This window comes from Oryctolagus cuniculus, chromosome 3 (genome assembly GCF_964237555.1).
Source record: "Oryctolagus cuniculus chromosome 3, mOryCun1.1, whole genome shotgun sequence".
In the NCBI taxonomy this organism is placed as follows: Eukaryota; Metazoa; Chordata; class Mammalia; order Lagomorpha; family Leporidae; genus Oryctolagus; species Oryctolagus cuniculus.
In genome coordinates this window covers 90794244-90866332 of record NC_091434.1, presented here as the reverse complement: position 1 = coordinate 90866332, position 72089 = coordinate 90794244, and positions in this window count along the sequence as shown.

Genomic DNA, 72089 nt, shown 5'->3' with positions numbered 1-72089 from the left:
GAATCCCTTAACATCATAATATAATATAGACCAGGTTTGATCATTGTTACAAAGTGATTACTCAAATACTTTCGAATGAGTGTATATTCAAACAAACCATAACTCTTAAAACTTGGTTGTTCCTAAAGAGTTGGAACTTAATGGGAAGTGGAGAACACAATAGATTACTTTAACAGAAGACAAAATCTGTCTCTTTGGTCATCCCAAGAATCGCAAATAAAAACTTAAATTAGTTAGCACATGGAATTATGCCATAACTTGGAACACTTTTAACAGAGTCAGAACTAGGGAAGAGAAAATAGCTTACTGAGCTGGCTAGAAAACTGAAAGAGAGTTATCAATTAAACAAAACTATTAAAAGGAGATGTTGCAGGTTTCAAACAGTTTTTTTTTTACTTTCATTTAGTAAATATAATTTTCCAAACTACAGTTTATGGATTACAATGGCTTCCCCCCCCCCATAACTTCCCCTCCCACCCACACCCCTCCCATCTCCCACTCCCTCTCCCATTCCATTCACATCAAGATTCATTTTCAATTTTCTTTATATACAGAATATCGATTTAGTATATATTAAGTAAAGATTTCATCAGTTTGCACCCACACTGAGACACAAAGTGTAAAGTACTGTTTCAGTACTAGTTATAGCATTAATTCACATTGGACAACATATTAAGGACAGAGATCCCACATAAGGAGTAAGTACACAGTGACTCCTGTTGTTGACTTAACAATTTGACACTCTCGTTTATGGCGTCAGAAATCTCCCTAGGCTCTAGTCATGAGTTTCCAAGGCTATGGAAGCCTCTTGAGTTCGCTGACTTCAATCTTATTTAGACAAGGTCATAGCCAAAGTGGAAGTTCTCTCCTCCCTTCAGAGAAAGGTACCTCCTTCTTTAATGGCCCCATTCTTTCTACTGGGATCTCACTCACAGAGACCTTTCATTTAGTTTTTGGTTTTTTTTTTTTTTTGGGGGGGGGGTTTGTTTTTTGCCAGAGTGTCTTGGCTTTCCACACCTAAAATACTCTCATGGGCTCTTCAGCCAGATTTGAGTGCCTTAAGGGCTGATTATGAGGCCAGAGTGCTGTTCAGGACATCTGCCATTCTATGAGTCTGCTGTGTATCCCACTTCCCATGTTGGATCGTTCTCTCCCTTTTTTTATTCTATCAGTTAGTATTAGCAGACACTAGTCTTATTTGTGTGAGCCCTTTGACTCTTAGACCTATCAGTGTGATCAATTGTGAATTGAAATTGATCACTTGGACTAGTGAGATGGCATTGGTAATGCAATCTTGATGGGATTGTTGGAATCCCCTGGCACATTTCTAACTCCACCATTTGGAGCAAGTCAGATTGAGCATGTCCCAAATTGTACATCTCCTCCCTCTCTTATTCCCACTCTTATATTTAACAGGGATCACTTTTCAGTTAAATTTCAACACCTAAGAATAAATGTGTTGATTACAGAGTTCAACCAATAGTATTAACTAGAACAAAAAAATACTAAAAAGGATAAAGTATTAAATTGTACATCAACAGTCAGGACAAGGGACAAGGGCTGATCAAGTCACTGTTTCTCATAGTGTCCCTTTCACTTCAACAGGTTTTTAATATGATTTCAAAATATTATAAAATCCTCATTGCTTTAACAGAGGATCAAATTCTAGTTCTACATCAAATAATAGCTTTTACTTTCCATCTGCTGATTTCCTTGATGTACCTTTTGAAATAAAACTTTAGAAATTTCCAAAATAAGACAACATTTTCTAGATAAGATAGCACATCAAATTTCAACCTTAGTTACTTTCAAGCAGTGTTGAACTATTTTTTCTAGACAATTTATGAAAACATGCTAGCAAACTCAAGTAGTTTTTCCATAGAATATAAGGTGCTAAGAGTACCAAAGTACACATTTAGACACATTTATCTTATTTACATTGCCCAATCTATATTTAGCAATTACACCTGGATGACTGAAGATGCTGATATTATACCACATCTCTATCTGAATTATGGACAAAATTACATTCACATGGAATTCTACTCCTTTTATAAAACTCTAGTAATAAATCACTGACATTAAACCACAGACTGCAAAATCCACATTAGGAGCTATAACAAGTACTGATTACATATTGCTGTTTCATTGAGTACTGATTACCCATTGCTATATCATCAGAAACCTGTTAAAACAAATTGCAAAATAAGTTCAGTAAGTTACAAGCAATACTTTTAAAGGTAGTGATCTTCCTAGATTCAAAAGAGAGAAATTCCTAATTTAAACCCAGTGTCCAATTACAGTTGAACCAAATTTTCATGCATTATTTACCAAAGACATCTTTTTAGATTTTAGTTGAATTTGAGTCTATGTTTCCACTGGAGATTCTTTACCATTATGCTAGGCTTAATGGGGGAGAGCATCCATCAGAGTAGATAGACACCCCTCTGGTCAGAGAGAGATTTTAAGGAGGAGAATCTGATAGGTGACAGAGTAAGGGGCAGTTAGGGAAAAGGAGATACATCTAGAAATAGTAATTAACCTGGGGAGCCAGCTGGTTTGAAGGGCCAGTCTAGGAAATGCTCACTAATGAGACCAGGAAATTGAGTTTGTAGGAAATGAAGAGACCTCATGAGGTATGGAAGTGTCATTCCAGGCTGTGCCCAGACAAATTGCCCTCTGAGGAAGGAAGAACAGAATGCAGTTAGTTTTCAGCCGACACACTAATGGGCCAAAAACCCACCAAAAGATCTTATTATCCTGTCTGGCTAGTTCATGATAAAACAATAGAGCCATCAGAAGGGTGGGATAAGTGACTTGAGAGCTCAGGAGGATGCTGTTCTTATGGTAAAATTGGAACAGGAAGGGGAGGGTCGAAGACCAGTTGGAGAAGAGGGCCATAGGTGATAGCATGGAAATGACCCATTCTCAAACTTGCCTTTACTTCTCTGGGAGTAAGGTATTAGAGAGGATCAAAGACAAGGCAGGGGGAGTAGATTTTGGACCAGGGCTGGTTCTGAGATAAGGTTTGAATTCCTGGGCAGGAGAGAGAGGTACAGCGAGCAAAACTGTAAGAGCTGGAGCAGCAAACATAGAAGAAAGGGGTTTGGGCTATCTTAGCAAGAGCTTTGGAAGTTAAGAGAACGTGAGCATTTATAATCAAAACAGACTGGTACTGGTACAAAAATGGATAGGCCAATGGAACAGAATAGAAACTCCAGAAATCATTCCAAATATCTACAACCAATATGTTTGACCAAGGATCTAAAACCAATCCCTGGAGCAAGGACAGTCTCTTCAACAAATATGCTGGGAAAACTGGATGTCCACATGCAGAAGTACGAAGAAAGATCCCTACCTTATACCTTACACAAAAATCCACTACATGGATTAAAGATCTAAATCGATGACCCGACACTATCAAAATAATCAAGAACATTGGGGAAAACTTGCAAGACATTGGCACAAAGAATTCCTGGAAAAGACCCCAGAGGCACAGGCAATCAAAGTCAAAATTAACAAATGGGATTACTTCAAATTGAGAAGTTTGTGTACTGCAAAAGAAACCGTCAGGAAAGTGAAGAGGCAACCAACACAATAGGAGAAAATATTTGCAAACTACATAACTGATAAAGGATTAATAACCAGAATCTAAAAAGAGATCAAGAAACTCCACATCAGAACAACAACCCAGTAAAGAGATGGACAAAGGACTTAGACATTTTCCAAAAGAGGAAACCCAAACAGCCACCAGACACTTGAAAAAATGTCCAGAATCACTAGCAGTCGGGGAAATGCAAATCAAAACCACAATGAATGGTTTGGATGTAGGGGAAATGGCATCCTAATCCACTGCTGGTGGGAATGTAAACTGGTAAAGCCACTATGGAAAAGAGTATGGAGATACCTCAGAAATCTGAATATAGACCTACCACACGACCCAGCCATCCCACTCCTGGGAATCTACCCAAGGGAAATGAAATCAGTAAACAAAAGAGTTATCTGCACCTCCAACTTTATTGCAGCTCAAATCACAATAGCTAAGGCATAGAATCAACCTCTATGCTCATCAACTGAAGACTGGATAAATAAATTATGGGATATGTACACTATGGAATAGTACACAGCAGTAAAAAAATGAAATACAGTCATTTGTAACAAAATGAATCAATCTGAAAAACTTCATACTTAGTGAAATAAGCCAGTCCCAAAGGGACAAATACTATATGTTCTCCCTGATCTGTGAGAATTAATAGCACACCTAAAACAAAAGCTGTAGAAGTGAAATTGACACTTTGAAGAACAATGACTTGAATGACCCTCATCTTGACTGTCAAAGAACAGTTTTTTATTTTTACTTTTTATTTTTTATTTTTCATTTTCTTTTTTTCATTTCTTTTCTTCATACTATATATTGAACTCTTAACATAGAGTTAATCATATGTATATAAAGTTCATTGAATATTTTCACAGAGAAAAATAAGAGGGGGAATAAGAGAGAAGAGGAAGTTTGTAACTGTAAAGCTGTATAATTCTGTATACAGTCCTATGGACTTAGGTCTAACAGTGCAGTTTAAAAACTTGTCATAGGATTCTAATCCTAGTAAAATTTGAGGTAAAAATGCCATCTTAATTGTTAAATTAATCATATTAAGTGTTAAAGGGAACATACAGGTAGGATTAAGTGTTAAAGAGATCACATAAATAACATCAAATGCCTGATAATAATAATAGACAGAAATAAAAAGGAAGAAATGTCCAACATGGGAAGCAGTACACACAGCAGACTCCTAGAATGACAACCACGGTAAGTAACACTCTGACCTCAGAATCAACCCTTAAGGCTTCCTGGTCTGGCTGAAAGGCCTGTGAGAGCATTTCAAGCACAGAAAACCAATACACTGTGGCAAAAAATATCTTACATGAAGGATCTCTGTGAGTGAGACCCCAGTGGAAAGAAGGGGCCATCAAAAAAGGATGTACTTTTCTCTGGAAGGAGGAGAGAACTTCCACTTTGCTTATGGCCTTGTCCAAATACTGATGGAGTCTGTGGTCACAAAAGGCTTCCATAGCCTTTAAATCTCATGACAAGAGCCTCAGGTGATCACTGATGTCATAAATAAGAGTGTTAATTGTTAAATGAACAGCAGAATTCACTGTATACTTACTCCCCATGTAGAACCTCTGTCCTTAAAGAGTTCTACTATGAGAATTAACTGAAACTTATTCTCAAACTGTACTTCATACATTGTGGGGAGGTGCAAACTGTTGAAATCTTTACTTGCATAGAGTTGGTCCTCTGTATATAAAGTTAAACTAAAAATGAACCTTAATGAAGAATGGGATGGGAGAGGGAGTACGAGGTGGGACAGGAGTTGGGGTGGGAGGATGGGTATGGGAGAAAGAACCATTATATTCCTACAGTTGTAATTATGAAAGTTGCATTCATTAAATAAAAGCTTTAAAAAAAATATTGATGACAAATTGAGAGGCTCAATGCAAGGAAATAAGATTTGTTCAATTGTAGTCAGATGCATCTGGTAATGTTTCACTTTATCCAGGTTCTTAAAAAGTTTTATTTCAGGCAATTTGTAGGAGGAAGACATTGAAGCCAAGTGAATCAGCAGACAGCCTTGCTGTTGACTCTTTGATTTGGAGCATAATATTTGTTTTCATCTTGAGAAGATTGGTTTGGGATCTTGTAAATGCTTTTTTGCCATTTACTTGGCAGCTGCTTCTCCACATTGGTTCTTCCGCCCACCAAGAAATCTCAGCTCCAACAAGGATGCCCACACACAACATTCCTGAGTTCTCATTTTCATCCTGCTTTGAAGGCTCTCATGAACCTGACTGGCTTCTTCCACTTCCCCACTCCTGTAGAGGGCCATACTTGGCAGTGAAAAGTTGGTCAGTGCTTCTCTGATCTGCTCCTACCACTATGACTCAGCATCAGGAGGAGACACCAACTTCTTAAAGAGAAATGAGAGGAAACTAAAGATATTGGCTGATGGAGAACCTTGCAGATCACACAGATTTTGAGTCTTGCCTAGAGTGACAATGGGGGACAGGATGCCCACCTAAATTCATGAAGCAAGAGCACATTGCCTCCTTTCCATCCCCTCTCCAACAAGGGATCCCAGTGAATAGCAGGAAAATGCCAGTATAGGCTGCCATGGTTAATACACATGTGACTAGAGGATTTTATCTGAGGGATAAATCCATGGTTCCCATTAACTTGGAGTCTGACCTGAGGATTGGCAGGGGGTAGGTACCCACTTAAGCCTGTGAGATGTTCCCTTCCCTCTCTACGTCACTGGCACCTATAGCCAAATTGTCAAAGTGGAACACTGACAGGAAGCTGGCTCAGGGAATACTTCGTCTCTCTCTGTAGGTGGAGCAAGCATGCAGAGATTAGATTGAATCTCCTTCTACCTGTGTCTTTGGGAACTTTGCATGCTATGACTGTGAGAATTCTGAGACTGGATGATAGGGCAGATAATGTAGCTGGGTCTCTGGGCAATCACTTTGTTTGGTTTCAGAGGCTCAGAATTCCCTGAGAGCCTGGTGTGGGTCATGGCAGAGTTCTGTGCTCAAACTGAGGACTACATAGATCCTTTGTGTTGTTCTTGCAATTGTGTGGCTGGGTTGTGTAGCCACAGCAGGCTCACCATGGGCACTGATCACCTCAGCAAAGATGAGGTGCGTCAGTGATCACACCAACTGATGTGATCATATACTCTGCACCGCTGACAGAAGAAATCTACCATGCCAAACGTGGCTGTCACCCTGGACATTTGCACCATACCCAACCACTGAATGGAGCCCCCAGGCCCTACCCAACTCATACCTCAGAATATCCACTGAAGGAGCAGACACTTCACTAAGCCAGAGAAGCATAATTAAAAGATAAAAGTCATTAGAAGAAAAAACAACAAATGGTTAAGGAAATGCCTAAAAATTAACATACAAACACCAGAAACATAAACAAGGAAGACAATATGACTCTCCCAAAGGAAAACAACAACTCTTCAACATTAAGATATGAAGATTAAGAGACTGATGAAATTCCTGAAAATGAATTCAAAAGAATGATCATAGGATTGCTCAAAATCAATAAGAAGCTAATTCATGGGTTAAAAAAATCCATACATGATATGGATGAAAAATTTTCCCATGAGATAGAGATATTAAAGAGAAATCAAACTGAAAAGTTAGAAATGAAGAGTTCCTTTTTTCACCTTTTTAAAATTTTTTTACTTTTTTATTTTTATTTAAGAAATGCAAATTTCATATATTTCATATATACAGATTCAGGAAAATAGTGATTATATCCTTATTACCTTCCCTCCCACTCACACTCCCACCATTCTTCCTCTTCCCTCTCCTATTCCCATTCTTATTTTTCACAAATATCTACTTTCAGTTACCTTTATATACATAAGATTAACCCTACACTAAGTAAAGAATTCAACTAATAGTATGAGGAGAGAAAAAAAGAAAAAACACTTTTCCTCAAGAGTTGAGATAAGGGTTTTAAAGATTATTGCATCTCAACATATCAATTTCAGTCTGTAGGTTACCTTTTAGATACTCTATTAGTTGCCACAGATCACAGAGAACATACGATATTTGTCTTTTTGGAACTGGCTTAATTATTTCACTAACTATAATGGTTTCCTGTTGCATCTATTTTTTCCAAATGACAGGATTTCTTTTTTTTGCCACTGTGTCGTATTTTGTAGTGTATATATATACTATGACTTCTTTATCCAGTATTCAATAGATGGACATCTGGGTTGGTTCCTGTTGCTCCCCCTCTTCGTGGAGGAATGACACAAGACCCTGCCTAGGTTTCCTATCCGAGTCATGGCACCATTATGTCGCTCCCCCTCTTCGCGGAGGAACGACACTAGACCCTGCCTAGGCTTCATATCCGAGTCATGGCACCATTATGTCGCTCCCCCTCTTCGCAGAGGAACGACACGGGACCCTGCGCTGTTCTTTTGTCTGCTCGGCCCTTCCCGGGTTTGCTGCTGGTTCTTCCCGGGTTGGCTACCGACCCTTCCACCTCCGTGGAAGGGCGGTTCCCCCTGCCACTTTCCCCACTTCCACCACCGGCTGGCTCTCTCGGGGGCTGCTCAGATGTTCCTCAGGTGTTCCTTCAGATAGATGTTCCTGGTGCATGTTGTCTCTCTCCTCCTTTATAGTCCTCTTCCACCAATCCCAACTCTGCTACCCACACGCCGAGTATGCTGCTCTCCTCCAATCAGGAGCAGGTCCTGCTGTTTATTGGTTGAACTGGAGGCAGCTGTGTAGAAGCTGTTTCCTCCTCTCCCAGCGCCATATTGTGGGAGAGCAGATGCATAGAATAAGTCTTAATTTGAGTAACAGTCTAGTCCGAGTTGCTCCCCACAGTTCCATATCTTAGCTATTGTGAATTGAGTTACAAGAGAATTCAATATCAAATAAAAAATACAGTGGAAAGACTTTACAACAGACTTGGTGAGGTAGAAGAAAGAATATCCAAGCAACAAGACAAATCCTTGGAAATATGTCAAACATGCCAAAAAAATAAACAAATTAAAAAACCTAAAACAGTACTTGAGCTTTATAGGATACTGTTAAATGACCCAACATTCTGGTTTCAGGAGTTCCTGAAGGTCTGGAAAGGGAGAATGGATTAGAAGGTCTATTCAGTGTAATAACAACATAAAACTTCCATAATTTTGATAAAGAAGGGGACATTCAAATACAGGAAGCACATAGAACTTCTGATACACATGATTAGACTAGATCTCCAACACAACAAATTATCATCAAATTTTCAGCAATAAAAAATAAAGAAAAAGTTCTAAAATGTGCATTAGAGAAATGATAGATTATCGTCAAAAAATCTCAAACTGGACTGACAGTGGATTTCTCATCAGAAACCCTATATCACATAACAAATATAAAAACCACCTGATTATTTCAAAGATGTAGAGAAAGCATTTAATAAAATACAGCATCCTTTCATGATTAAAAAAAACTAAAGCAAATTATATAAAGAGAACATTCCTCAATATAATCAAAGTAATATATGACAAACCACAGCCAGTATCATATTGAACTGGGAAAAGTTGGAAGCATTTCCACTAAGATCTAGAACAAGACAAGGATGTCCAATTCCAACACTGCTATTCAATATAGCTCTGGGGATTTAAGCCAGAGCCATTACCAAGAAAAAGAAATCAATGAGATACAAAATGGAAAGGAGAAATTCAAATTATTCCTATTTGCTAATGAAGTGATTCTACTTATAGGGGAAACAAAGTCTCCACTTAGAGACTATTGGAACTCACAAGAGTTTCAGAAAGTAGCAGAATATAAAAATCAACCTACAAAAATCAGCAGCCTTTTTATACACAGACAATGAGAAAGAACTTGTAAGATCAATCCCATTCACAATAGCTACAGAAAAAATTAAATGCCTTGGAATATATTTCACCAAGGAGATGAAAGATCTCTGCAATAAAAATTACAAAACATTAAATAAATAGGACAGATTCTAAGATGACAGAAGAGGGAATGAGGTACTGCGATAGGCTAGGGATAAATAGAAAAAAAAAGAGTAAAAAATGTAAAAAAAAAAAAAAGTTTTTAAAAAGTGGCTCAATTCTCCCTTGAGAAACCCACAGTGGAAATTCCATGGAAGGAAGGGGAACACCATGGACCTGTGTGGAATGCACGGACGTGCAGAATGAATACTGACACAACATACAACTCCAGCAAATGGAATGGGAGGCAGCTTGGAGACAGAAGTGAGACCAGACTACAGCAACCCATGGTAATACAGCAGGAGAGAGAGTGTGGTATGAGTTCTTCCTGGAACAGTAGAGACTAGCAGAAACCCATTGAGCCAATGGAATTAAAAAGGGCACATTTCTCTCACTCCATCCTCCCCACAATGGCACCCAGCGCCTGGCTGAGAGAGGGCGGGAGCCATTTTTGGCTTGGGCAGCAGTTGCAAAAGCCCTTGTTCATGTGCACAGCAACTGGCTGAGAGAGGATACCACCTTCTTGGCAGTACTGACAGCAGTGATTGGGAGAGCACAGCATCTGTCCAGTAGCTCTTGTGTGCAAATGTGATCCAGAGACTGTGGCAGAGGGAAAATCTGTGGTCCCCACTCACTTTGAGTCTGGCTGAGAGGATTGACTGGGGGCTGGGCACCCATGTACAAGTGTATGGCACCCAAAGCCTGCCAAATACCACAGGCTCTGGGGCTCAAGCAGCCTAGGCAGAGCAGCCATCGACATCTGGCTCAGGGAATATCTGACTCTCTGTGCACCAGTAAGGCTGGCAGGGCAGAGCAGACCCATTGCACCCAGCAACTGTGGAAGCCTAGTGTGCAGAGACTGGAGACTCTATGGCTGCACAAGAAACTGCAGGATGTAGCTGGGTCTCTGGGCTATCACTGTGTGTGGCTTGAACACTCAGAGCTTCCCAGTTGCCTGGGGTGGGTGATTGCAGCAGGATCCATGCTGGGAATGTGGACTGTGCAGATAATGTTTGTGGTTCATACAGCAGCGTGAATGTGTGTTGCAACTACTGGGGACTAACACCCAAGAAATTCTCCCTGGAAGGAGAGGGGGTAAGGTGTGATCACATCAAGAGGGGACCATTCGTCCACTTATGTTTATAAGAGATCTACCATGCCCAACTTGGGTGTCACTCTGGATATTCAACCCACCCTGGAGCACTGACTAGAGCTCCCTGGCCATATCCTACACATAAATCATGGTATTCACTGAAAGTGCAGACATTCCACTAAGCCACAGAGGTATAGTTCAAAGATAAAAGCCCTCACAGGGAAAAACCTATAAGTGTCTCCACAAGTGCCTAGAAATAAACATAGAAATTCAATAAATAAGATAAGGAAGACATCATGACCCCCACAAAAGAACACAACAATATTTCACTATTAGAATATTAAGATTGACGAAATGCCAGAAATGGAAATCAAAAGATTAATCACAGAATTACTCAAAAGCAATCAGAAGCAAAGTCATGAATTAAAGAAATCCATTGATGACATGAGTGAAACTTTTTCCCTTGAAATTGAGATTTTTAAAGAGAAATCAAAATGAATTATTGGAAATAAAGAATTCAATAAATCAAATAAAAATGCAATGGAAAGTCTTATTAACAGATGTGGTGAGGCAGAAGAAAAAAAATATTTGAGCTGCAATACAAATCTTTGGAAATTTTTGAGTCAGACCAAAAAAAGGACTAACAAACTTAAAAAAGAGTGTTAGAGATTTATGGGATACTATCAAATGAACCAAAATATGGGTCTTGGGAATTCCTGAGGGTGAGGAAAGAGAAAATGATCTAGAAGGCCAATTCAGTGAAATTATTACAGAAAACTTCCCCAATTTGGAGAAATAAATAAACATCCAAGTACAGGAAGCACATAGAACTCCTAATAGACATCACCAGAGAAGATCTTCACTCTGACACATTGTAGTCAAACTTTCAACAGTAAAACATACAGAAAAGGTTCTAACACGTGCATGAGAGAAGCACCATATTCCTCTCAGAGGATCTCAAATTAGACTCAAGCTGAGTTGTTATCAGCAACTTTACAAACTGGGAGAGAATCAAGAGATACAGTCTAAGTCTTAAGAGAAAATAACTGTCTACCTATAATACTATACCCTGCAAAGCTCTCATTTATGAATAAAGGTGAAATAAAGACCTCCCATAATAAACAAAAATCGAAAGGATTTTTCACCTCTCATCCAGCTTTACAAAAGATGCTTAAGGATGTGCTATTCCCAGAAACATGGTCATCACTATGGAAGAAGTTAAGACAGAAAACCTCTCAGTAAAAATACAAAGGAAATCCAAAGTTAACAATAGAATATATATGGAGAAGCAGGGCCAAGTTGTAATTTATCCATAGTAACCTTGAATATAAACAGCCTCAATTCTCCAGTTAAAAGATACAGACTGGCTAAATGGGTTAAAAAACAAGACCCAACTATTTGCTGCTGCAAGAAACACATATTCCACGCTAATGGAGGGCAAAAACAGCAGATGTAGCCATCCTAATATCAGGGGGGAAAAAAAGACTTCAACACAAAAACTGATAAAGAGACAAAGAAGGCCACTAAATAATGTAAAGTATTAACTGAACAGGAAGATTTTACCATAATAAATGTAAACGCACCCAATTACAGGGCACCTGGCCATTTAAAAAAAAAAAAAAAAAGTGAGTGAATCTAAATGGAGACATAAACTCCAATACAGTAGTAACAGGGGACTTCAACTCCCCACTTTCTTCAGTGGACAGATCAACAGGACAGAAAATCAACAAAGAAACAACAGAGCTAATCGACACTATGGACCAAATGGGCCCAACTTAAATCTACAGAACATTTTATCCCACAGTTACAGAAAACACATTCTTCTCATCAATGCATGGAACTTTCGCTAGGATAAACCATATTTTAGGCTACAAAGCAAGCAAACAAAAAAACAGAAATCTTCCCTGACAGTGGAATGAATCTGGTTTCACTGCTGAATTTTAATATACATTTAATGGAGAATTAATTCCAATTCTTCTTAAGCTATTCAAAACAATTGAAAGGGAGGGTAGCCTAACAGATTCCTTCTATGAGGCCTGTATCACCTTAACTCCTATGATCCAGCCATCCCACTCCTGAGAATTCACCCAAACCAAAAGAAATCAGTATATGAAAGAGTTATCTGTACCCCCATGTTCAAAATTCACAATAGCTAAGATATGGAATCAACTCAGCTGTCCATCAAAACATGACTGGAAACAATAGGAATCACTATGCACTAACTTCCCATGCAGGATGTCAGTCCTCAAGAGCTGCATTATGACAGTTAACAGTAAAATTTGTTCTCAAAGATTTATTTCATTTTAGTATATTCAGTGAAGGATATTCTTATGTTGCGTAAATTTTAGTTATGCCAAAGTGTCCAACTCCATTGCTTGCTTTCTTAGGTGCTTCCTTAATTAATGATTAAACTCATTCTCAAGTACTTACTTACTTTCTTTTAATGTAAAAAAATGACTAGATAAAGAAATTATGGTATATTTACACTATGTGGTATTACTCAGCTGCAGAAAAGAATGAAATCCTGTCTTTTGCAACAAAATGGATACAACTAGAAACCATTATACTTAGTGAAATAAGCCAGTCCCATAAAGACAAATATCATATGTTTTCCCTGATCTCTAGAAATTAATAGAGTACCAATAAAATGTAATAGATATGAGCAAAATTGACATATTGAGATTTGATTATTATTTAAAGCCCCTATCTCTACTGTTGAGAAACAGTGTATTTTTTCTTCTTACTATTTATTGAATACTTTATTTAATGGATGGTTAAGCTTTTGATTATAAAATAAACTGAAAATATGTCATTGTGAAAATTAAGAGTAAGAAAGGAAGGAGGAGGGAAGGTGAGAACATTGGTGAGCAGGAGGTTAGGATGGGAAGTATCACTATGCTCCTAAATCTGTATATATTAAATACATGAAATTTGTTCACCTTATGTAAATTTTAAATATATGTAAAAAATTTAAATGCAAAGGCAAAAGAAAGTTCTATGTAGCCTGTAATGGACACAGAATGGCTTCATGGATCAAGCTGGAATGTGCGTGGATGTCAAGAGGTAGAGACACCAGGGAAATATGGTTTGGATAATAGTTTTGATGGCCCACAAAGGTCCATGTATTGAAGGCTTGGTCCCCAAAGTCTTCTGTTAATGGCTCATGGATCTAGGATTAAGATTTATATAATTATGACATCTATGTGATCAACCCAGCGAGAGCTCTCTAAGTCATTGGGGCATGTCCTCCAAAGGTAGTTCTTGTGAGAGGGCTGTTTGCAGAATCTGAGCATGCTTCCTGTGTCTTTCTGCTTCCTGACTCACTATGTGATCTTTCAGCCACAAGTGTTCTACCATTTCTGTACTCTAGCCTCACCAGATGGCTGAACCAATGGGCCCTGCTTAATCTTGGATTGTCATCCTCCAAAACTATAAGATGAGATAAACCTTCTTCCTTTCTAAGTAGCTCCTATGATATATTTTAGTTATATTAATGAAGGGCTGACTAACACAGAAAATTTATTTCAGAGAAATGGAGTCATTATCATTAGTTATACCTGAAGGTGTGGAGGTGTCTTTGGAATTGTTTCCAGAAAAACCTGGAAGAGCTTACAGGAGCAGACAGGAGAAAGTCCAGGATGCAGTAAGCAGAGCATTTTGGGTAATTATGATAAGCTTTTAGCAAAAAAGAAAGCTAGCAAAAATATGGGCAGAAAAGGCCATCTGATGATGTTTCAAATGGGAATTGGACTAAAGGCTATCCTTGCCACATGGCAGCAAAGGATCTGGCTTTTTTGTGCACATGTCCCAAGTCTTTGTGGGAGGCTGAACTTAAAGGTGGTGAACTAGTTTATCTGATGGAAAATATGTCAGGGCATCAAAGCATTCAGCCTCTAACACAAGTTTTATTGGTTGTGTTGGCTGCTGTTAGTAAGTTTTACAATGAGAATCAGGAGTACATTATAAAGATTTGGAAAATTTGCACCTGGCTAGCAAAGGAAGAAATAAAAATTTGTTGGAGACATGAAAGGGAGGTGGAGAACCTGCTTTTTGAAGAAATTAACATAAGTAAAAAGGAACCATGTTTTAGTGGATATGACAATGAAAGACCTTGAACTCATTTCAGAGGTAGATCTTCCCATCACAGCTCCAGCAAAAGCCTAAAAATACAAACTTGCTTCAAATATCTTCTAGAGTTGAATCCATTCAGGAGAGAGCTGAGGGCAACCTGCTCATCCAGGGCCAGCTTCCGATTCTTACTTGCTGGTAAAGTGTCTATAACTGCTACAGTCAGAGTTGAAGTTGGCTTTTGCTGGCAGAAGACCTTGGTGTCATCCCTATGATGCTGGTTTTGCAGGCATGCAGGCTGCAAAAGTTATATAATCTTGAAAGTTTTCACTGAAATATTTAAAAAATGGCTGGGAAGCCAGGCAGAATTGTGCTGCAGGATTGGTGGCCTGCATGAGCTCTGACCAGAAAAGCTGTGGGAGTGGAGCTTATCCAAACCATCGTGAGCCCACCCCCAAGTCCTGCCCTGCAATGTTCCCAGGATGTTGTACATTAGTTTTAGGAGCTAATACTTGAACAGCTGGGATTTGGTCTTGATTTGGTCTGATTCTTCCTATTTCCACATCTCCTCCTTTTGGAATGGAACTGTACATCTTCTGCTTATCCCACCACTGTATTTTGAAGGGGTCTAACTTACTTTCAATTATACAAGCGTTCACAGATATGGGAGTTTGCCTGAGTTTCAGATGAAACTGAATTTTTGACTTTGGCTAAAACATTAAGACATTGGGACTTTGGGGGTTTGAATGAAGTTTTCTAGAATTATAAGATGACCATGAGCCTTTCTAGGGGCCAGGGGAAGAATGCTATGATTTAGATAATTGTTTGGATGTAACACAAAGGCCCAATATATTAGAGACTTGGTTCCTAATATTGTGGGCTCATGATTAATGGGATTAAGGGTAGAGACTGATCTAATTATGGCATCTAGGAGATTGGCTCAGAGGGAGTTCTTGTGAGAGAGTTGGTTGTACCAACCAAGTTCAGTCCGATTATTCTTTCGGTTTCCAGGCTCACTATGTAATCATCCCTTTGTCATCACACCAGATGCTTAAATCAATGGGACCACTCAATCTTGGACTGTGATCTTCCAAAACTGTAAACACTCTTCTTCCTTAAGTAGCTTTTTGGATATTTTTAATTAAGAAGGAAAAGCTGACAGGAGAGTTTACCAAGTAAAAGGTCAGAAAGGTGGCTTTTCTCAGACATGGGCAGTGAATAGATCATACTGACTTTAGTTGTGGGGTAGAGTAACCAGGGACCATACATGATATATGAACTTGACAACTCTAATGGCACAAATAATGGAATGAGATAGTGTGCTTGGCATGAACATTGCTAGCCTCTCAAGGTTCCAAATGGGGGCACTGGTTTGAAGTCATGTGCTGTATTTTAAATGTATTCAGCTCTTGATTGGTTGTAAAGAGCAATATTGAATGTGGAGGCAGAAAAAAGATTGGGGCAGCTCACTTTAACTATGAGTAGGAGAATGTACTGATATGTTTGAGTCTAACAATTTGGCAGCTTGTTTGAAGGAGGATAACACAAAGTCAATAAGGAAACCAAGAGGCCATGGTCAAGGTATAAAGTGAGAAGTGTGTAGCATGAAGACAGACAAGAAAAACTTTCAGTGATGACTTAGAAGATTTATAGGAAGGAGATGGGATTAAGTAAAGATCACCTAGGGCTACCCTGGAGGACTTCAGAAATAATGATGCCCCTGGTCGCAACTGGAAAGTGGTAAGGAGGACAGACTGTACTGCTGTTTCCAGTTTTGTGCAGGGGTTAGAAAACTGCCAGAATGATGACTTTGCAAATACCATACATAAATGTCTGCTTGATCCCTTTGTGTGGACTGCAAAGGAATGGTCATCACTCCATTATTAGTTATGGCATCCATAATTCATTATCTTAAAAATGTTTCCTTTAAAACTACAGTCTGTACGTGGAAAACTGACTCAGTGCCAAGCTGTCCCTTTGGCAGTAGTCTGGGGAGATCTACCTACTGCTTCAGAGCCAGCTCTTCTCACAGTGTGCATTTGTGTCTTAAAAAAAGTTTGTACCATGAACACAGTGCCCAGGTTCCACCCCTTTCCAAACTGTCTTATGTAGGCACCCACCACTCCACAGTTCTGAACACTAATTAAGTCTCTAGAACAGTAGGGGAGGGATGAGACATCCAATGATGTGATCATCATATGAAGGAAAAGGAGTGTGTGTCTGATATTTACTAATTTGCTGATTTCATTCTTTCTGTTTGAAGCAAATGCTCAGTATTCAGGGTTCTGTCTTCCTCTGCTACTCCCAAAATGGCAGCTGTCTATGTGAATATGTTGAAAGATTTAGATGCAGCAGGAATGGGGGACCCAGACCTATATGGCTATGCTCTTTGTTAGCTTTAGGAACTCCATGGTGATAGGGTGGTTCATGGGTCCAGCCCCTCCGATGGAGGATAAGAGAGAGGGAGAGGGAAGCTTTGGCCCTTTCTTCAAGCAAGAAGCTAATATTATACTACTTTCCTGCTCTATGGGCTCCAGTACACCAGAGTGAGTGATAATCCAGGCAACCTCATGGCTATGGCAGGGGCAGTGCCCAGTGGTTCAGCATTATCCCATGGAAGGCACAGCAGTTCCTAGCTGACCATCTAGAATGCAGGAAAGTGAATTCAAGCCAGAGAAATAGAGTATAAAATAAATTCCAATATTCATGAAATCAAATGACCCAAATTTCCTGAGTACTACTTTAAAAACTTGTATACTGAGTTGAGTTTTCAAGGGACTTGAAACTCCATAATGTCAGATGGGGATAAAAACCAGGATTCAAGTTATTCAAATATTCATACTACGCATTACCCTGACTTAACGGAGTTCATTTTGTTGCTGAGCTAGCATCTTTAAGCAAATTGCTCACTCCCAGCTTCTTCTTAACAAGAAGTCCCCACCAGCAGGGTATTCTGTCTTATTAGGGCTGCTCCTCAGTTGGGTTGTCTTCTGTGTCTGCTCATAAGGCCTAGCATGTGGGAATACTTTTGAGGAACAAAGGTCCAGCTACCTTGCACTTTCTATATATATATATATATATATATATATATATATAATATACAATTTTAACTCATTCTAAACTTCAAATGCTCACCCCAGATTATACAAGGGCTCTTTAAAAAGTTCATGGAAAGTGCATGTTCTAAAAAAGCTATGCATAGATTTCAAGAAAAAATTTGTACCAAAATAAACTTATCTTTTAATTGCATTTTTCTATGGACTTTTTGAAGTACCCTCATAATAACAATAATGCTAGCAGTTGTTGAGTTCTAACAGTGTACAAGTGTCTCTTAGTACCCAAGATCCTCCCCATGGATGATGCTCCATTAATCTTATATAAAATGTCATAGAATCTATGTATAACCTCCACACATCCTCTGTAGGTAGCTGAATCCCAGGATGCAGAGGGTTGACTGTACTCAACACATTTACGTATGTAATCCACACAGGAACATTTGGAGAAGGAAGGTATTCCCACACATCTTTTCATAAAGATAGAGGGACAGAGAGGTTAATTAGCTTGCCAGGAAAGTGGTAGGATTACAACACAAGGCATTCTGATTCCAGAACTGTGCTCTTAATGACAGATAGTCGATGACTGGTGATAGACAGACAGGCAGATAGATAGATATACAAATAGGTAGACACATGAGATCTGGAAAGTTAAATGGAAGCTATTGTAAGTAAGATCTTAGACTACAAGTGGAAGGCACCTCAGAGACCAACTGGTCCAGGGGTTTTCAAACTGGACTAAATCCTTGCTAAGAAGCAAACTCTGAGGCGTCATGGAAGTTGGAGGACCAAAGAGCGAGCTCGGAGCCCTTCCATCCCTGCTATCACTAACGTTTATTTCTTTATATCTTGAGGTTCTTTGTAAGAATTTTTAAATTTATTTTTATGTTTTTGAAAGCCAGAGAAACACAAAGAAGCACACATGCACAGAAACGCACACACACACACACATAGAAGGGGAAGGAAGGAAGGGAAGGGAGGGAGGGGAAGAGAGGGAAGAGGAGAGGGAGGAGAAAGGAATAGTAAAGGAGGAGAGGGGAGGGGAGAGAAGAAAGAAGAGGTCTTCCATCAGCTCATCTGCTGGTTCACTTCTAAATGCCCTCAATAGCCAGGGCCAATAACCAGGACTGGGCCAAGCCAAAGCCAGGAGCTCAGAACTCAGTCTGGTTCTCCCATGGGAGTGGTAGGGACTTAAGTACTTGAGCCACTACCTGATACCTCCCAGTTTGAACATTAGTGGGTAACTGGAAACAGAAGCAAAGTTGGGACTTGAACACAAGCACTCTGATAGGAGACGTGGATGTCCCAAGCAGTGCCTTAACCGATGAGCCAAATGCCCAACCTGTAAGAATTTTTAATAGAATTATGTTGCTAGAAGTAATCTAAGAATAACTATTATATAGCCCAATGCTCATCAAAAAATAAGAAATGAGGCCCAGTTTCATGTGGATCACAGAGCAGGGTTATGGCAAAATTGAACCAAGCACTCTGCTAGCTCATTTGGGTAAAACATGAAATATTTGAAGGTGACTTTCAGCAGCTCCTTCAGGTAGTTATTGTTGAGGAAACTGATATATTCAGGGGGTAAGGGGAAGGATGAGGATTACCAAGTTAAGACAAATGAACAATCCTTCATTTGACCTGGAAAAGAATTGCAAATGTTTCCTATCCTGTCATCTGCCACTTGTTTCCTGACTGGAAGTTGTTCGTGTGTTTTACTTTAGTCCTTTACTCAAATTAGAGAACAAACTCTGCTGTGGGCCAGACTGCTGAGCAGAGAACAAAAATTCCATTAGCAATCCTCCTCCAAGGTCAATTGTGTCCTCTTTTGTATCAAAGAAGGATTGTTTTGCCGGCAGAGTTCCTCCTAAGTCTGCTGCAGACACAGAATATAAATTTGGGGTTATAAGGAGCACATAAAGGCAAAGCTACCTGGTTTGCTGTTTGGATCACTCAGTCTAGAAGATGTACTTTGCAAAAGTGATTATGGCTCAGAAGCCTCAGGATCTTGTCCCAGTCTCATCAAGGACTCTGCTTCTCAGAAACAGACTTACATGACAGGTCACTAACACAGCCAGGTGCAGAGGCAGGGCACTGTCCATGTATTAACCCACAATGAGAAATTTATCAGTTCAAATCTGCAAGGTATTGCTTTCCTTCCCATTAAGAAAGTGATGCACATAACAGGTGATCAATATGTCTATTGAATTAATGATGGAAATTCAATTCTACACAGAATGTCAGGTCACTGATTTACAGAGAGAAATGTGACTAGCAGATCACACTGCTCAAATCATCACATTTGTTCCTTGCAAACAAATGGCTTATATGGGAAGCCAAGTTATTTGAAAGTTGCTAGAACTGTAGAATCAGAATTCAGGGAGATAGCATCTTAAGAAATGACTCTTAAAAAAAGGGACAGTGAAGGCCTATTCACCTGATACTAGTTTGGCTCTGCCAAGGAAAACACAATGAATGAGTGCAAAAGCCACTTCTCCCCTTGATGAAGTTGTATTGGCCCCGCCCACACATGCCTCTAATACTCCTTCTGTGGTTCCACAGCTCACAAGCCAGGAGATGGTTCTAATACTTTGGTGTCATATGCCCAGCTGTGCTGTAAACCATAAGGCACACATTTCAAACATGAGGCTTTCAAAAGTTCTCTTATACCCACCTACCCCTCTCTGGCTCTTTTTTTTCTGGTGGAGAAAGGAAAGAGATGAAAACATTAGCCTCATGGTAGCTACACCCAAATTACATAAAATAAATTATTTCTCATTTCATTAATTCTAGAAGTATAGACATCCATACACAGAGAATTTTTATGCCTGTCAAAGTAAGAGGAAGCATCTTTCATGAAAGAGTCACGAATAACTATCACATTTATACAACTATTGTTTAATGATGAATCGATTCCATTTTCTAGCTCTTCGGACTCTTTGAAAACATACTGTTAGATTCCTGTCAAGCTAATGGGATTGAAAATAATTATTTTATTGATATATTGAACCTGTGACAGATTCTGTACCAACAAACATAAGGACAAAATCACCAACACTCTGAGACAAAATAGATGATTTATAATAATCTTATATTGAGTATTCCTTCCAGTAAAAGTTAATCTCCCGGCTGGCACCACGGCTCAATAGGCTAATCCTCCACCTTGTGGCGCCAGCACACCAGGTTCTAGTCCTGGTAGGGGTGCCAGATTCTGTCCCGGTTGCTCCTCTTCCAGGCCAGCTCTCTGCTGTGGCCAGAGAGTGCAGTGGAGGATGGCCCAAGTGCTTGGGCCCTGCACCCCATGGGAGACCAGGATAAGCACCTGGCTCCTGCCTTCGGATCAGCGCCGTGCGCTGGCGGTGGCCATTGGAGGGTGAACCAACGGCAAGGGAAGACATTTCTCTCTGTCTCTCTCTCACTGTCCACTCTGCCTGTCAAATAAATAAATAAATAAAATAAACAAAAACAAAAAAGTTAATCTCCCACCTTTAATCTCAAACCTCGATGAATGTATTTTACACAACATACTCCATTTTAACAAGCTTCTACCAGCACACGTTTGATGTGCTCATTCTGAAGTTAAAGATCTTCTATCAAGAATATGTAACTTTCTCTCCTCCTGTAGCAGTCAGAAATATAATCAAAACGTCACAAAGGCAGCAGACAGTCCAGCAGATGGACAGTGAAACAGCCTCTCCCCAGTTCTCGAGATGCTCTAAGGTTGAAGCCAGTGAAACTCTATCTGAAATTGCCAGCTCTGGGGTTTCTCCAAAAACAAATGAAAACCCTACATAGAGCATGCATTCCTGGGATTATGAACTCATTTTGGCTGATACTCTTTAAAAAAGTCTACAGCTGCATTCAAAATATATCCAGCTCATCTGTAGGCCTGGGGACTGACACACAGCCAGGAGCCCCAGCTGGGACACACAGGCAGGAATCAATTTAAGCCTTTCTGGCAGGACATGGGGTGGTTTACAATAATGAATGTTAAGGAGGGAAACCAGACCATGGAGAATTAGGTGTTTATCTTTTCTGAGTATTAAACAGATGATAAATTGCTGGATAAAGAGTATGTAGGAGACTCTCAGAAAGCTATTGTTCATCCTGGGTAGGTGCTCTGTCTGCTTGACAATGAAGACTTAATAAAAATAAATCAGGGTTTGAAGTTTGGGGAAATCCCAACTATGCTGTTGAGAGGAGTAAAATCACCTGGGACTTCAAGCCCATACTTAAGAACAGAAAAGAGAAGGCACTCATTTGTAGACATCTCAACATTAGTGAAGCAAGAAAGCTTCCAAAGCACTCAGAATCCCCCATTTGTATTAGTAACCATTGCCAAGGGAGCTAGTCACTGTATTGGAGAACCATAGTTCAAAAGAAAAAAAGATAGAGAACAGGCACAGCTAAAGCCCTGAAATCAATATTATAAATACCAAGTGAAGTGATCTATAAATACAGTTATAATCCAAGATGTGCCTATTCAGGTTATGAAAGCTCAAATTTATGAGGCATTTCATATAGTGTCGCTTCCTTTAGCTTCTGAGGTATTTCTTTCCATTAATAGGAACCAATTTGGATTTCCTTTATCTCCTGTGCCACATATAGTCATCTTTTGGATGTAGTTACCTCATGTTGCATGAAATTCTCTTACCAGGAAACTCCTAGTATGCCAATTTATAGCAGCAGAAATAATCTCAGGTATAATACCTTTCATGATATCAACTTGTCTAGTGAATATGATGTCATTTGCACTGTTTTTGTTGCTTTCCTTTGTCTTTAAATTGGGTTTATTGTTATTATATGTTTACTTACTTTGCTGTAAAATTTGAGTTGCACAATTATTGCACAATAGTAATAATAATAATCAGTATATAATCTTTAAGCATTGACAATGTGTGATACATTGTGATGAACATTTTGCACATATTAACATCCCCACAAAATATTAAGAGGTATGTATTATTATTATTCCCATTGCTCTGACAAGGAATCTGTGGCAAAAATTAATTAAGTGAGCAGAGATTACAGAACTAATAAGTAGCAGCACTGTGGTACTTTGTATTTGAGTGTAGTCTTAAGTATACTGTGATGAGGGCTACAAAATTGCTTATGAAGTACAAGTAAACACATTCTTGTGTTAGTTATAACTATTTAACAACTATTAAAATAATTGTGCATGATTTAATGGGACATCGTATTATTTTAGGCTAAATAAATGCCATTCTGAAGGTTCAAAAACACATGACCTAACAAAGAATGTACAAGTTCTGAATGCTGAAAATTAGAAAATGCTCATTAAAAAATGAAAGAAAACATAAATATAGAGTTATCACTCATACATTGGAAAACTCACCGTAATAATGACGCCATTTCTCCCCACATTGACTTTTAGATTTAGCAGAATTTCACAAAAATCTCAACCAGTTTCCTTATAAACTGAGATAGCTTATTCTAAAATTTATATGGAAAGACAATAAAGAAAATCTAGAATGGATTTTTAAAGGGGTGAATAAAGTGGGGATAGTAACTCCACCCAGTGCTGCTATTATGTAAATAACTACAGTAATCAGACAGTTGACACTGGTGGAAGGAAAGACATATCACTCAATGGACTAGGATAAAGAACCAGAAATAACCTACACAAATATGACCAGCAGATCTTTGACAAAAGTGCAAAAGCAATTCAATGAAGAAAGGATATAGCCTTTTCAATAAATCATACTGTAAGCAGAGAGAGAAAACAAAAAAGAAAGAAAATTACTCCACCTAAACATGATGCGTTGTATAAAATTAACATAACATAAATCATGAACTTGGGGCCAGCTCCGTGGTGCAGGAGGTTAATCCTCCGCCTGCAGCGCCAGAATCCCATATGGGCGCCAGTTCTAGTCCCTGCTACTCCTTTTCCCATCTGGCTCTCTGCTATGGCCTGGGAGAGCAGTGGCAGATGGCCCAAGTCCTTGGGTCCCTGCACCCACATGGGAGACCTGGAAGAAGCTCCTGGCTCCCGGCTTCGAATCGGTGCAGCTCCGGCTGTTGTGGCCATTTGGGGAGTGAACCAGCAGACGGAAGACCTTTCTCTCTGTACCTTTCTCTCTGACCTCTCACTATCTGTACCTCTACCTCTCAAATAAATATATAAAATATTTTAAAAAAACATAAATCATGAACTTAACATGTAAATTATATAAATCTTAGAAAAAAAGGAAAAAAATCCTCACAACCTAGAGGTAAGCAGAGTTCTTAAACTTGGTACCAATAATACAATCTATAAAAGAAAAAAATTGATAAAGTTTATCAAAACTTAAAACTTGCTTTTTAAAAGATTCTGTAAAGCAGATTTTTTTTAAACCTACAAATGGAAAGAAAATATTTGCAAACCACATTTCAGGGGTCCGGTGCTGTGGTGTAGTTGGTTAAAGCCCCAGCCTGCAGCTCTGGCATCCCATATGGGTGCCTATTCGAGTCCCAGCTGTTCCACTTCTAATCCAGCTCCCTGATAATGTGCCTGGAAAAGCAGCAGAGGATGATCCAAGTCCTTAGGCTTCTGCACCCACGTGGGAGACCCGGAAGAAGCTCCCAACTCCTGGCTTAGAATCAGCTCAGCTCTGGTCATTGCAACCATTTGAGGAGTGAACCAGTGGATGGAAGACATCTCTCTGTCTCAACCTCTCTAACTCTTTCAAATAAATAAAATAAATCTTAAAAAATATATCAGACAAAGTACTAGTATCTAGAATATAAAAACAACTCTCAAAACTCAACCAAAATAATCCAGTAGGAAAATGGGCAATAGACATGAACAGCCATTTCATTAAAGTGGATATACAGATGGTAAAGAGCACATATGTTCACCATCATTAACAATCGGGAAAATGCACATAAAGACTAAAGTGAAAAACCCTACACATCTATCAGAATGATTAAAATACAAAAGAGTAACCACACCAAGTGCTAGCGAAGATACAGAGAAATTGGATCTCTTTCCCATTGCTGGTAGGAACATAAAAATATAGGCTTGGCGGTGTCCTTCAAAATTAAAATTCAGTTGTCATATGACCTACAAATTAATACTCCTAGATAGTTATTCTCTCAAAAAATGAAATGTCCACACAACAACCTGTACATGAGGTTCATAGCAGCTTTATTCATATCAGACAGAAATAGAAATAACCCAAATGTCCTTTAATGAATGAACAGTTAAATGTGCTATAGTCATACCGTGGACTAGTACACAGCTATTAACTAGCTATTAACTATAAATACATAAAAGAATTTGGATGAATATCAAGAGAATTTGCTAAGAAGGAAAAAGGTAAATTTCAAAAGGTAACATACTGTGTGATACCATTCATACACCATCCTTAAAAGAACAAAATTAGAGAAATGGAAAATAATAGCATGATTGCCAGAGATTGGTTTGGTAGAGTAAATGGTAGAAGTGGATATGAGAGAAACTACAGAACCTTGTGATAGAATAGCCCTGTATCTGGATCATGGTGGCTGTTATAGAAACCTACATGTGATAAAATTGCATACAACTGCAAAAACACACATACACACAAATATACACACATTCTGCTTGTGTGTAGATTGTACCAATGTTGATTTCATGGTTTCTACATTGTATTACAGCTATGCAAAATGTTACCAATGAGGGAAACTGAAGGGCACTGGAGACCTCCATCTATGTGTTTTGACTACTTCCCATGAATCTAAAACTATTTCTATTTTTTAAGTTTGTTTGCTTGTTTGCTTGTTTGTTTGTTTCTTTGTTTGAAAGGCAGAGTTACAGAGAGGGGAAGAAAGAGAGAAAGAGTACTTTCATCTGCTGGTTCACTCTCCAAATGGCTGCAACAGCCAAGACTGGCCAATTCAAATCTAACAGTCTGATACGGGATACGGGTCTCTTACATGGATGGCAGACGCATCTTCCACTGCTTTCCCAGGAACATTAGCAGGGAGCTAGATTGGAAATGGAGCAGCCAGAACTTGAAGCTGCACCCATATGGGATGCTGGCAATGTAGGCAATGACTTATTCAATTGAACCACAATGCCCACTCCATGAATCTATAATTTTTTAAAACAAATAACAAAAATAAAACATAAAATCTTCTCCATTTACATTATTGATAGTTATATGTTTAACTCATGATTATTTTTACCTTTATGGATTTGTTTAGGAATAAATTACCCCTGTAAGGCAGGAGAAGACTGTTCAGATTAAATATTATCCTTTTTGCTTGAGTAGAATGTTCCTTATAGGGATCTCAAATAAGATGTAAAGTACATTATCCAAGAAAATTTCATGGAAAATGGAATTAAAGATAACTTTATTTTACAAATATTTTTTAATTTCCATGAAATTTTTAAAGACCCTTTGGATGCTGGGTTTTCCTCCCTTGAGCAGTTGACCAGCTCTCAACATTTTGATATCAGGGAAATCAAGTTCTATTACTATCAAGGATAAGTTTGAGGAGAGAATAGGTCACCAAAGGACAACACTGAATTTATACATTCAAAAAACTGCTTTTAAACAAATCAAAAAATCATCATTCAAAAAAAACTCGCTTTGGAGCTACACAGCATTTTAGAGGTGTTTCTACAGCTATCTATATATACTAATATGTCCCTATCAAACATCCATCTATTCTTCTTTAGCCTAATCCAACATAGTTTTTCCATAAAGGTGATCTAGCTCCCATCACAAAAAGTGGTGAGGGCACATGATAAGAAAATTCATCAAGAGGTTATGAAGAAATGGTTGTAAATAACTCCTCTATAGTTTGTCTGTTTTTGAAAAATATTTTTGAAGTATTTAACAGTAAATGAGTAGAAATATACAGACCACACTACTGTTGAAGTTCATGAAAATACAAAAATTAAGAGAAACAGCATTTTCTAAATGTCTTGATGTGCACCCAAAAAAAAAAGTGTCTGGATTTTTCAACCACAATCTTTCTATGGTTCATATCTATAGTTTCCCAAAGTTTTAATGCTCACAATAATTTGAATCAGAAAGCACTGAGCTTGCCCATAAAATAAGAAAGATCTGCTAAAATACTGTGCAAAACCAGCTTGTTCTTAGAGCTAGCTAAGGAAGCAGATGACAGTTCTATTATTCCCATTTATGCACCTTTCACTCTGGCGCATGACTCAATGTAGTCTGCTGGTTTCTAATATGCAGCATTCATTTGGTTTCTTTATCATAAGATCCAAAGCTCTCCACCATATGGTCTCATTTTTGAAATGTTAATATGAGTAGAGCTGCTGATGCCAGTTAGGTTCCCAGCTGGTCTCTATATTGGTTATTTCACAGACATTAGCCCTGTTTTGAATTAAACTAAATTAGAGAATAAAATGAGATATTGTCATGCAAAGTCAGGCAATGTTATTTGACATCTGCACACCTCTGAGAGCTTTATTGAGTGGTTATTTCTTGATGCAGACTAAGAAAGAAAGAATATATAAACAAGTCAGGGCTAGATAACATAGTGGTATAGCATCTTAATAATTAATAATAATAGTTATAATATTACTTCAAGACCATCCTCTATTTTTTTTGACAGGCAGAGTTAGACAGTGAGAGAGAGAGACAGACAGACAGACAGACAGAGAAAGGTCTTCCTTCCATTGATTCACTCCCCAAATGGCCGCTGTGGCTGGACTCACTGCGCTGATCTGAAGGCAGGAGCCAGGTGCTTCCTCCTGGTCTCCCATGCAGGTGCAGGGCCCAAGCACTTGAGCCATCCTCCACTGCCTTCCCGGGCCATAGCAGAGAGCTGGACTGAAAGAGAAACAACCGGGACAGAATCTGGCACCCCAACCGGGACTAGATCCCAGGGTGCTGGCGCTGCAAATAGAGGATTAGCCAAGTGAGCCACGGCGCTGGCCAAGACCATCTTCTATTCACACCTATCTCTATTTGAGTCAGTGATTAGGGAGAAAGTATCTTTGTCTAAGACGTTTATAGGCCCAAACACTCATTTTTGCCTAAGGAAATAATCACTAACATGTTTGGGGTTAGAAGTGTACCTGTTTAAGGTTTTTGTCCCCTTTCTTGATACTTGCAAAAGGCATGTATTTGAAAGCAGAGAGATGAATAAAATGAATCAACTCTGCTTTCATAATAATTTTACATGCTGAGTCCACTAGAAAATAAAAGCCTTACTAACAACCACAGTTGTGGGGTGGGATAGGCAAACACTTCTCATTCTCCTACAGCTTTAGATGGTCCCTTCCCTAAGAGATAGTATTTCTTATACCTGTGTATGAGTTTGCATTCAAGGAGACCACATTACTTGATGGAAAATTAGAAACAAAAATTCATATCTCTCTAACTTGTACTGGTGACTAGACATTGAAAACAACTGGATTTGGGATACTAAACCTCCTCCCAGACATTCCTCATTTGCAGATTACTCATGAAAGTTGAGAAACGAAAAGTCATTAAATATTGTGCTGTCGCCACAGAGTCTAATTCTATCCCAAACTCCTTTGGGGCAGAGCTTCTCTGTAGAGAAGTGTGCACACAATCCCAGTAGTTTCCTACAAGTGAGTGTGAGTTTGCCCAAGGAGGTTCGATAGGATACTCTCATAGGACAAATAGACCTGAAGGCAGGGAACCATAAGAAATAAGCATCTGTTGTTTAGGCCACCTAACCAATTTTTTTTAAAGATTCATTTATTTGAAAGAGTTATAAAGAGAGGTAGAGACAGTGAGAGGTCTTCCATCTGCTGATTCACTCCCCAAACGGTCACAACAGCTGGAGCTGAGCCAATCTGAAGCCAGGAGCCAGGAGCTTCTTCCAGGTCTCCCATGTGGGTGCAGGTGCCCAAGCACTTGGGCCATCCTCTGCTGCTTTCCCAGGCACATTAGCAGGGAGCTGGATAGGAAGTGGAGCAGTCGAGACTCAAACAGGCACCCATATGGGATGCCAGCACTGCAGGCCGGGGCTTTAACCCACTATGCCACAGCACCAGCCTCAACCTAAGGTGTTTTGTTACAGCAGACATACTGCAACTTAGAGAAGCAGTGGTAAGCTAGAGCAATTGGGATGAGATTTAATATAACTTCATTTTCCAAATATACTACAGGGGTGGTAATTCTACGAGCTATATAAAACAGGTTCTGTGTCAGACTAGATGATATTTATTGTGTCTTTTTCAGGTGTTCATTGTCCTAGTGACTTTACTTGTGTTGTATTTGAATACAGGGGCCAGCGCTGTGGCCCAGCAGGTAAAGCTGCTGAGATTCAGATACATTCAGATTGAAGCTGCTGTACCACCCTCAGTCTCAGACTCAAAATGACTATCGTAGCCACGATAGATAGGGAGCTCAGTGAGCCACAACAAATTCTATCCCAGGTACTGAAATTCTGGGTTTCCTTGTTACTGTTGCCTGAAGTAATCTATCCTTCTGGTACAAGTGTATAATCTGCAGTGCTACCCATGCAAGCTCCATGGGTTGATTCATTCTTCAGGGGATATTTGTCACTGTTTAGAGACAATTTTAGTTGTCACAAGTGGGAGAATGTTACTGATACCTACTAGGTAGAGGCCAGGGATACTTCCAAATATCCTAAAATGAACAGTCCCTCACAACAAAGAATTCTCCTACCCAAAATAACATTCATCCCAAGGTTGAGAAATTTAACTGTAGAGTAGCCATCATTCAACTGGTAATTGATGTAACTGGTGTAATCAATTAGGATTGACTTATTTGCAAGTATCTAAGTCATCTCAATAGCTTTAAAAATCAATTTGCATTGTCTATTTTGAGGCTAACATCAAGTTCAGCAGTACACAACCCAAGAATGGTGTTGTGGCTGAAAGATATCATCAGGATCCAGCTCTTCCTATTATCTGGGCTGCAATGCTTAGCATGAGAGTTGATAAACTCACAACCACAATACTACTACTCCTCCAGCCACACATACATTTATTTCCCAAGCAAGGCAAAGAAGAGAGGCAAAGAACAGAGTAACCCAATTCAAATCCATTTTGTTAGAAAAACAAAGATTTTCCAAATGTCCCTCAGAAGATTTCTCCGTAGGTCTCACTGGCTAAAGATTCTCCTCTTGGTATCACAGTGTCCAAAGAAGAAATGTGCATATTTAGCTCTCTCGGTCTCTACACTAGAAAATGCAAGAGAAAATGGGGGTTTGGGCATTGATTTTTTTTGTCAGGCAGAGTTAGACAGTGAGAGAGAGAGAGACAGAGAGAAATGTCTTCCTTCCTTTGGTTCATCCCCAAATGGCCAATCCGAAGCCAGAAGCCAGGTGCTTCCTGGTCTCCCATGCGGGTGCAGGGCCCAAGCATTTGGGCCATCCTCCACTGCATTCCCGGGCCACAGCAGAGAGCTGGACTGGAAGAGGAGCAACCAGGAGAGAATCCGGCACTCCAACCGGGACTAGAAACCGGAGTGCCGGCACTGCAGGCGGAGGATTAGCCTAGTGAGCCGTGGCACCGGCCATGGGTATTAATGTTTAAAGAATGGTCATACAGTGTCTTTCTTTCTCTGGGATTAATCTGTAGATCAATTATCAGTGACTGACGTTATGAGTGAGCAAGGGCAAAGAAGACATGCAAGATGGTTTGGAGACCTATGGTTATGGTTCAACAAGCAGTTTTGTGAACTGGGGGTAAAAGGAACCTCCTTCGCTTTTCAGTCTCTTCTAGGCAGTCTTGTGACTCATTCTCCTATTTCAAGTTCTTGCCCAACCTCAAGCACCTGTCCTAAGGACTTCAAAGCCTTTTCTAAGATAACTATAGAACTCCACTAATATGGATTTCCTAACATTGCCTAGTATGGATTCTGAGACAGCAGGTCAACTGACAACCAGGAGTTGGGCTTCTGAAATGGTAGGCTAGGAGACTGGCAGAAAGACAGGAACATTGATCTTTATCAGGAAAGCCCTAAATTATTAGCAATGGCTTGATCTTTCATCACAACCATCACTGTACCCCCACATCAAGCTGCTAAGTCTTACTGAGGTTTGTGCAATCTATGACTCAGTTAATAGGGGTACTATGTGCCTGGAGCACTTCTAATGGAAAAATGCATCCATATGGAAATGCAATCCAAAAGCACCAAGGAGCACAGACGATGCATTATGATAACCTTAGTTCATTCGGCAAAAGTGTGTCACAGTAAATTAAAAATGACTAAACACTAGCCTTTTTGCCCATTTTAAGTAATATTCCTTAATGACCTTAAATGAAACAGAAAATTAAAAATCTGTGAAATGAAGAGAAGGGCAAATTGAAATACTTACTCAGATATGGCATAAAGGTAGCAAGTTAATATTTCTATGTTTAGTGCACTGATGGAAAAAATGAGTTATTATAATTTCTTTACAATGTTACAGTGTGAGTGCTATTTTAATGTACTTTTCATTCAAGGACAGAACATGGGAGATAAATAAGAAAGGTATTACACAGAACAGAAATGACTCGGTGTGGGGGCAGATCAGAACTTGGTATACATGTAAGACACTTAGCTGCTTCTTGCTTTGACTGTTAACAATGATACCTCCTTCAGAGTTGTGATCTCAGATGCTGGATGCTAAATGAATGGAGAACATTATGCTGCACACAGTTTGACAATTGGAATATTATTCAGGTGTCATAGTTTCTCAGAAACTATGATAGATTTCTAATAGTTACTGTCTGAAAAGTCATTTTGGACATATTCTTCCACAGGCAGCCACATTCCATGTTGTATGAAGGCTCAAGCAGCCGTGCGGAAAGTCGATGAGGTGAGTGGTTCCACAGCCAGTTCAGATGATGATACAGCATCATGTATCATGAACTCAAGTCCTCCAGTGTTACAATGTGGGCAGTAGGTATGCTAATCAAGTCCATGTTTGCTCTTAAAACCTATCAGAAAGAACTTACCTAATCAAAATCAAACCACTAATTTTTTTTTAATATAGCAAGTTTACCTTTTAATTATTCTGGATTTGGGGGACATACAGATATTAACTGAAGGAAAAAACCCTTCAAATTATTTGCTAAGTTTCTAGATTTTTAGAACACTGTCTATAAAACTTGACATCAATTCAGAGACACACATGTTCATTTGTGACAGAAAATGCTACAATAGTGATCTACAACTAAAACAAGCTTTGCATATATGCACTGTAGACTCTTTCATTGATCCTACCTAAGGAACTGGTAAGAATAATCAAGTTGTTGAAAAGCCAGTATTCTCACTGGTAATGTGCAATTGTTAACATAATACAAGTGTACTGAAAGAAACGGAAATGCTCTTTCCATATATAAGAAAGTATGCAACTAATTCTATATTGGGAGCCATAAAGGATTTCAAAAATTTACAACTGTTAACTAAAGTTAATTTTTAGTGACAATGTATTCATGTGATATTCAATGGCACCAATTTTCTACCATGAAAAAATGCCACTGTTATTGCCTTCTATCTTCTGATAAAAAGATAAATTGTTGTTATATGTGTACTTATTCCAAAATATTGTACAGGCAAGTGGTAGAGCAAAGCAATTCTGATACAGATTTCAAAACTCTATCTGCGATTCAATACCATCCTTTCTCTCTCAACACTAAATTAGAAGAAGCATAATGAGTCATTACTCTCAAAATTATTTACAAAGGTAAATAATTAAGAATAGCAGAAGAGCTATATTCCACATTGCAGCTGGTTAAGTTTTTCCTTCATGGCTTCTATTTACCCTACAGATAATCTGTCGGTTACAAAACACTAACCTGACCCAACTGAGTCACAATGACGCCTAAATTCTAACAGAAATTAATACATCTTTTCCTTTCTCCATGAAATGTTTTTAATTTGCAGATTTTTAATAATGCCATGTTATCATAAGAATCTATTTTAATGGACAATAAGTGTAACTTAAAATATCCAAATTTATGTTGATACCTTTTTAATATTCTCAAAAACTCAAATTTTAGTGGCATACAGCAAACTATATTTTTCATTATAATTCTCACAAAATAATTATGAACACAGTAAAATATGACAAAGTGAAAAGTTTATAATTTTCCTAATACATTAAATTCTATAGAAAATCAGAAACATCACCTTTATTAATATTTACATTTGGTTCTGTAAACAAAGGTAGCCAAAAACTCCTAAGAATTTTTATATATATTTCTAAAATAGATTTCAAGAATGTGATCTATAGGCCGGCGCCGCGGCTCACTAGGCTAATCCTCCGACTTGTGGCGCCGGCACACCGGGTTCTAGTCCCGGTCGGGGCACCAGATTCTGTCCCGGTTGCTCCTCTTCCAGGCCAGCTCTCTGCTGTGGCCCAGGAGTGCAGTGGAGGATGGCCCAAGTGCTTGGGCCCTGCACCCCATGGGAGACCAGGATAAGTACCTGGCTCCTGCCATCGGATCAGCGCGGTGCACCAGCCGCAGCGCGCCGGCCATGGCAGCCATTGGAGGGTGAACCAATGGCAAAGGAAAACCGTTCTCTCTGTCTCTCTCTCTCACTATCCACTCTGCCTGTCAAAAAAAAAAAAAAAAAGAATGTGATCTATGTGACTTTCGAAAAATACATATCCTTTAAAGTCTAAAAGCCAGTAAATGTAGAATTTGAGGGGGAAGAAAAAAACATCGACAACAGATTATTTGAATTTTTCTCTTCCCAAATATCTAAAACATCACATACACCACTGTTTCCAGTATAACTTGTGAAACCCATAAATTCTGACTTCTCCTCACTAGTCTGAAATAAGTTCAGTAGAGACTGTACTGGTGAACTACAGATTCTGTTTTCTTCTTGTAATAAGAAATTCAGTTCTCTTCTTATCCAATTCAGCATTTGGCTCCAGATTTTCTTTTTTATTTCATCCTAATAACATTTTCACTTTCTATGTATTTTACAAGAAGGTAAACTATCCACATTTTTGATGTCACATTCACTGGGTTCTTCACCAGGACGAGGGGACTGAGTCTTTGCCTGGACTGTTAGGTGCTCTTGTGAACTGTTCATTGTTCTCAGATCAGAATTATGACCAAGTAATGAATGAAGTTCCTTTTCCTTCAGATTCTTTGTTGGAAAAATCACAGTATCTGAGTTTTGTTTTGGTTGAGCAGCACTATTTGCATTGAAAACAGAAACCTAGGGGTAGATCACTGTCCTTGTAGGCTACAGACTTCTATACAAACCACTAAAATTAAATACTAAGAGATCTTCACACTGTTCTTGGGGCTGGGAGACCTCTGTAGTGTTGTAAATAAGGACACCATATCCAGGGTCAGAAAATGTGGTTTGAGACCTACTTCTACCATTTATGTACTACATATGCCATTTGGGGCAGAATTGTATCTCTCTGAGTCTCAGTTTCACCCAGAATCTATGTAAGTTGACTGTAACCGTTGGACAATTCACCCCAAATCTCAGCATCTTAAAACAGCAATAAACATTTGTTATCTCATATACTTGTGGACACATTTATCTCAAGTGCCGACCAGTCCTGCAGAGATCAATTCCAAGATGGTGTACTATCATGACTTGAAGGTAGAACTGGCTGTGGAACCACTCACCTCACTGACTTTCCGCACGGCCGCCTGAGCCTTCATACAACATGGAATCTGGCTGCCTGTGGAAGAATATGTCCAAAGTGACTTTTCAGACAGTAACTATTAGAAATGTATCATCAAATTCCATCATATAGTCAGAAATGTTTAGTTGGTAACCAGACTGGTCAACAAGCCTATGACTGTGTGTCCATTTACATATTATCTTAATTAACTTTCACTTTTATCTAAAATATACATTTAAAAAAAAAACCATATAGTATTAGTTTAAGGGAAAAAAAAGACCATATAGTTTAAAGAAAAAATGTTGGAGCCAGAGTCGTGGCTCACTTGGTTAATCCTCCGCCTGCAGCGCTGGCATCCCATGTGGGTGCTAGGTTCTAGTCCCGGTTGCTCCTCTTCCAGTCCAACTCTGCTGTGGCCCAGGAGGGCAGTGGAGGATGGCCCAAGCGCTTGGGCCCTGCACCCACATGGGAGACAAGGAAGAAGCACCTGGCTCCTGGCTTTGGATCCGTGCAGCGCCCGCCATAGCGGCCATTTGGGGGGTGAACCAACGGAAGGAAGAGCTTTATCTTTGTCTCTCTCTCTCTCACTGTTTATAACTCTACCTGTCAAATAAATTTAAAAAAAAAAAAAGAAAAGAAAAAATGTCAATGAAATGCTTTATTCTCATACTTCTCAGGAACAATTTCAATTGTTTAAACATTTTAACCTAAATTTTGCAAATAGCATAAATGAACTTCTGCTCTTTAATTTGATAACTTGAGTTGTAATTTATTGGCTCCCTAATATTAATAGTTTTAACTATCTTACACCACTTCCACAATTCCCAAAAGAGTGTAGTTTAAATTAAAACTAATATTAATTAGGTACATAATATTGTTGTAAATTTAGATCTTATTTAATCTATATATCAGATAATTTATTTTTAACTATATATACATTTTATTTGAGAATAAGATTAAAAGCTGTAAAGATCCCTTAATATTATATGGTATAAAGGAAGTACACAGTTTCTTCAATATTTACTTAGCAAGGAATTATGCTGATCCAAATGTTTATTCAATGCTTAGCAATGTAGTCTGATAACCTTTACTTGTGATAAAATAATATATTAAAATTACCATTTTGACTTTTTAAATTGTATTTACTTATTTGAGAATCAGGGAGGACTGACAGACAGAACACCAATCCACTGGTTCAATTCTCACATGCCCACAATGACCAGGGCTGAGCTAGGCTATAGTTGGCAGCCAAGAACTCAATGAAGGTGTCCCATGTGGGAGGAACACAATTAACTGAGACCTCACCCCTGCCTCCCAGAGTCTGCATTAGTGGGAAGCTGGAGTCAAGAGCTGGAGTTGGTTATTGAACCCAAGTCCTCCAGTGTTACAATGTGGGCAGTAGGTATGCTAATCAATGTCTTAACTGCTAGGCTAAAAGCCTATCTTAATTATTTTTAAATGGACAGCTCAGAGGCATCAAGTACACGCATACTGTTGTATGACCATCCATATCCAAAACATTTTTTGTCTTCTTGAACTGAAAATCTGTACTCATTAAACTATAACTCCCCATTACTAAACTTCCCAGTGCCTCACAATCACCATTCTACTTTCTGTTGCTATGCATTTGATTAATCTAGGTACCACAATAAGTCCAACCACATAATATCTGCCCTTTTGTGACTGGTGCAATTTCTTCAAATTTAATATATGTTGGAGCATGTGTTAGAATTTCTGCCTTGAGGAGCCAGCGCTGTGGCTCACTAGGCTAATCCTCCACCTGCAGTGCCGGCACCCTGGGTTCTAGTCCTGGTTGAGGTGCTGGATTCTGTCCTGGTTGCTCCTCTTCCAGTTCAGCTCTCTGCTGTGGCCAGGGAGTGCAGTGGAGGATGGCCCAGGTCCTTGGGCCCTGCACCTGCATGGGAGACCAGGAGAAGCACCTGGCTCCTGGCTTCAGATTAGCGCAGCACGCCTGCAGCAACCCACTGGCCATAGCGGCCACTTGTGGGGGTGAACCAATGGAAAAAGGAAGACCTTTCTCTCTTTCTCTCTGTCTCTTTCTCTCACTGTCTAACTCTACCTGTCAAAAAAAAAAAATTCTGCCTTGATAAGGCTAAGTTTTATACTATTGGGTATATATATACGTTACATTTTTTATCCTCTTATCCATCAATAGACACTGGGTTGCTACTACCTTTACAACAAGGGGCATTTCCCTATAGGTGTGTGAGTTTGAGTATCTTTTCATGTAGTTATTGGCTACTTACTGATCATCTTTGGAGAAATGTCTGTGCAAGTCCTTTGCTATATTTTAATCAGATTATTCTTTTCTTCTTGTTGAATTTTACATCCTCAAAGAGTTCACATACCAATGCAACCCCAGAACATAGCATTAGGGAGTCAGGTGGAATTAGCTTTAGATTTTTTTTTCTTTTGAGAGACAGAGCTCCCATCCATTTGTTCACTACCCAAATGCCCACAGCATACAGGGCTGGGCCAGGCCAAATCTGGGAGATGGAAACTCAATCCAGGTCTCCCACATGAGTGGCAGAAATCCAACTACTTGTTTTCCAGAGTATGTACTGTCAGGGAGCTTTAATAAGGAGCCAGAGCCAGAACTCAAACCCAGGTGCCAACCTCTGATTTTAGATTTTATAAGAACTTTAAATGCATCTAGTATGTTTTCAGACCAGAAAAAATATTTTTATCCCTTGATTTCTGTTGAGGAAGGGATATTGTACTAAAACAAAAAGATACTAGACTGGAATTGGGGATCAATATCTAGTCCTTATCTTACTCTGAGGAGTATGGTTATCTCCCCAAGCTTCTGATTTTTCATGTGTAAATAAAAAGATTTGAATCTTTTGATGCACCTAGTAGTGATAGGGGTTCCTTTTGTTCTGTCTCTAATGATTGGTTATGAGCATCTGACTCACTCCATAAAGAAGGAGGAGGAGGCTGGATCTGTTCCTAGTGCTGGACAGAGCCCTGTTCATAAATTGCATCTGCTGTGGAGAAAGAGAGAGTATGCTGAGTGCGCCAGCCCTGCCACGGATGATCACTAACCCCTTCAGCTTTCAGATTCTGGTGCAAACATGACTTCCTTCTCAGCACATTTGCAGTCTTACTGTCTCAAATAAAGTGCCTACAAACTTTCCACATCCCTTTTTAAATGCTGATGATATTAATAATAACTAATTTTCAGCTATTGGGAAATAGATAGAACAAGATTATTCAGCATAGCGTATTGTGCTAGTTTCCATGGGCTGCTGTAATAAATGGCCATAAATTGGGTGGCTAACAAAACAGAATATATTCCCTCCCAATTCTGGAAGCTGGACATCAGAACCAAGGTGTCCTTTCTGAAGGCTCAAGGGAAGGAGCCTTCTTTTCCTCTATTCCTAGCTTCTGGTGCTTGCTGCCAACCCTTGCAGGTGCTTCACTCCACTCTCTACTTCTGTAGTCATATGGCCTTTTGCTTTGAGTGCCTATGTCTCCTAACCTCTCTTTTTTAATTTTTTTTTTCTATTTTTAGTCTTTTTACTTGTATAAAGGGAAAATTTTCATATATATTTTAAGAATTCCCTCCTACTATTGCTCCCACCACCCCTCATTCTTCTTTTCTTATTTTTCTTTTAATTATTGCAATGATATACTTTCAATTTACTTTAAAATCACAAGCTTAGTCCTCCACCAAATACAGAATTCAACAAATAAAGAAAAGAAGAGGGCCGGCGCCATGGCTCTCTTGGCTAATCCTCTGCCTGTAACGCTGGCACCCCGGGTTCTTGTCCCGATTGGGGTGCCAGATTCTGTCCTGGTTGCTCCTCTTCCAGTCCAGCTCTCTGCTGTGGCCCGGGAAGGCAGTGGAAGATGGCCCAAGTGCTTGGGCTCTGCATCCGCATGGGAGACCAGGAGGAAGCACCTGGCTCCTGGCTTCGGATCAGCGTGGTGCACCGGCCGCAGCGCACCATTTTGTAATGATATATATATCATATCATTATAAAATTAATGAATTATTACATCATAACAAATATCCACTTTTTATCTTGCATATCTTGATAATAAAGGGAGTAATTGCTTACCTGGAATGATATCTGTAACCTATTGATGAATAATAACATCAGGCTGTAGGATGATAGAATCTAGTTTATAGGGTGCCATATAAAATGTCAGCATATAAATATATATATATACATTCATTAAAAACATCTGGATATAATATCATTTTTACAAGGAAAATGAAGTATTAGATTTCTAAGTTGACCACAACACAATAATAGTAGCATCATCAATATCAAGATATTTTATGTGGTTTGAATGTGTTATATTTTGCAAAATGGTACTCATAAAGCAAAAAAAAAAATAAAAACATAGTTTTTTAAGGTGAGCTTTTAAACACTGATTTTTTAAAAAGTATTTTCAGCTGCAATGTTTAATAATTTCAAATTATTTAATAATATTACAAATATTTAATAATTCTAAAATCTTTAGCTAGTGAATAATGGTACATGAGAAAACTTTTACCTTCTTTCTCATAAAAGAATAAATTCCTTCAGTAAAATCCAAGGTGAGTTCATTTAATGGGTCACTTTTTTCTCTAATATTATGTAAAGGGTTTCCCTTATTATGTTATCTCTAATCAAGTTGTGACAAAAACAGAAATGACATCAGGTTTTTGGCCTCAAGTGAAACTGCAATGCAAAAATCAGAAAACTAGGAGGGAGGGGGAAAAAAAGAGTCAAACCAAACATGAGCCTGGGGGCTGAACAGAAATCCAAGTACACACTGTTCAGCAAATTTGCAAGGACATCCTTGGCTGAGAACTGAAATCGATGGTCAGTGAGGCGCGCAGCTTCACTAATTCCACTTGTGTTTTAGCATGTCATTCCTGCAAATTAAATAATTCAAATGAAAGCTGAAGTGTTTGCTGTACTGGCAGCAGAATCTTTTAACTCCAACATGTGACATACTTAATAGAATTCTCTTCCACTAAAAATCAAAATATCATGGAATTCAAATCCAAGTCTCTCAGACCTTCTCTGCTCCATTTAAGAAGGATGAATGTATAGAACCTGACATAGTTGAATTTTTAACTGCAAAGGAAGGAAGTTTCTTTAAGCCTAAGAAAGCACAACCATCTGGTATTGCACAGCTGGGGAAATATTGTGTACCTAATTATTTATGAAGGTACCTGTGATTTGGCCTTGGTACATCCCAAAAGACTTTAGGAAAACAGAGTTTCATAGTGATTTTGGATCAATAGCTTCTAAATCGTTATTCTGGTTCAAGATTTTTCCTATCACAATGAAGAATGGGAAAATCCTGTTTTCATTAAAGAACCACAGAAAGTCATCTTGGCTCATGCAGAGGCATCAGAAAGCACAGGCCTATTTAGTACTGTAAGAAAGGTCGTTCTGGCAGCCTCTCAGTCCCATCAATCAGAACAAGTGACAGAAATATATTTAACAACAAATGTAGCATCTGAACAGCTGGCTATGCATCCCCTTTACTCTCTAGAGATTACTACTAAGAACAAAAATCTACCATTTTAAAATAGTTACAAAAATGTAGAATTTTAGAGTTTAACACTTAAGAGAAATTGCTTCCTGTAGGGATAGCTGATTATATTTTTGTTTTTGTTTTTTGCCAGACAAATCTCACCTCTGAGAACCAGCAGAAGACTAGAAATACATTTTTAAGGTGTAAAGCTTTAAAGGTGTCATAGAGTTTCAAAGACAATGAGATTTTTGAGAAGTTAAGAATTCATGGAGAAAAGGAATACAGAGGCTTGAACTTGACATTCACTGTGTTGCTTTTTACCCATAAACCTTTTGCCCATTTACTAGTGATGTCTCAGAGGCTGAAGAATTGAACAGAAACCTGGTTCTGAAATAAGAGATTGAGCAGAACTTCCAACCATCTTCAAAGTCTGAAAAGGACATTAAGTGGAGTTGAAGGCATATTAAATGCTATGGCTTAAATATACCCCCTGAAATTCATGTGCTGGAAATTTTGTCAATGCAAGGCAATTGGGAGGTGCAGCCTTGTGGAAGGTATTTATGCCACAAGGGCTCCACCATCCTGAATGGCTGAAGGTCACTATTAAGACTTGCGGAAGAGGCCGGCGCCACAGCTCACTAGGCTAATCCTCTGCCTTGCGGCGCCGGCACACCGGGTTCTAGTCCCGGTTGGGGTGCCGGATTCTGTCCAAGTTGCCCCTCTTCCAGGCCAGCTCTCTGCTGCGGCCAGGGAGTGCAATGGAGGATGGCCCAAAGACCAGGATAAGTACCTGGCTCCTGCCATTGGATCAGCACGGTGCACCGGCCGCAGTGGCCATTGGAGGGTGAACCAATGGCAAAGGAAGACCTTTCTCTCTGTCTCTCTCTCTCTCTCTCACTGTCCACTCTGCCTGTCAAAAAAAAAAAAAAGACTTGCGGAAGTGTCCCTCTCCCCCTCCCCCTCTTCTTCTCCCTCTCCTCCTCACCCCCTCTTCCTCTCCCTCTCTTCCTCCTCCCTCTTTCCCTCTCCTTCTCTCCCTCCCTCTCCTTCTCCCTCTCTCCTTCCCCCTCCCCCTCTCCTATTCTTCACCATAGTGGGACACAATATTCATTTCTCATCTCCAGAGAATGCAGCATTCATGTTGCTCTCTTGGAAGCAGAGGGACTGGGCTCTACCCTGCCAATGCCTGTATCTTGAACATCTCAACTTCTAGAACTGTGAGAGAATAGATTTCTGTTCTTTACCTATTATCCAATCTATGACATTTCATCACAGCCACACAAAATGGACTAAGATAGATACCAACAAAAGGGAATATTAACAGCCAAGACTTTCAGTTAGAACTCCTAAAAGACCATAGTGAATCGCTGGAAGTAGGAATAAATCAGCAATAGTGTTGAAACAGCTCTCACAAATTCTGAAACAGCATTCATTTCAATTCTTGGCTAAATTAAAGTGGCATTCCCCAAATCTATCTGGCCTGTTTGAAGCACAAGTTAGTCCTCTCTGAAAAAAAAGACAAAAATCATTCAGAAACTGATTTCTCAAACAGAATGTCTACATTAAGTCCAAAATCACTAGGAGAAAGGAGCATAATAAAAAACATAAGCAGATTCACTAAAAAAATTAGATATAAATTTTTGGAACTTTGATAAATACCATCAAGAAATTAAATGGCAAGTAGAAGAATTTTAGCAGATAAATGGAAATTACTAAAAATGAAATTTTAGGATTAAAAATATGGGAAGTAAAATTAAGAGCACAATTGATGTGTCATTAGGCTAAACAAACCGGATGAGATTCATGAACTATAACATGGATCAGTAAAAACATGCAGACTGATGCACAGAGAAACAAAGGAACAGAATATATAGGAATAAGCGTAAGACACATGTGGTGTACATATGTGTAGCTGAAATTCCAGAAAGAAAGAGAGAAAAGAAGGTAAAAGAAACAGTTAAGGAAATGATTTTCTAAGACTTATTAAAGAAATAAAATCAGCATTTTGGTATGTGTTAAAACCCAAACAGGAAGAACAGAAATAAAACCACACATATCAAGAAAAACTGCTACAAATCAGACAAAAATAATTGCAAGCAACTAGAAAAAAAAGACATTTTATTCAAAGAAGTAAACAGACTGACAAATAGTAAATAGCTCACCTGTATCCTGGTTTGTTTGCATTGCTCCCCTTTGTCCTTCTAACACAGAAAATAAAAAACATGGTACCCTAATCAGGAAATTACTTCCTGCTGTACATACTGCTTTTCAAATTAAAGGTGCTTCAAAATGCTAATGGAAAATCCCTATTATGATTAAGTTGTGCATGGATTTCCATTTTTTGCACCAAATAAACATATTTTAATTCTATTTTTCCCATAAACTTTTTGAAGTTCCTTTACGTACTTGACATCTTTCCAAAGAAAATACTCTTTACATTACCCAGCAGCTAAGTTTTGAGCAAACCCATTAACACATCTGAAAACACACAGATTCCACCCTTGCACTCTGAGAAGAACTCTCAGTAGGAGCATGCCCACCTGAAAAACTCCATGAAATACAAGATTCACGGGTTTATTTTAAGTTCTATATTACCAATTTGTCTGGAAACTAGGTATAAGGGAGCATCATTTTGCTGTGTGTGTGACCTTTTATTCAACTGAATACCTTTCATTCTAATACCTCAAACAGGACACACTTGCATTTTTAAACAGCCTCTATAGACCCATATTGTTTTCCAGGGGGAAAAACTGAACGTACAGAAAGGATCTTATTGTGCTTAGGAGCCTCCACTTGCCTAAGTCATCTCTTCCACAGCTCTGACAGAGAAGATTTATAAATGCCATTCTTCTTAATGCCACCTCAGAAAATGTGGCCTTTCAGCATACACGTTTGTGCAATTCAGAACAACGGGAGGTCTCCTTAAATGACTTTTCCTGAATACATTCAGGATACAAATTGCTCTGCACGATGAAGGCGATCAGTAATATTTCTCGTTTTTATAAAACATGATGTCTATTTTTACATAATTATAATAGTTAAAGTGGTGATAGAAAATGAAATGGAGGCAAGGTACTACTTAGAAATGTAAAGGTGATAACACTCACTGTGGGAATTTTCTGTCAGATTTATGGGAAAGAATCAGAGACTGCAAAGGCTGGGGAATTAATTCTGGGAATATGAGACCATTTTCTGTGTCACTGAATGAGTAGTACCCTCTGATTTTCTCATGAAATGCTGCGTCGCACTCAGGACATCAAATGAATAGGGAAACAAAATATGTTCATTTTGTGGCTACTAAATATAGAACATTGTCACTCTGAGTAATGTTGTATAACTAGTCACTGCCTACAAATTGTCACATTACTACTAATTGCGAAGTGTGTCTTTTAAGATAGGTCTATGAGTGGGCAAAGTCTATTTTTGCCATTGTCACTTCTATACCTGTGTGGTCGCAATCTGCTTTAACAACAGCTTACCATGCTAAATATCTCAGTAACCACCCGTGTGTGTGCCAGATGGAGGTGACTGTTCTAACACTACGTGGTACCTGTCAGCAATCCAACAATCTAAAGGAGCTAAATTACTCCATCTGCTCTTCCAAATTGCCCGGAGACTGCTCCTCATATGTTAATGTTTTTGTTTGTTAATAAATAATAAAAGGACATTTTGTCAATTGTATGACTTGACTGATCCATAATTTGTGCTGACAAACTTCTGTCAATAATGAGTCAATCAATAAGGACGTGTTCATTTTGAACCCATTATGCATTTTTATTGTACTAGTGGCTATAAAGTATAGGAGAAAGTAAGTGTTCGCTTTATGAGGAGAACATGCCTCAATAATAACTCATGGGTCAAGCAGTGCTATGCATAAAATAGCTGATATAACAAATTACATGGTACTGGCTATTAAAAAAGAGATCAATATGCAAGGACAATAAAAAAAGGAAATAGAAAAGCTAGAAGATCAAAATAAGAAGTGAATATGATATGTATTCAGTTTGGATGAATTGATTAGATGTCCATACTTCTTTAATCAACAAGTGCTAAATGTAGACCATACTAAAGGCAATGACAGAGAAAAGAATAGGGCCCAGTTCCCGCTTCTAAGAGTTTTCCTTCTCCATGCAATAAGACATAACCACAAATATATCTTATAAAACATCAAAAATTGCCTACCTCACAGTTGTTAAATATTACTTAAAAAGCTTGAGATAAGCTGTGAAGCAATGCTGCAATAGCTAGACTGGCTCCTTTCATTAAATGCTGAGTGGTCCTTTGAGTAAAAATAATCTACTAGTCTTGCTACCATCTACTCCAACATTTGATGTCAAAGACCTTAACAATTCCTGCATGTGCAAGCCAGGCCATACATTTAACGGTTATTAAATTCAACGATTATTGCTCAGGAATTGTTCTGTGCATGTTCCTTTAATGTGATACAGATACTCAGAAGCCCTTTTTTCTGGACCTTGTATCTATTAATCTCCACTGATTGCCAATAACTGGTGTAAAGGTATATTACAGAAGTGTGCAGAAGTGTGAGATGGAGACAGGGCCACTTGAAGTCATTATGAACAAGCAAACAAACAAAAGGTACCCAAACCAGACTCTACAGACTTTCTGAGATTTAAACAAATCAGTCAAACCTTTATTTTATTCCCATGTAAATGCAAAGCCCTTTCAACATCTTCAGAGAATTTCCTAAAATTTTCATTTCTCCTGGTTGCCACCTTTGGATGAAGTTCCTAAATTTGCTTGAATTTGCTTGATTAGGAAGCATCTCACGCCCCCCCCCCACCCTTCATGCATTCTGTTTAATTTCACCTAGCATTGATGTAGACATAGAACTGTTTTCCTGAACTTCCAGGAATCCAATCAGTCCCATGAGTACCTTTATGTACAGAAGAATTTAGGGAGTTTGCATAGCCACACCACACACACACACACACACACACACACACACACAAATGCAAGTTGAGATATTTCCACTTCAAAAGTCACTCAGCCACTTGCAAAACTCAGATTTCGGTCTCTTACCACATTATGTTCAACTCTCCCCTCTTGTACCTCACTTTCAAGTTACTGTTCATCTCAAATGCAGAACTGTTTTTCTGCCAATCCATGTATTCAAAATTTCTGCATTCACCCAAAGCAGTTTACCAAGGTAGGCTCCTAAAAAAGTATCCCCCTTAAGAATTTGAAATTCCCCGCCAAAACTATCGGATCAGCACAGTGCGCCGGCCACAGCGCGCCAGCCGCGGCGGCCATTGGAGGGTGAACCAACGCAAAGGAAGACCTTTCTCTCTGTCTCTCTCTCACTGTTCCCTCTGCCTATCAAAAATAAATAAATAAATAAAATTTAAAAATCATAACTGTTCACTATAGCCTACACTTTATTCCTCCATGATTATTCTGAAATACCAATACAAGCATTTTTAAATTGGGAAACAGAGAGACAGAGACAGAAAAACAGCTCCTATCTGCTGATTTACTTCCCAAATGTCATAGCAACCAGCACTGTGTAGAACTGAATCCAGGAATCAGGACCCAGTGACAAAAGCCATTGCTGCTGCCTCCAGGGGTCTGCATGAGCAAGAGGCTAGAAAGAGGATCCAAAGCCAGGAACTGAGCCCTGTCTCTGATATGGGACAGCAGTACTTTAACCAGTACCTCAAGCAATAGACCTGCCACAATATAAATTTTGATAAAGATTTAGACAGACATTCCATAAACAATCTTTCCTTGAACAGTGCTAGAGAAGCCTGCTCCACAGAGATGGGCAAACCAGAGACTTTAAGCAGCCCAGGTGAATAAAAAGATGGGCTTCAAAAACAAACCAAAGTTAGATCTTCAGACACCTTGTTTTTTTAAATTTATAAAATGAGGGTTAAAATACTTATCCTGAAGTGCTGGGTTTGATTCAAGTTGATAATATCTTTTTCAATACCCAATAAAAAGCCTGACACACAGTACTCAAACATGATTATAATTTGATTCAAAATTTAGAGCTCCCTAGAAGCTCTCTCTGGGTGTCTTCTTGCATCTCTGTGTCCTGTAATCTCTATCATACTTGGTAAGTGTACCCTTCAACTGTAAGGCTTGGTGGAGAGTCTAAAAGCCTCCCTCCTAGATTCCTGGTTCAATGGAAGTCTTGCCTCCAGAGCTGTTGTCTCCAAAGCACAGTGTACACATCCCTGGTGGTACGCTAATAATAGGACTTCCACTTACATTTGCTTCTATTTATATTTTTCAAATTTATTTTGATTGCTTTATAATTTATATATTATTTTAATAATTAGTTTCTCTAAATAATTCATAAGATAATGAATATGCATATTAAGGGCACCAGCTCAAAAATTTTTATTGAGAAGAGTTTGAATGAGAAAGTTTAGGGAACACTAACTCTTGAGGTAAATTAGTCATCACTAAACTTAGTTTCAACAGAAGAATGCATATAATAACTTACATCTTCCTATCATCTCAGGCCAAGCATTTTACTTGTTCTTCTCTCTCACATCCTCACAACATATATATATATAGTATTGTCATCAGCAACACTCTGCCAAGATTTCAGGTCCTCTACCTAGCCCTAGAGTTGGTCTGAAGTTCATCCTGGAGCCTTCTGAGATACAGTCACAGAGTATAATTGGGGAAGAGGCAGGGGAAAGGCACAAAATTTTGTGGTGTGGATGGGAGTCACACCTATCAAGTGAGTGCTAGGGAGAAATGGAGCAAAATATTTTCCAGTTTTGATAGTAGAATCAATTGACAGAAGCTCCAAGAGCCAATGGAAGAATCTTTAATCAGTGAAGCTGAGTGATAAGCCAGTGAGGAAAGAACTTTCATGAGTGCCTAGTTCTCCAGGTACACTCTCAACAATTCTAAGACATTCTCATTTCTCAAAGGAGCCATAACCCAATTCTTGCTCTTCTTCCTCCTCCACCCTAATTTGAAACTGGTAGTTTTCGATTGCAATGACTTCTACTATAACCACTGCTAGATCTGCTATAAACTCTCTAACGAGGACAATAAAAACAACAATGATAATGATAACAGGTACCCCACCTTCCAGCACCCACCATATGTCATCCTTTGCACCAGCTATTTATTGAATGGTGAATGCTAGATTCATAAAAGAGTGTCACAACAGTGAGAGTTTACGGGATCAACCCAATGGTAACTGTATATCTTTACCTAAGAGTCAGCCCTGTATTTTTAGCTCTTTAAAGGAGTCACAACTAGCCAGTTAACAGACTGAGGTGGGTTTACAATAATTTTTTTATTTGACCTGGTTTTGTTGTATTGTGTTTTAAATATAAATGCCTTTGATCACAATAAACTTCACCAGCTTGCCAGAGTTCCTACCTATTCACACTGTCTTTTACTCAGCATCACATGGTCATGTTCCCTGATTATCTCTTTAAAGCACTGCATTTTCCTACCCTTTTACAGTCAAGGGGGAAAATATCTACTATACATATTGGAGATCTCTAGCACACCTGACCCATTTGCATTCACAATTAGAAGAGCCCAAGGGAACAAGAGGAACAAGAATCTTTTGTGATTTAGTGTTGGACTTTTAAAGATGGGGAATCTGAAATTCAGCAATATCTTTAGAGCTGCTTTTCCTTCTTGGCAGGGTTTCTGGGTAATTTGTAGACTGCAGCACGAAACAACTAAGAGGGGTCCTCTGTTTCAGAAAGTAGGGTAGGAAAAGGCTATTAAAGATACTGAGACATAAAGCTTTTCCTTAAAACATACTATTAATAAAACATGGTAGAGGAAATAGTAGTAAATGAATAACAACATAAATTTACACATAATAAAATATATTTTTCAATCAGTCATATATAAAATAATAATGTAAATAACAACACTATATTAATGTGGCATCTTGATTTGTAATAAGATTTTCTGGCTTGCTCTTTGGAAAAATCCATTTATTAAGCTATTAACTTCATTTTCAATCAGCGTAATTGAAAGTAATGTCAATTGCTCTGGACAAACGTAAGATAAATAATTTTAATAATTTTTAATTTTGAGAAGGATATTTCTGCTGATGCAACCATTACTGAAGCTGTGAAAAGTATTTTATAGATTTTGACAGCAATAAAGTAAGTTTTGAATAAATTATTTGGTAGAAATGTTAGCATATTTAGCTTTTAATTCTTATAAGGTATTTTTTCTGAAAATATTTAAATCTTCATCCAAATAACTTTTGTGTGAATATTAATTGAATTTTTTAAGATTTGCTTTTAGTTATTTGAAAAACAGAGAAACATGTCATTTATGGAAATTGTATAAGAAGCCTAGTGTCTTCATGATTTTTTCATAATTTCAAATGCCTGCTTATGAATTCCAGGTTGTACCTTCAATTACAGGAAAAATTAATTTTTAATTGTTTTCCTCATTATTACTTAGTTATTTCTAAGCCATGGAATATCTGTGTGCAACAGCATGCCTATTTTTCAAAACCAGAGATTTTCAACTGTTTGAAGAATTCCAGTAATTCCCTCATATGATCCATCATAATCCATATATGCATTTTTATTTGATTTATTAACAAAGTTTTTTTGTCTGAGCACCAGCAGTTTCTGTCCTGGTGCCCAGGTCAGAGAGTTAATGTTTGCATAGATTCCACTGTAGAGACTCCAAGGAGAGAGAGACAAACCAGCACTTATGGTCATGGGTGGCCAGGAGCAGTCCATGTTCTCACCAGCCAGAGCAGAATACCTCCTAATTCATTGAGCGCTGGGTAGAGTACTCAAAAGTTCACTATCTCAACCACAGCACAAAATTATCCACAGGCTAAATGTTGATCTGTTCCCATCTACAAAAAAAAAAAGCTAAAAACCCAGAGCTAAAATGTATTAAGCTGTTTCCAAATGAATTAACTGCATCCAAGGGCAAAGTTCAGAAACATTTTTTAGAATAGAAGAATATCCAGCAAACTTCATAATATCTGGCATCCAGTGAAACATTAGTAGGACTAATAGGAATTCATGGAAGGAAAGCACAACTGATAATGAGAATAATAATTGACAGGGTTCCAAAAACTAGATGATAGAATTAGTAGAATAAATCATACTACATGTATCCTTGTCTATTATCCATATGCCAAAGATGGTAAAGAAAAGAATAAATATGCTAATGGGAGAAGCTATGTTAACTGTCTCTAAATTGAGATGAACAATACAACATCGGGGATGAAAAATAAACTAAGAAGAAAAGCAGATTAGCTCTCTCAAGATATCAAGGATTAGTTGAATTAAAGCCATTGACATAGAAATCCATAAAAAATGAATCGCTGAAGGGAATAAAACTGAAAAAGAAATAAAGCATCAGTTACCTGTGGAACAAATTCAAGCTGCTTAACATAGATGCCATGGAGTCCTCAAAAGAATGGAAAGAGAGAGAAGATAGGAAAAAACTATTTGAATGAACAATGCATCCAATCTTTTTTTAAAATTTTGATGGAAACTATGAGCCCACAAATGCAATAAGGTCAAGTGAGCCAAGCATAAAAAATATGTGGAACATAAAACAAGACATATTATCCTTAACTTGCTTACAACTGATGGTAAAGAAAAAAATCTTAAATTAAGCCAGAGACCTCAGAATCAGCCCTTAAGGCATGCGGATCCGACTGAAAAGCCCATGAGAGTATTTTAGGCATGGAAAGCCAAGACACTTTGGCAAAAAAAAAAAAAAAAAAAAAAGACCTAAATGAAAGATCTCCACGAGTGAGATCCCAGTGGAAAGAACAGAACATCAAAGAAGGAGGTACCTTTCTCTGAAGGGAGGAGAGAACTTCCACTTTGACTATGACCTTGTCTAAATATGATCAGAATCGGTGAACTCAAAAGGCTTCCATAGCCTTGGCAACTCATGACAAGAGCCTAGGGTGATTACTGAGGCCATAAACAAGAGTGTCAATTTGTTAAGTCAACAACAGGAGTCACTGTGCACTTACTCCTCATGTAGGATCTCTGTCCTTAATGTGCTGTACATTGTGATTTAATGCTGTAACTAGTACTCAAACAGTATTTTTCACTTTGTGTTTCCGTGTGGGTGCAAACTGTTGAAATCTTTACTTAATATATGCTAAACTGATCTTCTGTATATAAAGAGAATTGAAAATGAATCTTGATGTGATTGGAAGGGGAGAGGAGAGGGAAAGGGAAGGGTTGTGGGTGGGAGGGAAGTTATGGGGGGCGGGGAGCCATTGTAATCCATAAGCTGTGCTTTGGAAATTTATATTAATTAAATAAAAGTTAAAAAAAATTAAGCCAGAAAGAGAAAACAAATAAACCAAAAGACACAAAGCATAGCGTTGGAGCTCACAACACATCATTTCAAAATATGACTACAGGAGACCAGAACATGCCACCCTAAAATATGCCACCTTTGAGAACCAGCCTACACAGGAGCTCTTCCCCTTGCTACTTAGCTTCCTAAAATAAAGCATGAAGCTCCACTGGTTAATGGAGAGTTATATCCAAAAAAGAGGATTTCATGAGTAAAGTATCCATACCAGGAAGATTCTCTGAGAACTTTGAGCACTGGAGAGAATTTTATCTGCATAACAAGGCATCCTTTATTCACCATAGCTTTCCTTCCCTCACCTTGCCATAATTCACCTCCCCACCCTGACAAGTCCCAAGCCCCTACTCCTTTTTGTACCTCAGGATGCTATGAATTTGTCAGCTTCCATCATCTAACCCTACTTTAAGTCTCATTTTGTGGGACTTGCATGCGTACATCCTTAACTCAAATGACTGTTTTCCTATTCCTGTGCCTCATATTTAATTTGCAATCCAGCCAAAGGCGGGGTAGAAGGAAGCCGTTCTCTCACCGCTGCAATGCAGAGGAACACATTGAAGAATGACAACAAATGTCCCATTTTTAAAAATAGTGCAAAATCAAAGACAGTGAAGCACCTTCTTTAATGTAATTAAAAGAAGTTAACTGTTGACCTGGAATTCTACATACAGTAAAAGCATATTTCAAATATTATGTTAAAATAAAGACTTTTTCAGAAATAAAAAAAGCTGGAAAGAATTTATTACTAGCAGACCTACATTGTAAGAAATCTTAAAGAAAATCCTTCAAACAAAAGGAAAATTATATCAGACAAAACTCCTCAGTTAAGCAAAGAAATGAAGAATAGAAATGGAAAACATCTGCATAAATATGAGACAACTTTAATCCCTTTAAAAGATAATTGACAGTTTAAGAAAAACATTGATAAAGTACTGTGAGATTTATATCTAAAAAGAAGTAAAGTAGCACAAATTACACACAGGCTGGGAGGGAAATAATGGGAATATACAATTGAAGGATCTTTTACTGCACATGAAGTGGCATAATCTGACTTGTAGTTAGCCTTTGATACATTAAATTCTAAACCCCAAGCAACCACACATATGTGCACATGCACACACACACACACACACACACACATTATACCTAAGAAATAGACATAGGAGAAAGCAGAATAATTAAAAGAAAATATTCAATTAAAATAAGAATCCTGCAGCTGATACTGGATTCAAGCTTTAGTTTACAATATGATTATATAGCAAAGAAAGGGTGTTTTTAACTTAAATCTCTTTGATCAATATAGCTGTTTTCTAAATTGGCTTACAGTTCAAAATGAAACATCAAGTGAATATTCGGTTATTGAATTTGCTACTTGTTTTGTTAAAAATGTTTTTAATGTAATAAATGTCAATGTGAGAGATAATAAAAAGACAAAACAAAAAATACAAATACAAGGTACAAAACAAATAACAACACAACACATTTCAAACCAATCAGTTCATCAATAATATTCATTGTAAATGATCTAAGCACTGCAATTAAAAGGCAGAGATTCAATATTAAACAAACAAGACCCAAATGTATGCTATCTGCAAGAAATGCACTTTAAATCTGAGGACACCAATAGGTTTAAAGTAAAAGGGATAAAAAAATAGGTCATGCTAACACCAATCAAAAGAAAACTGAAACAATTATATTAATATCAAAGTAGATTTCAGAGAAAAGAATATTAGCATGGTTAAAACTCAGGGGACTCTACAAAACATGTAAGGAACAAAGTATACCAATTCTCCACACGCTTTTCCAGAGGGGGGAAAATAGGTGAAAAACTTCCTAGGTCATTCCATGAGACACCTTTATTTCCCTTTTACCAAAACCAAAGATTTTATAATAAAAGGAAACTATAGACAATGCATAGATAGATATATACATTCTTAGGAAATAGAGAGATAGGATAATATATCTTTACCAAGTGATGTCTATTCCAGGAATATACAAAAATCAATGAATATAATTATATTAACAAGTTAAAAGAGAAAATACATTTGATCATGTCAATAGATGCGTAAAAATTAATCTGACGGCCGGCGCTGCGGCTCACTATGCTAATCCTCCGCCTTGTGGCGCCGGCACATCGGGTTCTAGTCCTGGTCGGGGCACCGGATTCTGTCCCGGTTGCCCCTCTTCCAGGCCAGCTCTCCTCTGTGGCCAGGGAGTGCAGTGGAGGATGGCCCAGGTGCTTGGGCCCTGCACCCCACGGGAGACCAGGAGAAGCACCTGGCTCCTGCCATCGGATCAGCGCGGTATGCCAGCCGCAGCGCGCTGGCCGCGGCAGCCATTGGAGGGTGAACCAACGGCAAAGGAAGACCTTTCTCTCTGTCTCTCTCTCTCTCTCACTGTCCACTCTGCCTGTCAAAAAATAAAATAAAATTAATCTGACAAGATCCAACATCCATTCTAGATCACATGTTTATAAAACTCTTAGCAAATGGAGAAGGGAAATTCATCAACCTAAAAAACAGGTATCTATGAAAAAGCTACAATTAACATCCTAGTAAAAACCAGAAACAAGAATATAGACAAGCAAAACACTTCCATTCAGCAGTGCACTGAAAGTCCCAGCCAGTGCCATAAGCAAGTTATTCATGTATATCAGAAGTAAATGGCATCCAGATTGAAAAACGGAGTAGCAAGCATTTGTTTCAAAATAACATGATTAAGAAAATCCTAGTAAATTTACAAAACACTACTAGAACTGGTCAATGAGCTTAGTGGGGTTACAGGATAAAAGATCAGTGTGCAAAGCAAATTTAGTTCTATACCCTAAACCCAAACAGTAACAAAATACAAATACCACCTGTTTTCCTTTATATGTGGAAGCTAATCTTTAAAAAAAAAAAAAAAAAGCAATCTGAACAAAAAATGTTCATCACTAGAGGCTGGGAGGGAGGGAGAGATAAAAGAAGTTTGGGTACCAAAAAATAGGGGAAGCTGGGTATGGTTCATTGTGACTAATATACTAATATGAGATGGCTAAGTAGGGTAAGCAACACTGCAGGGAGAACTGTAAATTAACTAAAAATGTTTTCCTTTCAGAGATGCCACTTACCTTCTCTTCAAGCCAGCTCTTCTCCCAGGCAAGCTGGTTAATGGAAGTCAACAGGGTGCTTTCCTAAGGAGGTTCACACCTCCCTTTATAATGTACCCCATGTGAAGTGATAGATAGGTCCGGGCCTCATAACTGGCAAAGGCGTAAAGCCCACCTGATTATTATCAAGCCTTTCTGTCAATTTCTATTTGCCTCTCAATGGGAAAACTTCCTCATGGTTTAGGCAGCACCTTTGTTAGGTCCTCTAGTAATGACTGTCCTTTGTTTTAGACCCTGTGAGTTTAAACTGCTTGTTAGATTCATTTTCTCCAGACTTGAAACAGTGAAATTCTAGATGGCCATGCACATGAAACCTCAGATGGAAGCAGTTTCGGCAAGCTGGCATTGCTGTCCCCCTTGAGAACCCACCTCTGAAAGGAAAGGCTACCACCAAACACCGGAGTAAGGGAAAAGGTTTATTGTCCGGGGGGGAAACTCGACAGGCTGCCTCCCCGTGCACAGAGAGAACAGCAGCCTATACTGGGAGAACAGGTCTTATGTAGCTTTGCAGAGGTAAGCAAGTGGAAACAGCAAATCCCATTAGGGTCGGGTAGGAGCTGACGCTTGTGATTGGGCTGTTGGGTCACCTGACTTCTGGTAAGCCAGGCTGGGCTTAGGAAGATGGCAATATCTTACCAGCAACTTCCTACTGGAACCCTGTCTTGACTGCTGTTTTTAACAATGCCCCATTTCAGCATGAAGCAGCCAGAGCAATCAGTCCCCCTAACCGGAAGTTAGGGTCCATTCTTCTGGGGGAGAGCAGAATGTGAGGAGTCAGATGGGTTAACAGGCAGTTGTGGAAACTCAAGGTGGAAAATGTTCCCCCCAAAAGTTATCCTCAGCAAGGTCAGAAGTACCTGCCTGCCTACTACATGGGAGCTTCCAATCTTATCATGAGAATAGCAAGGGAGTGCTGACTTTACCCTTCTGAGCTCCCAGTTTACTGTAAAATAAATTAGGTATCCTGCCCTTCTGATGGCTCTTTTGTTTGATCACGAGCAAGCCAGACAGGATAACGCATTGCAAATCAGGTCTTTTGATCTGTTTTGTCCTGCTTTGTAACTGAATGTCAATTTTTTTTTTTTTTTTTTTGACAGGCAGAGTGGACAGTGAGATGGCAGGAGTCAGGTGCTTCTCCTGGTCTCCCATGGGGTGCAGGGCCCAAGTACTTGGGCTATCTTCCAGTGCACTCCCTGGCCAAAGCAGAGAGCTGGCCTGGAAGAGGGGCAACCGGGACAGAATCCGGCGCCCCAACCGGGACTAGAACCTGGTGTGCCGGTGCCACAAGGCGGAGGATTAGCATAGTGAGCCGCGGAGCCGGCCGTGAATGTCAATCAGATTGTCAAGCTGCTGTTTCTTTGTGTTTTTGTTTTTGTTTTTTTTTCCAAAATTGTGCTTACAAACTCCAGTGCCACTCGCCCCTTCAGGTTTTTTCCTCTCTTAGAGTGCTCCTCCGTGCCGCTCTGGCTAGAGATCTTTGCCTCTAATAAATCTTGCTTTTAAATCTAAAAAAAAAACTAGGGGAAATAGAATGAGGGATGTATGGGAACTCAGGGAATTAATGCCTCACAATTTTTGTTTTGTAAATTTAAAAGTAATAATAATATTTCATATACTATGTTTAGCAATAATTTTGGAAGAAATTATGATTTAAAATGTCTTTTACAGAAGCACAAAAATAGAAAATCTTTTGAAATAATTTTTAAGATTTGCAAGCCTGTACAGAAGAAACTACAAAACAGTTCCATTTCCTATGCTTCAGTCAGATCTTGCTCATCCACCTATGCTTTCTTTCCCATACTTCTCAGTTGCATCTATTTTCCCATGGGAAACAGGAAGGGTTGTCATCCAGGACTCCAGATGGCCATTCTGACCTGATCAGCACCCTCTGTGACAGACTGAACCAGACTGCTCCAGCAATAGTTTCAATTATATATTAATATTTTTCAACATTAGAGATAGTAATATCATGCAGTTTTTGAGGATATCTCTTCTCTGGATTTTGCCAGCTTCCTCTTTCCAAGAAAAAAATTCATTTGCCAATCAACAAATGAACTGGCACATTACTCCTGTCTGTTATGGTTTAAAGATGTCTCAAAATTTCATATGTTGGGGTAGGTATTGTAGCACAGTAAATTAAGCAGCTACTTGGGATGTAGGCATCCCATAAGGAGAGCCAGTTTAATTTCTGTATACTACACTTCTGATCCTAGGAGACACCAGAAGATGGCTTAAGGACTTGGGTCCCTGGCATGCTAGTAGGAGACCTCAATGAAGTTCCAGGCTCCTGGCTTCAGCCTATCCCAGCCCTAGCTGTTGCAGGCAGTTGGGGGAATGAACTAGTAGATGGAAGACTTTCCTGTCTCTGTTTCTCCTTCCCTTTCTCTCTTTTTCTCTCTGTCATTCTGCCTTTTAAATAGAAAAAATAAAATTTTTTTTTAAAGTTAGTGTGTTGGAACTTTAACCTAGTGGAACCATATTGAAAGGTAGTGGGAGTCTTAAGGGGTGATTAGGTTAAGAGAATTAATGCCTTTCTCCTGGACCTGGGCTCTTCTCATGAGAGTTGGCTTTTATAATGCAAAACTGCCCCTCATGTTTTGTCTCCTTTGGGTGTCACACTGGCTTGTCTGCTTTCAACCCTTCATCAGAATGCTAGCTCCATGCTCTTGGATGATAGCAGATGCTAGCTCCATGCTCTTGGATGGCTCAGCCTCCAGAACCATGAACCAAAATCAACCTCTTTCCTTTGTAAATTACCCATCTTCAGGTACTATGTTATAGCAACAGAAAAGAGACTAAAACACTGTCCCAAGACACAGGCCTACTGACTTCATTGTCAAAACCAGTGGTTAAAGAAGAAAAATTTGAGCCATACAGATCTTTTCAAATTATGTTTGTTCATTTAAAAGAAGATCTACTGGGAAGAAAACATTTCTGCAATTTTGAAATCCAACCCTTGAGTGGTTTTTCCATAGCTGGGCCACATTTCCAATGGCTGAGGGCTTTAGACCTTTACAGAGTCATTGCTAACTACCGCCTCAGAATTGGCCCCATGTGAGTTTTCTCTCAGATGTGTTCTCATCAACTGCATTTGATTTAGCAGATACAATGCAGGAAAACACATAAAAAATATTTAAAATGCATTATTAAGAAATAATGACCAGAGGTTTCTCTCTTGGTAAATTATCATAAGACTTTCTGAGACAGATTGAAAAGCCACATGTGAGTAGCTTTACCTATTTCTACCTATGGATATTTTGTAATCAATTATAATAACATTATATAGATCATTTCTGCTATAATATATTCAATTACATAGTCAACATTTCCTGCTAACCTTTTCAAATACAGGAAAGCAAATTCCACCTACCTGATTGGTATATTCGTCTAATGTATATGTTATTCTCATTGTCTGTAATTCAAGTGGACATTTGCTTTCTTTGGTTACATAGCTGGGTAACCAATTATTTACCTGATTTGTAGATGCATTTAAACTCCTTTGCCTCAAGGGATAGATTCATACATATTGTTGTCATTATATTTTCTCTTAACAATTTATCTCTCCCAATAGTCTCATAAAATAGGTTGGTATAACTTTTCCCTCCTTTATAGGAACCCAGAGACTCTAACACTACTTCATTTCTGGATATATTTGTGCCAGCCAGGCAAAAACATTGTCTTAGGGCATCGAGATCTAATCTATTGCACATCCAAGCTATAACCTACCTCCCAGAGGAGCCACAATTTTGGAGATGGTTACAGCAAAGAGCTAAGAAGATAGATACAGTTTTGAAAGTATTTGTAATACAACTCATTAATAATTAGCAGTACTAAGTAATTATAATACCACCAAGCACATGAGACCTTGCCCAAATATATTCTTCCTTCATAATTATAATGTAGGAAGAATTTAAAGAACATAGACTATTTAGTATTAGGTTTGGGTTTTTAGGAGTGTTCTGTCTTGTTTGGCATAAGCAATGGCCTAGAAGGTAGATATACAGCTTGAACTGCAAAATGTGCACCTGTGTTTAATTAAGATCACTTTGAAACATATTAAGCAATGTGATTTTAAGACTTAATCATTTGGGTTCTAGTCCCGGTCGGGGCGCCGGATTCTGTTCCGGTTGCCCCTCTTCCAGTCCAGCTCTCTGCTGTGGCCAGGGAGTGCAGTGGAGGATGGCCCAGGTGCTTGGGCCCTGCACCCCATGGGAGACCAGGAAAAGCACCTGGCTCCTGGCTCCTGGCATCGGATCAGCGCGGTGCGCCGGCCGCGGCGGCCATTGGAGGGTGAACCAACGGCAAAGAAAGACCTTTCTCTCTGTCTCTCTCTCTCACTGTCCACTCTGCCTGTCAAAAAAAAAAAAAAAAAAGACTTAATCATTATAAAATGAACAAAAGTCCAGTGAAGAGTGAAATGATCAGCTAGTTGTTTTGTCTACAGACTCTTTGTTTTCATTTAATATATTTTTTCGTCTGAAAGAATAATCAGTATTAATTTTATTTAATACACATCCTAAGAAATAAGAGAATTTTCTAAAACTGCAAGTGTTATAAATCTACCTGTTACTTTTTGAAAATTAGAAAATTCAACCCAATCTATGTAAAATGATCTTAAATGGTTTTTGACTCAGTCAATTCTCTTTATCTTAATAATTCTGCCTCCATTCTTTTTGTTTCCTAAGTAAGACAAAATCCTTGATGGTGTTTATTCAAGTCTATTGTTCCCCAAATTACTAAAAGAATGGGGCAGAGATGCAAAAGGCCAGAGAATTGGTCTTCCTGCTGAGCCCAAGAAAGGCTGTGAACAGCTGCACCAGCAAGCCTAAGCCAAATTCCCTATTCCTCAAATTCAGATTTCAGTCAAAACCACTAGAGCAAAATTTTCCTTTGCTAAGCATCTCCAGATCCGTGTGGCACAGTGTGTGTGTGCGCATGCGCATGCATCATGCTCATGTGCTCAGCTTTCTATCGGAGACTCTGTCTCCCCTGGGACAAGCACCCCCTTTCCATGCAGTTTGTTGAGCACCCACTTACAGTGGCATGGAGTGGGCTGCCATGACTGTGCCAGGCTGGGCCCAGGGGAGGGTCTGGTATTCTATTGTTTTAGAGGGAAATTTGATGAGCTCCTATGTCTGTAAGCACATAGGGTGTTATCTGATCCCATGACACAGGACTCGGTCTCACAGCAGAAATAGGCTGCCCCCTAGGAGGCCTGGGCTCTCTTGAAGGTCTTTCCCTGGTGCCTCCTGGCCTTGCCCCTAGAGTACCTTCCCAGATTATTCCTTCCTCAGAGAGCTCAGAGACTACCTCAGAAGTCTCTAGATAAGGGAGAAAGAGGACTAGCAAATAGAAAATGGAGAAGAGGAAAGATTTTGTTCTTTTAAGGATTTATTTAATTGAAAGGCAGTTATATGGCTGGAGGGTGGGGAGTGAGGGTCTCCCATCCATCAATTCACTCCCAAAATGTCTCGAACAGCCAAAGCCAGGAGCCTGGAACTCCATCTGGGTTGCCCACATGGGTGCAGAGGCCCAAGCTCTTGGACCATCTTCTGCTGTTTTCCCAGACACATAAGGAGGGGCCTGGATTAGAAGTGGGGCATCTGGGACTTGAACCAACATCCATATGGAACGCTGGTGTTGCAGCTTAATCCACTGTGCCAAGTGCCAGGCCTAGAAGGAAAGCTCTTATAGAAGGAATTCTTTGTTCCTATGAGCAAGGGTTTTCTCACTTTTAATTGAAATATATATATCCATTTATGGTCCCTGATTTCAACTTATGATTTTTCAGCTTTACAGTAGTACAAAAGTCACATGTGTTTAGTAGTTGAATTTTGGTGCTTTCTTGGGTTTAAAGATATGACCTACAAGCCTCCTTTATGATGCTGGGCAGTGGAAATGAGTGCAGCTCCCAGTTAGCCCCACTATGCTAAGGGGAAATACAGAATGCTCTACTGCCTGCTGTGTTGATAATCTAGCATATTGTATAGGTTAAGGTGCATTCCAATGCACTTCATACTTACAATATTATCAATTTACACTGGGTTTCTTAGGATGTAACCCCATAATAAGTTGAGGAGAATCTATAGCAGAAAACTACATCTAGTGTGAGATTTGATGGATTTTCACAATTGAACACACCTACAAGGGGCCAACATGACCCCCAGCACCTGCCCCACTGATGCTTCTGCCCTGCCAAGACTCAAAGACTCAACACAAAAACCTCAGAACAGAAATATCACCAGAGTCGGGTGAGGGAGAAGAATCCTGAATGGTTGAGTTTGAAACTTAAGTTGTGTTTCTTACCCAGAATGTGCCGTTGTATATTATACTGTCAGTTCAAAAGAGGACTTGAAACAATGTTTAGATTGAATAGGAGAAGGAAAATGAAGTTGAGTTTTTTCATACCTGCACTGGAAAAAACCTAGAGACAAAATGAACTTGTGTTCAGGGCATTCTTCTGCCACCATTTTCCTTTTAGCAGAGACTCAAAGGTATCCAAGGGAAAAGTAAATTTTACAGACTAAAAAGAGGAAATGCTGAGGAGACATTTCTTTGGTTGGCAAGAGCTGTAAGAAAGTGGGTCCTGGGGGGAGGGGAGTGGGGAGACACTAACTGGTCTTCAGGTTTAGTCAGCAGCCTTGGTTGATGGCAAGGGAACAAGTAAGCACTTTAGGGGCATCTCAAAGGAAGAAGGATTGTTGTGTGTTGGGGCAGAGGGTTGTCTGTGGCTGATCATTTCCTGAAACCAGTGGGGGTGGATGTGGTGCTTTTTTTTTTTTTTTTTTTTTTTTTTGCAGTTAAACTTTCTAGTGGTCTTTATGGAAGAAATCACAGGTGGGAACAGCTATGTCAGACAGTTTCTGAAATGAACGTATGTCATGAAAAATTGAACTAACAACACATCTTACCATTTGTACATGAGTGATACATAGGAACATTGTGGAAAAAGTCACAGCAATGAGTTTAATATAAACACCTCTCAATTATAGACATGTATTTATGGAACATATACCATCAATTGGTCACTAACCCACCTTCTAATTTTAGGACTAACTTCATCTTTCCCTAAGATGTTACTTTAGAAATGGCTCATTATGGCCTGGAAAAATTAAGGGAAGATGGCCCCAGTGTTTGGGACCCTGCCACCCCCGTGGGAGACTATATTGAAGCTCCTGGCTCCTGGCTCAGGCCTGATTCAGTGTTGGCCATTGCAGCCATCTAGGGAGTGAAACAGTGGATGGAAGATCTCTTTCTCTCTCTCTCTCTCTCTCTCTCACACACACACACACACACACACACACACACAGACAAATTTCTTGGTCATGATGAGAAATATTTACAAGTGGTACATATTATCAAATTAGGATTCCAAATGGAAAGCGGTGGTATTAAAACTTTTTAAAGATATGTCCCTATCAGTAATAATAACTGTATTCCACTAGACAAGCAGTTTTCTTAGTTTTTATATCTCTTTACCTCCTATCAGTACTGGCTTCGGCTGGTCACACTCTTCAATTCTTCCCTGACCTGCAAGACCACTCCTTCTTGGTTTTCCTCCTATCCCCATGACTCCATCCTAACCATGTATGAAGGCCACCTGCGTCCACCTTCTCTTCATCAGAGATTAGTCCTAGGATCTCTGTTCCTCTCACACTATGTATTGATGTTGCAATATACCATTTCCATGGCTGAATTTACAATCTACACACTCTTTTCTGCCAAATCAGGATCTCCACTCACATTTTCCTCCGAAGCTTCAGATGTTTTAGTCCAGCTGCTGCCTGGACACCTTCATGTGAACCATTCACAGAATCACAAGTTTAATATCTTTGCTCTGAAACTGAACTCATCAATCCACCACTGTTCAACAAATGGCAGTCCAACTATTCAGTGATCCATGTTGAAGATCTTGGAGTCATCCTTGATTTTTCCCACTTTATCACCCTCATAACCAATTGATGACTACATTTCACCTACTTGATATTCCTCAAATGCATTCACCAAACTCATACTTCACACACAGCACTACAACAGCACTCTTCACCATTCCTACTTGTCTTGGCCATTATCCATGCTGCAGATCCTCAGAAAATTCCACATGACTCTCTTATCCCCTGCTTCAGTTCTTTAATCAAGTCCTATTGGCTCTCTTCTCTCCTGCTCTCTGCTCTCTCTCAGCTTCTCTCTCTCCTCTCTTGCTCCCTCCTCTCTCCTCGATCTCTTCTCTCTGCTCTCCTCCCCTCTCTCCGCTCCTCTTTGTCTCCCTCTCTCTTACACTCTCCTTCCCTCTTTTTCCTTCCTCGCCCCTTCCCTCTGGCCTGCTGGGTTTTAAACTCTCTGCCCAGCTCCACTTAGACTGGGTGAAACTCCTCCCTTTAGATCTGTTAAGACCTCTTCCCCAGAAGCCCTTAATGCTCAGCCCGTTTGAAATTCTATATGGGGCCGGTGCCGAAGCTCAGTAGGCTAATCCTCTGCCTTGCGGCACCGGCACACTGGGTTCTAGTCCCGGTCGGGGCGCCGGATTCTGTCCCGGTTGCCCCTCTTCCAGGCCAGCTCTCTGCTGTGGCCAGGGAGTGCAGTGGAGGATGGCCCAAGTAAGTACTTGCACCCCATGGGAGACCAGGAGGAAGTACCTGGCTCCTCCCTTTGGATCAGTGCGGTGCGCCGGCCGCAGCGCACCGGCCATTGGAGGGTGAACCAATGGCAAAAGGAAGACCTTTCTCTCTCTCTCTCTCTCTCTCTCTCTCACTGTCCACTCTGCCTGTCAAAAAAAAAAAAAAAAAAGTAATTCTATATGGAAGGCCTCTCCTTTAACCCAACTTCCCTTCCCCACAGAATTCTGAAACTATTCCTCCTCTTTTCACTTTTCCTCTTCTTACTGAAATGTGCTCTGACTTCTCTCCTTGCTAGCTCTGTCTCTCTCACCTCTCTCTTCTCTTTCTCTCCATCTCCTGACCTCTGTCTCTATCTCTCATACGCTCTCCTTCTCTCTCTTTTTCCTTCTTCACCCCTTCCCTCTGGTCTGCTGGGTTTTCCCCCAATAAACCTTTCCCACACTCTGAAAAAAAAAAATCAAGTGCTATTAATAGCATATTAACCCTTTCCCTTAGCTCCAAAGCCCTTCACAGACCAGCTTCTGTTGATGATTCTAGCTTTGACCTTTCCACATTTGTATTCAGATGAAAACAAACAGTTCACTCTGAAAACAGCTTGTTCATTTCTGCCTTCATTATATCTCTCTACGGAGCACAGACTAAATGAGGGTATTGATGCCATCATGCCTTCAGCATCACACTTTACCTCTGTCCTTCCTATATTCACACAAATATTCTGTATGACAATTCCTGGTCACCAAGGTAAAAACTCAAAAAATACTGTTCCGCTGAGTTCCAGCAGTAACACTAGCCCCATCTAAATTCTGAATTGTGATCCCAGCTCAACTGAAACCCCCACTTTAACAATATAGAATCCACTTCTGCAACTGGAGAGGCAGTCTGACGGGGAGGAAAGGTCATGGACACATCTGGCTTTCAAATCTAGTCCCGTTACCTCACAGTTCTGCAAGTTAAATAGGTTGACTTCTCAAAGTGTTTGGTTACTTACTTATTTCATTTGATTGAGAGATACAGAATGATTGGTACAGGGTTTACAATACTGTATGTATTCTAAAGATACAATAATACAACTCTAAAAATACAATTCTAAAGATACAATGTGTTTGTATCTTTTCAAGTGTCTAAGAATTATGTAGACTTTAACATTGCTCTCTGTGTCTGAACTGCCATGAGTGTCACAGAAACAAACATACTCCTTTGTCAGATGCTTTGCTTTCCTGAAATCTGTTCAAGTCAAACAAAGAAATTTTGCAAAAATTCTAAACTATTTTTTTCAGAAAAAATATCACTTTGGATACTATACCCTTAAAAGAAAACTCAAGCAAATGCAGATAGTTCTTTTTTAATATCCAAGTTAAGTATCATGGGATTTATCACTTTCAACAGAAATACAAACTCTGAACTTTCTTAGTTGAGATTCTAATAAAACCTGCCCTATTGGGTTCTTTCTAATTCTTCCTTTTCATTATTACCCATCAATATTAATATAACCCCAACTTGTTTCTTTCCAGAAAATCAGAGTAAATATGAAGGTACACATAGAGCACACTACAAAACATTGTGTTGGATGCATCTCTACAATTTCTAGAAACTTAGAGTTTATGAGACTTTACACAGGGTTGGGTGTTTGGCCTGGAAGATAAGATTCCCGCATCCAGTAATGGAATACCTGGGTTCAGTAGCCACCTCCAGCTCCTCATTCCAGTTTTCTGCTAATGCAGACCCTTGAACCAGTGATGATGGCTCAAGTAATTGGATCCCTGCCTGCCACGTGAAATACCTGGATTGAGCTCCCAACTCCTGGCTTTGACTCCATCTATGGGTCATTATGAGCATTTGGAGAGTGAAACAGCACATCATGCTTTCTCTCTCTCTCTCTCTCTCTCTCTCTCACACACACACACACACACACACACACTGTCTCTGTATCTCTGCCTCTAAACTAAAGAAATTTTTAAACTTATGCATAAAGAGACTACATATCCAAATTCAAACAAGGCTATAGACCAAATTTACCTTATTCTTATCTGTTCCCCTGAGTAAATTTTTATAATTCTTACTTTCACTTTAAGAAGTGATCCAGCTTAAATGACAAGTTATATTTCCATGTGTACATCATGTAATCAAAATGTACAGAAACCTGTTGCATTACCAAAATAGCTTGAGAGACTTTTAAAAAGAATATATGGGAATAGGCATCTAGCCTAGCAGTAAAGATGCCTGCCTAGGTTCAATATCTGACTCTGGCTTGAGATCCTGATTACAACTTCCTACTAAAGCAGTGTATCTCAAATAACGAACTCATTAAATAAATGGTTCCTTTGGGGGGGGGGGGGGAATGCCCTAGTCAATTTCAGCCCTTCTCCTCCATGCTTCCCTAGTTAGAGAAGACTGGGGACTGGGGACACAGGAGTATGCTGGTATAATTTTTCTTCAACTGGAATATTCTTAGAAGAAGATTGACACCTTTTCCAAGAATGCAGCTGAGTCAGCTTCTTCAGGTAGATGTCCCAAAATGTTTTAAGGATTCCAATAATCAGAAAATTTAATATTGAAATCTTACTGTATTTTAAACACTGTACTGAGTATTTTTTGCATTATTTTGTTTTGTTCACCTAAAAATGTTTTGAGTTCTCACTAAATAAGATATACAGATGGAAAGTAAGTACATGAAAAGGCATTCACTCTGAAGTGTAATTAGCTAATTGCAAATTAAAGCAATGAAATAGTAGTACACATCTACTAGAATGACCCAAACCCAAAACACTGACACAATAAATGCTGGTATGTAAAATGTTACAGTCATATTGAAAACAGCATGGCCATTTCTTATGAAACTAAGCATACTTGTACCATATGATCAAACAATTGCACTCTTAGTGGAAAACTACATTCACACAAAAATCTGTAGCTTTATCTTCACTCATCCAAACTTGGGAGCAACCAATATGTCCTTTAGTAGGTGAATGGAAAATAAACTGTGGTACCTCCAAGAAGTGAAATAGTATTCAGCCACAAAAAAGAAATAAACTATCAAGTTGTGAAAAGACAAGGAGGAAAATTAAACGCCTACTGCCAAGTGAAAGAAGCCAATCTGAAAACACTACATACAATGATCCCACTTATATGACATTCTGGAAAAGATGAAACTAAGGAGACAGTAAACAGATGAGTAGATGCCAGGAGTTCAGGGCAAGTGCAGCAGAGATAAACAATGGAGCACAAGATAGTGGAAAAATGCTACAGGACAGCTTTCCAGCAGTGGAATTTCACTACATCCTATTATCTTCTTATGATACTATAATGATGAGGTCAACTCATTTTACATTCTTGAAAATCCATGCAAAACAAAGAGTGAACCCTAGCCTGAACCATGGACTAGGGTCATGAAATGTGTCAATAATGGCTCATCAACTGTACCACAGTAATGCAAGGTGCTGACACTTGCTGGGGGGAAGAAGTAATAGAAAGAATAGTACATAGGAACTCTCTGTACTTTCTACTCACTATTTCTGTAAGCCCAAAATTGTCCAAAAAATAGCTTTATGATATTTAAAAATCTATTAAGTTATGAGTATTAATACCATCTCCATTTATAGATAAGAAAATGGAGACATAGAGAAAATGTTAGCTGCTCAAGGTCACATTACCAGCTAATTGAGATTTGGGGCCAGCCTGACCCCAGAGTTCATGATTTCCACCTATGTACCACAATTGCTAACTCACATATCTACAGAAAACTGATAAAAGATCTAAATATCTTTAACTAGAACAGAAGTATCTTTTAAGATGAAACAATTTGTACCCAGCATCCAATTTGCTATCTCCTTCATAGTGAATGTCTTCAGGATCACCAAGAAAATAACCAGACATTAACTCCTTCAACACTCTGGGACATTGTTTATGCACTGGAATAGTACCTCACTTTGTTAATCTAGCAGTAACTTTAACAGCCTCAGTTGTTTTAATGAAGAATTGCTTCCCTAGTCCTACTGCCATCCCAAAATTTAAAAAAAGCAGGCATTTGGTACAGTGGTTAAGATACCACTTGAGACACCAACATCCCATGGGTGTGCCTTGGTATAAGCCCTGCCTTTGCTTCTAATTCCAGTTTCTTCTAATGTGCACCTTGGGAGGCAGCAAGTGATATTTCAAACGATTGGATCCCTAGCGTAAACATGGGGGACCCAGACTGAGTTCCTGACTCCTGCCTCCAGCCTGGCCCAGTGTGTGTCCGCAGCTCTAGCTCTGGCTCTGGATCTGGCTCTGGCCCGGGCTCTGGCTCTCTCCCACCCCTTCTGCCTTTCAAATAAATAAATAATATTTTTTAAAAAAGCAGGAAGTCATCTCTTACAGGGACTTGGTAACTATGGAATTTGAGAGATGCAGTACTTTTGCTTGCTTGCTTTCTCAAACCACAAGAAAGTCAACTGGACACTGGGAGAAATTAGACTTGTTAACAATCATTATGTCTAACCATAGCTGCCTTAGGGTACATTCAGACAAACAGAAGGAGCACTGCAGGTTTCAGACTCAATGCCATGCAATCATGCAACCAGTCCCTGGGAACACTTGTAGCATAAATACGCCAGCCCTACAGGAGGATTACTTGCTGGGGGAGAGGTGAGGTATATCAAGTGCTCGGAACGATGACAATTGCATTGAATGTCCTAGGGTGAGGAATCTGAAGGTCAAAACTTTCGGATGCACTGGTGTGATCATTTAAAAAGATACACAGATGCATCTTTCCGTGTCAAGGATCTGAATGGATAAAAATATAAATAAGAAAATACATACATCTATACCAAGACTATAATCAAATGCGTGAATGAAATTTTGTCTCTGAAGCCCAAGAGATATACTGTTTTTTGCCTCAGCAAATGCCTGCACAGCACCTGCTATGTGCCAAATCTTGTTCTGGATGCTAGAGACAGAAAGATAAATAAATAACCAAAGTATAGTCCATCAAACTATTACTCAATTATCTCTTTTTTTGCATTTTTTACTTAGGAAATATAAATTTCCAAAGTACAGTTTATGGATTACAACGGCTTTTTTCCCCTCATAACTTCCCTCCCACCCACTGCCTCTCCCATTCCATTCACATCAAGATTCATTTTCAATTATCTTTATATACAGAAGATCGATTTAGTATATATTAAGTAAAGATTTCATCAGTTTGCACCTACACAGAAACACAAAGTGTAAAATACTGTTTCAGTACTAGTTATAGCATTACTTCACATTAGACAACACATTAAGGACAGATTCCACACGAGAAGTAAGTACACAGTGACTCCTGTTGTTGACTTAACAATTTGACACTCTTGTTTGTGGTGTCAGTAATCTCCCTAGGCTCTAGTCATGAGTTGCCAAGGCTATGGAAGCCTTTTGAGTTTGCTGACATCGATCTTATTCCGACAGGGTCATAGTCAAAGTGGAAGTTCTCTCCTCCCTTCAGAGAAAGGTACCTCCTTCTTTGATGGCCCCATTCTTTCCACTGGGATCTCACTCGCAGAGATCTTTCAACTAACTGAGCACCAAAGACAAAACCTGTTGAAGTGAAATGGACACTATGAGAAACAGTGACTTCATCAGCTCTTGTCCTGACTGTTGATGTACAATGTAATACTTTATCCATTTTAGTATTTTCTCCTTGTTTTGTTCTAGTACTATTGGTTGAACTCTGTGATTAACACACAATTATTCTTAGGTGTTTAAATTTTAACTGAAAAGTGATCCCTGTTATATATAAGAGTGGGAATAAGAGAGGGAGGAGATGTACAATTTGGGACATGCTCAATTGGACTTCCCCCAAATGGAGGAGTTAGAAATGTGCCAGGGGATTCCAATACAATCCCATCAAGGTGGCATGTACCAATGCCATCTCACTAGTCCAAGTGATCAATTTCAGTTCACAATTGATCACACTGATAGGTCTAAGAGTCAAAGGGATCACACAAACCAGACTAGTGTCTGCTAATACTAACTGATAAAATCAAAAAGGGGAGAACAATCCATCATGGGAAGCAGGATACACAGCAGACTCATAGAATGGCGGATGTCCTAAATAGCACTCTGGCCTCAGAATCAGCCCTTAAGGCATTCAGATATGGCTGAAGAGCCCATGAGAGTATTTTAGGCATGGAAAGCCAAGACACCCTGGAAAAAAAAAAGAAGACCTAAATGAAAGATCTCTGCGAGTGAGATCCCAGTATTACTCTATTATTTCTATGCACATATACTCATACCAATTATTAGCATGGTAACATAAAGTTCTAAATCTTCTTTGGTAAGCAATGAATCTGTTTCAGGTGTAAAATTGTTTAATTGATCCAAAAGTAGATTGGGTAAGAGAAAGAGATTGACACCTTACAAGTAGTGTGAAGATATAAGAAACATTTGTAATGCAAGGTTTGAAGAGAGCTGCCTAATAAGACGTTCCATCATAATTCCATGCCTAGACACTGCTTAAACCACTAACAAGCCTTTAGGGAGGAAGAAAGTAACAGCCAAGATCCATAAGGTCAGAACCTTGAGACTGAATACACAAGGGCAGGTGAACTTAGCTTCCTGTGGGAAATGTACAACTTGGAAAGTTCAATTTCATCTGTGAAATGAAACACTTTCACTTACTAATGACCACATGATCAAATTCATGTACTAAGGATTGTATTAAAGACAAGTTCTCTCTCAGTCAGCTAAATCTTTAGCTGAGGCTTAAATGCATACATAAAAACACAATTGAAAAATGTGTTAACTTTTTCCTTACAAAAGACATTACTCCGGGCCAGTGCTGTAGCGTAGTAGGTTAAGCCTCCACCTGTGGCACTGGCATCCCATATGGGCACTGATTCATGTCCCAGCTGCTCCTCTTCCAGTCCAGCTCTCTGTTGATGGCCTGGGATAGCAGAGGAAGATGGCCCAACTCCTTTGGCCCCTGCATCCACGTGGGAGACATGGAAGAAGTTTCTAGCTCCTGGCTTTGGATCAGCTCAGCTCCAGCTGTTGCAGCCATTTGGAGAGTTATCCAGCAGATTGAAAACATTTCTCTCTGTCTCTCCCTCTCTGTCTGTAACTCTACCTCTTAAATAAATTAAATTTTTTTAAAAAAAAAGACATTATTCACTGACACAAATAGACATTTACAATAGCAAATCAGATAAATATAAATTCATCTGGATGGTACTTTTTTTTCTAACATAATCACCTCACTTAACATTTTGCTTATATATAATTGGAAATGCTAAAATAAAATGTCAAGTATATTTGGGAAATTAGAATGTAAACTAGGCAGCGGATGACATTACAGTCAGTGTGGCAGAGCAGGCTCTCCTTTTCCTTTTATTCTTTCCTGTCTGGCTTCCGCACACTCCTTCCTGCCAAGTAGAGTCAGCAACATTGCAACCAGAATTATAAATTTCCTTTAGAGATGCTATCGACCAGCTTGCCTTCCAGACCAGCTGAGTAATGACAAGTCAACAACAGGAGTCACTGTGCTATTGCTCCCCATGTAGGACCTCGGTCCTTAATGAGTTGTACTATTATAATTAACAGTAAAACTACTCTTCAAATAGTACTTTACACTTTGTGTGTCTGTGCAAACTGTTGAAATCTTTACTTAGTATAGAGTTGATCTTCTGTATATAAAGATAATTGAAATTAATCTTAATGAAGAATGGGATAAGAGAGGGAGTAGGAGGTAGGATAGGAGTGGGGATAGGAGGGCAGTTTTGAAGGGAAGAACCACTATAATCCAAAACGGTAGAGGTATGGTAGAAACATACCAGGGGATTCCAATTCAATCCCATCAAGGTGGCATGTACCAATGCCATCTCACTAGTCCAAGTGATCAATTTGTGTTCACAATTGATCATAATGATAGGACTAAGAGTTAAAGGGATCACGTAAACAAGACTAGTGTCTGAAAATACTAACCTATAGAATAAAAAAGGGAGAGAACAATCCAACATGAGAAGTGGGATACACAGCAGACTCATAGAATGGCAGATATCCTAAATAGCACTCTGGCCTCAGAATCAGCTCTTAAGGCATGTGGATCCGGCTGAAAAGCCCATGAGAGTATTTTGGGTGTGGAAAGCCAAGACACTCTGGCAAAAAAAAAAAAAAAAAAAAAAAAAAAAAAAAAAAAAAAAAACAAACAAACCACAACAACAACAACAACTAAATGAAAGATCTCTGTGAGTGAGATCCCAGTGGAAAACAGGACATCAAAGAAGGAGGTACCTTTCTCTGACGGGAGAAGAGAACTTCCACTTTGACTATGACCCTGTCGGAATAAGATCGAAATCAGCGAACTCAAAAGGCTTCCATGACCTTGTCTAAATATGATCAGAGTCGGTGAACTCAGGGGGCTTCCCTAGCCTTGGCAGCTCATGACAAGAGCCTAGGGTGATTACTGATGCCATAAACAAGAGTGTCAAATTGTTAAGTCAACAACAGGAGTCACTGTGCACTTACTCCTCATGTAGGATCTCTGTCCTTAATGTGCTGTACATTGTGATTTAATGCTATAACTAGTACTCAAACAGTATTTTTCACTTTGTGTTTCTATGTGGGTGCAAACTGTTGAAATCTTTGCTTAATATATACTAAACTGATCTTCTGTATATAAATAGAATTGAAAATGAATGTTGATGTGAATGGAAGGGGAGAGAGAGCGGGAAAGGGGAAGGTTGCGGGTGGGAGGGAAGTTATGGGGGGGGAGCCATTGTAATCCATAAGCTGTACTTTGGAAATTTATATTCATTAAATAAAAGTTTAAAAAAAACTGTATCTATGAAATTTATATTTATTAAATAAAAGCTTTCTAAAATAAAAAAGATAAAAAAAGTAATCTACTGGAACCAAGTTCATTGCTGGAAACACTAAAATTTCCTCCCATCAAAGGGTGAATGCTTACTCAATTAAAACTAAAGTTTAGATTGGCCTTACAAGAACACCATCACAAGGATATATTTGGAACCAAAATGAAAATCACATAATACATTCAAAAGTCAAGTAAAAAATTTTTTCTATGATGTACATTTAAAAAGTATTTCTAGTACTATTTCTATCATCTATGCAGAAAAATAAGTTCTCTATATTATACATGATGTAGGCTTTTAGATCCAGGAGGATTATGCAATGCTTACATTTCAAATATGTACTTTGTTTCACACTCATTTAACTATCTCAGTTATCTTATTTAATATTGGAATAACACCTGTGTTTGCAATATACTTTACAAATAAGCCATTACTCCAGTGTTCATTCAGTTAGCAATACAACATAAATATTACAACATTTGAGGAAATAATCCAGTTCTAACAAACTGTCTTGCTACAGTTAACTAGCTTTTGTTTTCAACATCCTCATCCACGGTAGGAATGACTGTCGAATTTGTAGTGTTAAGACTCTCATTTGAATAAGCAAATAGAATTATGAGTAATGTCTAAATACAATACATATTATATGCTTCTTTAAAGAACTGTAATTACAGAATGTCATCTTATAATAGATATACCTACAATTGTCTAGCACAGAGATGCTCCAGTGGATTAACCAGCTGATTGAAATTAGCACACTTCTGCATTTTCCCATTTGAAAGTCATACATTTCCAGTAATGATAGGGCATCTTGAGAAACCACAAACCATGAAAAACATTTGTGTTTTATCTGGATAAGAACTCCAAGTCTACAATTTTTAAAACCAGTAGAAACTGCTGAAAATGATCCATGGAGGATAAGAGTACAAAACAAAGCTATCTAATACCAAGTACTACAGCAGGCAAAATGATCCCCCTTGAAACTTTGGGGGCCCTCATTGAGGTTTGGAGGGTAAAGCCACCACCTACAATGCCAGCATCACATATAGGTACTGGTTTGTGTCCCAGCTGCTCCACTTCTGATCTAGCTCCCTGCTAATGGCCTGGGAAAAGCAGTAGAACAAGGTCCAAGTGCTTGGGCCCCTGAACCTATGTGGGAGACCCAGATGAAGCTCCTGGCTCCTGGCTTTGGCCTAGCCCAGCGCTGACTGTTGTGGCCATCTGGGGAGTGAACCAGCAAATAGAAGGCCTCTCTGTCTCTCCATCTCTCTATCTGTAACTCTGACTAAATAATAATAAATAATTAATAATAAATAATAAATAAATATTTTTAAAAAACTTTAATACTATCCTTTATTGCCTGTTT